General features: G+C 43.0%; 3 protein-coding genes across 3 annotated transcripts in view; 2 read left to right on the top strand and 1 right to left on the bottom strand.

Annotated features, from left to right (window-relative positions):
• Positions 1 to 8139: 8139 nt before the first annotated feature.
• On the bottom strand, positions 8140 to 9041 carry CLDN25 (claudin 25). Its single transcript, XM_047693248.1, has one exon. It carries the CDS (start codon positions 8951 to 8953, stop codon positions 8267 to 8269), a length of 687 nt encoding a protein of 228 aa, XP_047549204.1. The 5' UTR covers positions 8954 to 9041; the 3' UTR covers positions 8140 to 8266.
• Positions 9042 to 13798: 4757 nt separating this feature from the next.
• On the top strand, positions 13799 to 47359 carry ZW10 (zw10 kinetochore protein). Its single transcript, XM_047692675.1, has 16 exons — positions 13799 to 14002; positions 16323 to 16457; positions 20908 to 21009; positions 21209 to 21286; positions 21435 to 21594; positions 22893 to 23045; positions 23460 to 23651; positions 33318 to 33481; positions 34068 to 34250; positions 38158 to 38396; positions 40648 to 40719; positions 41299 to 41468; positions 42319 to 42449; positions 43157 to 43288; positions 44077 to 44279; positions 46758 to 47359. Exons 1-16 carry the CDS (start codon positions 13898 to 13900, stop codon positions 46876 to 46878), a joined length of 2340 nt encoding a protein of 779 aa, XP_047548631.1. The 5' UTR covers positions 13799 to 13897; the 3' UTR covers positions 46879 to 47359.
• A 19550-nt stretch (positions 47360 to 66909) lies between these two features.
• TMPRSS5 (transmembrane serine protease 5) overlaps positions 66910 to 71243 on the top strand; it is a 14356-nt gene continuing 10022 nt past the window's right edge. The window contains 1 exon segment of the mRNA XM_047693978.1: positions 66910 to 67009. Within this exon segment, the coding sequence (XP_047549934.1) occupies positions 67007 to 67009 (3 nt within the window). The 5' untranslated portion in view covers positions 66910 to 67006.

Here is a 71243-nt window from a genome sequence, read left to right as displayed (position 1 = left end):
TCCCATGACACCAGGAGGATGAGAAATTGTGATAATAAGCAATGAACAGGAATGTTAGCTTTGAGTAGAAGGAGGGGAGAGACCTTCTGTAGAATGTAGGGGACTTGGGATTGACATGCTAGGACAGAAGCGGTGCCCAGGAGCTGCCAGTACTGAGCTTTGAAAATTAAGTATGTGCTAGTCCTAGTGTTAACATATTCATGGAAGGATGGCCAGTGTTCTGTCTAGAGTCCTGATGGTGGACTAGAGGTAGTCTTGCATGCCAGAGTTGATCTTCCCAATTTAGCATTCAGATGTCAACAGTAAGGGCAGATATCCCAGTGATGACCTGAAAGTGGCCCGCTCATTCACTAAGTCATCTTGACTGTCCCTGCTTAAGGAATAGCCACAAGATGAACAGGTCCCCAGCTTGACTGACTTATAAATCACTGCTGAACCAATGTCTCTTGTAACAAGAAATGGACCCTCAACTTTATGGTCAACTTATCTTTGACAAAGCAGGAAAGACTATCCAATGGAAAAAGGACAGTCTCTTCAATAAATGGTGCTGGGAATATTGGACAGCCACATGCAGAAGAATGAAACTGGGGGCACCTGGGTGGCTCAGTCATTAAGCATCTGGCTTTGACTCAGGTCATGATCCCAGAGTCCTGGGATTGAGCCCCACACTGGAGTCCCTGCTCAGCGGGAAGCCTGCTTCTCCCTCTCCCACTCCCCCTGCTTGTGTTCCCTCTCTCATCTCTCTCTCTGTCAAATAAATAAATAAAAAAATTTTAAAAAAAGAAGAATGAAACTGGACCATTTCCTTATACCAGATACAAAAATAGACCCAGAATGGATGAAAGACCCAAATCTGAAACAGGAATCCATCAAAATCCTAGAGGAAAACATAGGCAACAACCTCTTCCATCTCAGCTACAGCAACTTTTTATGAGGCACGTCTACAAGGGAAGGGAAGCAAAAACAAAAATGAATTATTGGAACTTCCTCAAGCTAAAAAGCTTCGCACAGCAAAGGAAACAGTCAACAAAACTAAAAGGCAACCTAAGGACTGGGAGAAGATATGCAAATGACATATCAGATAAAGGGCTAGTATACAAGATCTATAAAGACCTTAGCAAACTCTATACCCAGCAAATAATCCAGTCAAGAAATGGGCAGAAGACATGAACAGACATTTCTCCAAAGAAGACATACAAATGGCCAAGAGACATTAAAAAAAAAAAAAAAAAAAAGAATGCTCCACATCACTTGGCATCAGGGAAATACAAATCAAAACCACAAGGAGATACCACCTCACTCCAGTCAGAATGGCTAAAATTAGCAGGTCAGGAAACGGGGAAGCGAGGATGCGAAGAAAAGGGAACCCTCCTACACTGTTGGTGGGAATGCAAGCTGGTGCAGCCACTCTGGAAAACAGGATGGAGGTTCCTCAAAAAGTTGAAAATAGAGCTATCCTACGACCCAGCAAAGGCACTACTGGGTATTTACTCCAAAGATACAAATGCAGTGATCCAAAGGGGCATGTGCACCCCAATGTTCATAGCAGCAATGTCCACAATAGCCAAACTATGGAAAAACCCAAGATGGCCATTGACAGATGAATGGATAAAGATGTGATGTGTATATATACAATGGACTATTACTCAGGCATTAGAAAGGATGAATACTTACCATTTACATCAACATGGATGGAACTGGAGGGTATTATTCTGAGTGAAATAAGTCAGAGAAAGAAGTATATGGTTTCACTCACGTGGAATATAAAAAGCAGTGCACACGATCATAGGGGATGGAGGGGGGAACTGAATGGGAAGTCATCAGAGAGGGAGAAAACTCATGAGAGACTCTTAACTATAGGAAACAAACTGAGGGTTGTTGGAGGGGAGTGGGTGGAGGGATGGGGTAGTTGGGTCGTGGGCATTAAGGAGGGCACGTGGTGTGATGAGCACTGGGTGGTACACACAACCGATGACTTATTGAAGTCTACTTCTGAAACTAATGTATTATATGTTGGATAATTGAATTTAAATAAAAAACAAAAAGATGTTCCATGGAAATATTGACATCATAATCTGACATGTCTGAGTTCAAATGCTGGCTGAACCTGTTTTCCCAGGCTATGAAACAGGAAAATACTTACCTTGTAGTAATGTTTTAAGAGTCAAGAATGGAGAAGTAGCAATGACTCAGTGTGAGTAGAACCCTAGATGCAGTGCTCACGGGGGAATCTGTCACAGGGTGAGAATTTTAAGAGTAGGTTTGGCCTGTGTAGGTCCCACAGATGGGTTCTAAATAACCGGGGCATAGCTAGATATATCTGAAGGGTTATGAGGCTCTGGCACATAGAATTGTTTGCATTGGCCAGTCTGGGAGAAAGAAACACTGAAGGGAACTTATGCTGGAGAGAAAAATCATGGCATCTTCTATCGAATTCTTCTCCTGTTTTAGATACATTTTTCTCTTTAATCATGTCATTGAAAGGCTTGAACTCAATAAGATCCAGCAAGACAATAGTTTCCTTTTTGTTTCCACTGCCACCTTCCAATACGACCCTACGGATCTCCTTCCCTGCCCCTGACAGCATCTCAGGAAGATGGTGTACCTTTCCTGGCATGTGGGAGTATTAAAACAATGATTTTCATGTATGGCAGAGCCCAGACCATTCTAGAGCAAAAATTTACTCATCCATTTTCAGGTGCTTCTCCTCTCACCTGACTTCGGGCCAAGGCCTGAAGGTCAGGGACTAGCAGTAAGGAAGGAGCCGTAGGGTGTCCTCCCACTCACCCTGCTCCCAACCCCCAACTCCTGGCTCCCCAGAGCCTGCGGGAGGAGGCTTTGTAAGAGAAGGCAAAGGATGTCTACTTTTTAAATAAAAACAAATGCTCTCTTGGTTCTCAAACGTCCTTTGTTATGTCAGAAATGTGATTATTAGCTCTTGCGTGGGATATTTTACGGGTTCTCGAGAGAACCCCATAGAAAAGCTCCACACTGTCCTTTGATGTGGCTTTTGGACTTCCTGGCTGACCTCTTGCAGACCTCCTAAGCTCCTAGTTAAGTCATTCACGCCTCCCAGCAGTGCTCTGGCACAGCGTCACCCAGACTACTTCCCCGGCACTCACTTGGGCTGTGCGAAGCTCAGCACCCCAGCCCCCCACAAGGGCCAAGTGCAGCTGCTGCCGCCATGCCACACTCCAGCCAGCCTCCTGCCTCAGACGGCTCGGTGGGCCTCAGGCTCCCTTCTTTGCGCCTCCAGAGCTCAGATCCGGTTTCCTCAAGAACTTTCTTGGGCACCATCTCGAGGGAAGCAGACGTGGGACTATAGAGTTTCTGGAGCTCAACCGGTGTGGGATGGGTGTGTTTCAGATACCATCTTCCTTCTTAGAAAGAGCCCCTGTCTCTGCGTCATTCTCTTGAGGTCCATTTCCACCCATTCCTCACATGGAAGGGTAGGGAACACCACCATACCCACCAATGCTACGGATTCCCTTCCCAGAATCCTCCCTAATGAATCTGTGTGCTCTTTTGTAGGCTGTGGGGTTGGTGTGGGGCTGGCCAGCTTGGCCCCTTCTTGGAAGCAGTGGTTGAGCCTCTCTCTTTAGACTAGGGGCCACATGGCATCCATGGGCCTTGGCTTTGAGGCTTGATTAAAAATTCTGGGCAACAGAGAGGTCCATTCTATATAAACATGGATAGAATAGCAAGAAGAATGGCTTAAAAATAAGTCATTATTTTTTAAAAATAATTTTTAAAATACATTCAGAGTGGAAAGTAACCTCTGGGGTCTTTCATTCTGTGCTTGCGACCGGTGACTACAAACATTTTCCTAATTCTGTTTTATTGTCTTAGTCATGGCTGCTAAGACACATCTCCTGTCCAGAAGCTCATGAAACTATTTCTGACTTCTCTCCCATCCCAAAATGTGTCTAACCCACATCAACTTCCCTTAGGACCTTTTCTCTAGATCTAGTCTCAGAAGCTCGCAAGGGTAAGAGATGAGTATTTTATTTTTTATTATTTTTTTAAGATTTTATTTATTTATTTGAGAGAAAGACAGTGAGAGAGAGCATGAAAGGGGAGAAGGTCAGAGGGAGCAGACTCCCCATGGAGCAGGGAGCCTGATGCAGGACTCGATCCCAGGACCCTGGGATCATGACCTGAGCTGAAGGCAGATGCTTAGCCAACTGAGCCACCCAGGCGCCCAACGCATGAATATCTTAATAGGGGCCTTCTGGAATGCCTTAGCTGTTCATGGTGAAGTTTTCAGACCCAAAGACAGGCTATTGGCAAAGACGGGACTGAGGCACAGCCAATTCCAATGACAACAAATTTGGTGAGTCCCTGAGTTACTTTCTTACAGTGCTTTGCATATAACAAAAGCTTTTGACTTAGAATTCTGATTGACTGGTATCCTTTGCTGTTTCTGATACACATGACAACACACAGCTCTCCATGGGTAACCACAATAAGGGAATGTTCCTAATGTTAGGATAATTTGCTGCGAGTCCTTAGGAAAAAAAGGCTGAGTTGAAACTAAGATTTAATTAGTTCTATTTTTATTTCTCATTATTTTCCCTACAAAGCACGTAGATGAAAACAGTGGCGGTTTTAAGTGAAACTCATCTTCTTCCTCAGACTCCTTCTCTAAATGTGGATTCACACTCCCTTCTGGGAGTTGACATGCTGTTGATTACTTGGGAGTCAATCAACAATCCCCATCCATCACATTTTTTAAAAAAGTACCTTTGTGTCCTTTATAAGAATTAGGAAGACAAAATATTTTCTTAACAAATCTTTGGCTTGTAGTTTGTGTTCTTTTTTTTTTTGGCAGGGGAAGCCGTAATCACATGCTGGTGATAAGTATCCCATTAGCACCTGCAAACATGCAAACATGGGATTAGGAGGAGCGCTGTGAGCCAGCAGCAGGAACAGGTGAGCCACCTGAACCCTGTTTAGGCGTCAACAAAAGCACAAAGGATACGATTTTTCTTTGTAGGTCTTGGATTTGTTTTTCTTCTGCTTCAGTGCTAGCTCTTCCTTCAGTCTGGCAGACCATCTCAGCAGCAGACTGTCCCAGCAACCCAACTTCACGAAGCGACAGGAACGGTGCAAAGAGAGACGGACGGCCCTGGCATCATGGCCCTAGTGGGTTCCCGTCCCAGGCAGCTCATGACTCACCATGTGCACTGGCCCAAAGTTTCTGCATCTCAAATTCCTCCTTAGCAAAACAAAGAAGCTCTCCCGACTTCAAGTAACAAAAACAAAAGAAAACAACAACAACAAAAACACCCAACCCTCAAGATGTGTTCAGTAAAACTCCCAGGATACATGGAGGTGTTTTGTAAACTCTGAAGCCCTGCACAACTGTGTCATCCGGAAACCATGTGGGGATGAGGTGCGACGGGAGGGGGAGCAGGAACAGCTGCGATCACCTGGGGGCTGAGTTCCACTTCCTGGCCGCATGCTTGGCTTCTTGTAGTCCCAATAGTAGAGACAGTTCCATAACGTGAGGGACAGGCTCTGCAAATCTGGCTCCTTCCTACCTCCCTCGCCTTAGCCTTATGCACTCTCCTCTCTTCACCCAGAACTGCTCTCCATCCTTCACCTTTCAGCCAGTTATCGCCCCTTTCGGATATCCGTCCGTGACCCCCTGACTACATTACAGTTGCTCCTGTTGCGTGATCTAGAAGCACGTACCGTTCCGAATTTGTCAAGCGTGTCATGATCACGATTTCCCTTTATCTAAGTGATTTCACATTCATATTTGTCTCCCCCATCTGCCTCTACGAGGGGCAGGGATAAATTTTGTCTTTTACCATTTTATTTCTGGTTCCTAGAACGGTGCCGGGAGTACAGTAGGTGCTCAGTGCTTGTTTGTTCAATGAATGAACAAGGGACCAGGTGGACGAATGATGAGATGGGTCCATCCTGGAGATCCGGTGGGACCCAGGCATAAGTGTTGGATATTTGAGGCTCAGTCCTGAGAAGGAGCAGTTGACCAAATGGGCTTTGGAACCACAGAAAGCCAGACTATGACTTTGGTGCAAACTGCCCTTTTATGCTCAGAAATTTATCTACTGAAAGTCATTTGGATTTATGGACATCGAGTGGACATATACACGAAAGGACATTAAAGGGAAAGGAGCTTTCTGGAGAAAGCATGACTCCTAGAGACACCCCCCCCACTCTGGGTAAGAAGGTAGATGTTGCCAGAAATGAAGTTGTGCCTGGACAGACTCGTTTCCTCAGGAAAACCAACCAAAAACCCCACGTTATTTCTCTAAGGAGGAAAGCAGCCTGGGCTATGTTGGCAAACTCGTTTACACTCATGTTGTTGTACCTCTTGCTCGAGCAGCGGCTCCCTAAAAACACCAGGGCTGCTTGATGGAGGAGCGAGAGGCGAAGGCCCGAAAGCTGGTCATACCTCAGAGCCTGGCCTGGGGGACGATGTCTCTACTCAGCTCTGCAAGCAATCAGGCCTGCCTCTGGGCCTGGGGAAGTGATCCGCTTGGGGACATTGGGAGCCAGCACCTCTATTCTCCCGCAGGAATCACGGACTCATTCTCCACTGATTAAGGGAGTGGGGGACAGATGGCAGTGAGAGGACCAGGGTGGGTAACGCGTGGTGATTTCAGCTGACACACAGGTTCCTGTGTAAGTGTGAGGCTCCCCCTTGAGGACTTGCACAAAAGCTTAAGGAAGATCTGGGGGAGGGGTAGTCAGGCCCACTACTGGCCAGGGCAGGTGCAAAGGAGCTGGAGTCACTGTTGTGAAGGGGACTTAATTTGTAGCCACAGCCTGGGTAGCTCTGCTGACCTTCAGGTTCCACTTGAAAGGAAGTGTAATGTGAATTTGCCTAGCGTAGAAGACATTTCTGAGAAGCTGCTACTTCTCTCCACATCCGTGCCCACACTGGGCCATTCCTGGGCACAGCCAGTCTGTGGTAATCAGTTTGTGCCAGTGTGCCTGGGAGTCTCCTGGCTTTAGCACTGCAAGTGCTGAGTTCTGGACAAACAAGGACAGCTATTCACCCTACGGCTCATTCACACTATTTCTCTGGGAAGACAGAGCCGACCACTCACAGCCTCATAATACAGCAGAAACAAGAACTTGTCTTCCCTCTGGGATGTTAAGAATCCACAGAACCACACAGATATTGTGACGCTCCCCTTACAGATTGTGCACCTGAGAAAGAGAACGAACACAAGGAAGCTTCCTATGTTAAGGTGCTATCCTGGGGCAGTAATTCATTTTCATTTGCCAAGGCATATTCTCCAGCATTTCTTTCTTTCTTTTTTTTTTTTCCTTTTTAAAAAGATTTTTATTTTTTAAAAAGATTTTATTTATTCACTTGACAGAGAGAGAGATCACAAGTAGAGAGGCAGGCGGGGGGTGGGGGGGGGAAGCAGGCTCCCCGCAGAGCAGAGAGCCCGATGCGGGGCTCAATCCCAGGACCCTAAGATCATGACCTGAGCCAAAGGCAGAGGCTTAACCCACTGAGCCAACCCAGGTGCCCCGATTTTTATTTATTCAAAAAAGAGAGAGAGAGCCTGGACACAATTGCGGGTGGAGGGAGGGGCAGAGGGAGAGGGAGAAGCAGACTCCCCATTGAGCAGGGAGCATGACACAGGCTCTATCCCAGGACCCCAAGATCATGACCTGAGCCAAAGGCAGATGCTTAACCGACTGAGCCACCCAGGCACCCCACAGCATTTCCATTCATATCTACAGTGGCTATTCATGTTAGATTTCCTATGATAGTTGTAATTTTGCAATATATTTAGTAATGAATTGAGTATATAATTAATGTTATGAGTTTAAAAGCATTTAAAATAAGTAAAATCTAAATCAGAAAAACATGTTCATTAGAAATTCTGTCTTGATTTTTTAAAAAAAGATTTTATTTATTTGACAGAGAGATAGAGAGCAAGCTCAAGCAGGCAGAGAGGCAGGCAGAGGCAGAGGGAGAAGGAGGCTCTCTGCTGAGCAGGGAGCCTGATGTGGGGCTCGATCCCAGGACTCTGGGATCATGACCTGAGCCGAAGGCAGACGCTTAACCGACTGAGCCATCCAGGCACCCCATGCCTTGATTTTTATTCCAAAATTATGGATCACCATATCACCAAGATAGTTAAATCCATAACCAATAGGACAGTGACTACCACCCCCATGTGAGACGACTAAATATAGAGTGACGGAGGATCAGGAAGAGAAAAGATTCTACCGACATTCCTTTATTCCACAGGTTCCTTGGCAGGAGCAGTTGCTAGATGAATAGGTTCCTGGCTCTTGGTGTTAGATAGAAGGAGTCACTGGACTGGTCTGCTGGGGCAGAGAATGGTGGGGCTGTAGGGCCAGCCATCTGGAGGGAGGGCACATCTTCTTTTCCCAGACAGGCTGAGGAGATGAGGAATAACCCACCGAGGGCCAGGAAAATCCCAGCAGCCCAGCCCAGGTAGAGGGCATCTCCAAACTCCCAGCGAGGCACAATCTCAGGGATGCTATTATCCCAGAAGTCTTGGATTGTGGCATAGGCCACCCAAGAGACTGGGAGGAGGGTAGTGGCTGAAGCTGATGCTTCCAGAGTTCCTCCCAGGAGACAAAGCCGCCTTTTAAATACCCATCTGATCCTGTGCAACTGGAAGCATTCAGACCCAAAGCCAGAGAGCAGAAGCCCCAGTAGCCCCAGCCCGTGGGAGGCTGCCATCAGGATGCGGGATACCTGGAACTCCTGGGGCAGAGACAAGAAGGACTCAAAGGCCTTGCACACGGCAACTTCCTCTTGATTCACGCAGACCTCCCAAAGTCCCATGACCCAGGTCTCCATTTCGTTCAGGTCCAGACTGAGAGTCTTCCACTGCGGTAGGATGGTGGTGACACAGGAGCAGACCCAGCCGAGGAGAGAGAGGAGCAGTCCTCCAAGCTGGGCTTTCCCGCGGAGACTCCAGGCCATGGCTGCTCCCACTACAGAGGCAGAAAGCAAAGGACAGATGGCTCGGTGACGGGTTAGCGGGGCGTACTCTGGGGACGGCCCAGTGGAAGATCTTTCATTGAGGGCTCTTGTTTCTGTTTTTAGGCAGCAGCCGAGGCAGGTGCTAGGAACTCGGCAAGGTTGGGTTTAGGGGGTGTGCCCAAGAGCGGATGTGGGCGTGGGTTCTGGGGGAGGGCCTCGTGAGAGGCAAGAAAAAAAAAACCACCCCCCCCAAAAAAAACCAAAACAAAATAAAACAAAAAAAACCCAAACCCCCCCCCCCAAAACCCCAACCAGACAGTAGACTATCAATATCTATTTGATGAGTAAATTCATAAACCTGAAAGTAAAATCACTTCCCAGTTGATGAGAATGGTGTTCTGGGAATATACATTGATGTAATCTTTCTGGAGGGCAACATGACTTCATATTTCATACTTTTATTTTTTTTAAGATTTATTTATTTGGGAGAGAGAGAAAGAGAGAGAGGGAGGAGGGGCAGACGGGGAGGGAAAGATATCCTCACACAGACCCCCTGCTGAGCATGGAGCCACATATGGGGCTCCGTCCGGGGACCCTGAGAGCATGACCTGAACTGAAACCAAGAGTCGGATGCTTAACCCACTGAGCCACCCAGGCATCCCTCATATTTCATACTTCTAAATATGCATGTACTTTGACCCAGCACCTTACCTCCAGGAACTGACCCTAATTTATGGTGAATATATACAAAGATTATGAAAATGCCCATTTGAAATATTGGTTAGTACTGGGCAGCCATTTTAAAGTGATGTAGAAAGAATTTCAGTGATGTGAAAAATATTTTTGATTCATCGTTAAGTGAGACAGGCAAGGGACCAATCAGTGTATAGAGCATGTAGGACATAATTTCACTTTTTAAAAAGAGTGTATGTCTTTATCTATGTATCACATGCCACAAAATGTTAACCGTGGTTGTTTTAGTGGAAGGATTATGGATAGTTTTTATTTCCTTATTTGTGATTATCTATATATTTTATACATTTTGTAAGTGTATCAGTTAATATTTTTGTAAGCAGGAAACAGATGGAAAATGCCCCATCCCAGGAAGCAATCCAGACCAGAATCTGCCAGGAGGGATGTGCCCCCCGCCCCCCCCCGCCCCCCGCTGCCACCAAGCTCCTGCTGCTGTAGGACTGTAGCTGTAAGAGGTGGTACTTACTCATGCCAGCTTCCGTTCCTATGTGTTGCTGCTGCCAAAAGGCAGGTTCTGACAGCAAAGGAAATAATTTGCATTTACTGAGTATGGCTAAATGCCAGACTTTTGACCAGATACTTCATCCTTATTGAATTTTCACCCCAGTGCTGTGAGATGCATGTTAGGTAACGTGCCAGGGTCCCCCAGCTGGTAAGCAACAGATCTAGCTCCTGGGCCAGGTGGTTTCAGACTGTGTCACTTCATGGCCCTGTCTCCAGGCCACTACGGTGACTCCCCCTTCACTGCGCCTGCACACCAGTGATGGAGCACATGGGCACGGTTCATCTTTATGAACAAATACCCAAGAAAATTGGGATTTCTTGTAATAAAGACATACATGTTGGCCATTGTATTCCCCTATTCATATTTTAAGCTACTGATAGTCCTACGGTGAGGAAGGGGAAGGAGGGGTGTGGGGGAAGGGGAAGCAGGGGTGTGGGGGAGGGGGAAGCATGGGGAAAGGATCTAAGAAGACACTACCTTGACTTTATCTGAATGATGTCTCAATACAGTCTGATCAGATTATCAGTGGTGTGGGAGTGGAGGGAGGTGACCAGAATCATCTCAAAGTCCCCTTTTTTCTTTTATGTTTTATTATAGAACACTTCAATAATACACAAGTAGAGCAAATGGAAAAAGAAATTTCATGTCCTACCACCTAGCTTCAGAAACTATCCACACATACTGATCTGATCTCATCCATGGCCACATCCACCATCCGCATCCCTCCCTTCACACTGTTTTGAAGCAAATGGGGGGCTCTCCCAGATTGTAGGCTCCTTCTGCTGCTTTTGTAAGAACCACATGTTCTAATCAACACAATGGCAAAACAGTATGCATCCCTGGAAATGCTGTCTGCTTGCATTTTATTCATCCAGGTTTGTATTTGATATTTTCCTTCTTGAATACAGGCATGCCACAGGTGTATGAGCTCTGATAGGTCAGGAAGAATTATCCTTATTCCCTTGCCTTTTCTTCAGAGCCCTTTCTTTTCTTTTTTCTTTCTTTTCCCTTCCTTCCTTCCTTCCTTCAAGATTTATTTATCTGGGCACCTGGGTGGCTCAGTTAACTGTCTGCCTTAGGCTGCATTCATGATCCCAGGGTCCTGGAATTGAGCCCTGCATCAGCGGACATCCTGCTTCTTCCTCTCCCTCTGCTCCTCCCCTGGCTTGTGCTCTCTCTCTTTCTTCAAGATAAATAAAATCTTTTAAAAAATTTATTTATTTATTTGAGAGAGGGTGTAGACATGGTGGGGGAAGGGGCAAGGGAGAGAGAGAGAGAGAGAGAGAATCTTAAGCAGACTCCTTGGTGAGCGCAGAGCCTGACTCGGGACTCCATCCCATTACCCTGAAATCATGACCTGAGCTGAAATCCAGAGTTGAAAGCTTAACTGACTGAGCCACCCAGTCCCCCCATTCAGGGCTGTTTCTTGACAATTTGTGAAAATTTGTGAGTTGGGAGACATATAAATCATGAGAAGTGTGAACCATGGGGGAGGTCAGGTTAGTGAGGGAAAAGAGAATGCATTCATCTTATTAATTTCTTTTCATTTATTCATATATTCATTCATGTTTGCATGCGCTGTGCGTATGTAGCAACTCCACTCCATTCTCTATGTTCTTTCTTCTCCTTCCTCAGTCTAACTCTGGCTCTTCCTGGCCTTTCCCCGCAAACTTGACGGACCGTCTGCAGCTTAACCAATGGCCTCTCTGCCCAGAGAGAGGCAAAGCTCTGCAGTTGCATCTGTGGGTCTGACCCATGGATCGGTTTCCTGGAGAAGATCCCAGAACCTCAACCTCAAAGTGGTACCTCCTTCCATTCTCAGTTCAGATTCCTTCTTACTGTGAAACTTTTCTGGGTCAATCAGACTGCCAGATGGCCTACTCCATTATTTCCTCTGCCCTTTGTATCTTCCTCAGAGGTGACTTAGCTTCTGGGCCTGTTACTTGCACAGGTCCCTTCTTAGGCCTGCACCTAACTTTGAATTTATTTTATATTCTTTTACTTAAAGAGTCTTCCCCTTCCCAGCAACTGAATAAGATTTAGGCCCCCCCAAAATCTGGACTGATCTCTCATTTACCTTCAAGATGGCAATGATCATATTTCCTGGGATTATTTATTCACATGTTTTGGATTTCCAGCCTAGCCCAATGTCTGTCATATGTAGTTAAATAGAATGTAAGTTTTCAGGAATGTCCCCTGCAGGTCCTTCTTTCTCACTGGGCATTTAGTAGTCGTAGCTTTTAGAATTCAAAGTGAGGCTGACAGGTCTACTGATCAGAAACGAATTTGGTTTTCTAGGGAGGGACGCCTTTCCAGCATGTTATGGCTGTCCTTTGTGCTTCCTGTCTCAACCCCTGTTTCATTTCCTTTGCTCATGTCACAGAAAGCTGCCCTTGGCTCATTGGGATAAGCAGATAGTCCTACAGACACCTAAAATTGATAAGGACTTTAGGGTCAGCATCTACCTGGGGTCAACTCTCACCAGATACTTTTTTAAAAATTAAAGATGACATTTTAATCAAAGCAGTACATGTTTATGACAGAAAAATAAGAAAAGAGGGCAAAAAAGAGAAAAAAAATACCATAAGTTTGCCACTCAGATAATTTGGTGTATACCCTTTACCTCTATATATGTATCTATATCTATTTATTTTGAAAAACAATCATCCTCTGCATGGTATATTATGAACATCTTTCAATATGTGACACATGTAAATAATGGAACAATTTTTTAAAAACTTTAGATAAAGTTGATTTGCAACCTCTGATAGAAAGTGTTAAATATCTTGCTCTAGTCTACACAGTACTAATGTTATTTATACTTAAGTCATATAAACAATATAAATATGTAATGGGGGCGCCTGGGTGGCTCTGTTGGTTCAGCGTTTGCCTTCACCTCAGGTCATGATCTCAGGGTCCTGGGATCCAGCCCCTGTCAGGCTCTCTACTCAGCAGGGAGTCTGCTTCTCCTCTCCCTCTGTGCTCACCAGTGCACTCTTTCTCCAATAAGTAAATGAAATCTTTAAAAATATATTTATAAATATGTAATGTATTACATAGAAGAAACACGTGTATTTGTTACACAGATGTAGTATGTATGTAATATATGCACATAGTTGTACGTAATGTAATATATGTACATAGATTGCATTGTAAACTATGCAACATAAAAGGAGGGCAATTTAGGCAGACTTTTTTATGAGGTAACGCCACTTCATTTGCACAACTCCAGAGGGCTCTATTCATATAGACTCTGCTGGCAGCTGCGGCCCTTAAGGGTGAATAATTAACGAAAAAAGATCAAGGTGGGTTCTTCCGGTATTCCGGCTCGATAAATTTCAGTTAAGCGTTTTGAAGTTGAGAAAGGTTCATTTAGGACTGGTTTTTAAGTAAAAACATTTCATTTCTTCTAGCGAAAAGCAGGCGGGAACAAACTATTTGAAAACAGCCAGGGAAAGAAACGCGTCTTCCCCAGTTTGCCAGGAAGGGACACCGTGGAAATTCCAACCTAGGACGGTCCCGGTGCCTGCTGGGAGTTGTAGTGCGGCCTCGCCTTCAGAGCCACAGTCTGGGCCCCGCGAGGCTCAGTTTCCCGGCAGGCCGCGCGCCAATCCCGCCGGCGGGACTGGGGCTGCCGCGCTGGCCGCAGGATAGTGACCTCGTCGGTGTTGGTTCCTGTCGTGGCGATGGCTTCTTTCGTGACGGAGGTTCTGGCACACTCCGGGAGGCTGGAGAAGGAGGATTTGGGCACTCGGATCAGCCGCCTGACCCGGCGGGTGGAGGAGATCAAGGTGAAGGCCGGGCAGCGGGAGGCTGACTGAAAAGGGACGACGGGTCCGTTTGTGGGGACGGGGAAAGGAGTGGGGGCTAAGGGCGGGGAGAGGGGTTATGAGCAGAGTCAGGTGTAGGGGCTGAGGGGGAAGAACGTGAAGTGGGAGGACCGGCAGGTGTGTGGGTTGGGGAGGGGAGCGGAGGAGAGCTCAGGCAGGGGTTGGGGAGCGAGGAGGCGCGGAGGCCTGGAGCCTAGGGGAGGAGGAGGCGGTGGCCCGGGAGTGCTGGGCACTGGGGTTAGGGTGGGGATCGGTCGGGTCGGGGGCTTTGCGGGAAGACTGAGGAAACCAGCAGGGGAGGTGGGACCGGAATCCCGGAGGTGTCCGGGGAGGTTGCAGGTGAGAAGAGAAATGCGGACAGGACCACCTCCCTGATTTGTGTTTATCTCCCCCGCCCACTCCTTTTTATGCCATTTGCTGATGAATAAAATAGCTTTGGGAGAATCATACCGTCCTTCCCTCTGAAATTTTTGTTGTTCCAGTCTGTCAACGTGTATGAAACTCTGGTCTTCATCCCCAAGTCCTTTGAGGCTGCTCTGAGTGTTGTAAAACATACTAAAAACGCTTCGGTGGACCCCGCTGCCTTGAGATTGATACAAACCCCAAAATACATCTCCATTCACAGTTTCACTCTGTATTGGTATCCTTCCCTTGCCAGTATTTGTTCACATCTTTGTGGCTTTCATTTAAAGTTGAGTGTTATTTCATTTAAAGTTAAGTTTGGATTTAAGTCTGGAAGTTGTGAAAGGTTCATTGAGGACTTAAGTCTGGCGTTAAGTCTGGATTTCAGGGAGCAAGTTTGGCAACCCTGTCATAAAGGCACAAGAAGTAGGTCTTCCTAACAACCCCTGATTTTACAAAAATGGTTTCCTGACTTGTAAGTAGTCATGTTACCCCCATCTCTCCTTTAACATGGGTTTAGGGTTTTTCAACACTTTTTATATGGTGGAAAGACTGTGGAGCGACCTTAGCATGGCACTCAAGGCTCTTACTGTTCTGGACCTAGCTTTCCTTTCACTGGGTTTCCTTCACCAACTTGGATCTTCAGCCAACTGACAATTACTTTCTATGCTCAAAGCAGACCCAGTATTTTTCCTGTTTCCCAGATTTTGCTTATGTAGCCATTTTTTCATCTTTACCTATAGTGTTTCTACCCATTTTTTTTTTTTTAAGATTTTATTTACTCATTTGAGAGAGAGAGAGCAAGCAGAGGGTGAGGCAGAAGGAGAGGGAGAAGTAGACTCCCTGTTGAGCTGGGAGCCCGAAGAGGGGCTCAATTCCAGGACCTAGAGATCATGACCTGAGCCAAAGGCAGATGCTTAACCATCTGAGCCACCCAGGTGCCCCATCTACCCATTTTTTATGTCCTATCTCAAATCTAGTTTCATGCGTGAAAAGTATGTCCATTTTTCCCTCAAGCAGAGGTGATCTCTTTCTCATTTGTGTTTCTGGAGGACAGTAACTCTTTTCCTGTATTACATTTTTATATTCTGGTTACTTAAGTGTATAGTATTTTTCCTGCTTAAAAATAACTTATATGTGGGCAGGCATAATTTTTTTCTGGTATTTTCCAAAGCATTCAGTGCAGAGTATTCAATAATTTCTTTATTGATGCAGCTCAAGTTAGAGTTTTAAGATTAGGCCTTAAAATTTTATAAGCAAGAAAATAGAAATTCATGAACTGAAGTATACAGATTGTGGATTTAATTTATCCATTTTCTTTTTCTAGTAGCTATATGATTAAAGTTGGTGGCTGTAGTCAGAGCTAATCTAGTTTAATATAAGAACTTCTGGCTTCTCCTTTTCTTTTCCAGCATTTGTATAACTTTTGAGGACTGGTGGAATTTGGTGGTCATTGTGTTCTTGCATCATAATAATGTTACAAGATCCTTAAGGGTGGGAGGAATGTGTTTTTCAAAGAAAACCATTGGCGTGGAGGAAAAGTAAAGGGGTGTGGGTAACTGGCAAGAAGGCTCCAACATGGAGGATTCCTTATGAAAGATGAGCTGTATATTTTTTTTTTTAAGATTTTATTTGTTTATTTGACAGAGAGAGATCACAAGTAGACAGAGAGGCAGGCAGAGAGAGAGAGAGAGAGAGGGAAGCAGGCTCCCTGCTGAGCAGAGAGCCCGATTCGGGACTCGATCCCAGGACCCTGAGATCATGACCTGAGCTGAAGGCAGAGGCTTAACCCACTGAGCCACCCAGGCGCCCCATAGCTGTATATTTTTAATAGCATTCTCTACTCATCCCACTGTAATTCTTCTGTCTTATTTTATAGGGTGAGGTGTGCACTATGATCAGCAAGAAGTATAGTGAATTCCTGCCTAGCATGCAGAGTGCCCAGGACCTGGTTACCCAAGTGGATAAGCTATCTGAGGACATTGACCTGCTGAAATCCAGGATAGAGAGTGAGGTAAAAATGGTTCATTATATTGGTTTGGTTTGTAGTTTCTAGTAGTTTGTAGTAGTTAGGTTTCTTGAGTCCTAAGACATTTCAACTCTGTGTGTAAGTTTTTCAGACCTCACTTTCCTTCCTTATTGGTCATTGGAAGTTGCATTAGATACCTTTAGAGTAACTTTCGATTTTAAAATAGAAATATTTTCTAGAACTATGAACAATTTTCATAGCAAAACTTTGCATTTGAGTAGCACTTTGTAAATTAAAAAAATAATCGTAGAATTTTACTGTCTTCAAAATAAAGCTGAATCATCTGGCCTTTTCTCGTCTCTTAGTTTAAAATGTTTGCATCTCTTCATGGCTAGCATTCTCTTACATCTGTGGCTGGCCTCCACACTTTCCAGACTCAGCATAATCTTGGTCATTTGGCCTACTCCTGGAAAATTGGCTTGATTTGCCAATTACAACCACTCTGTTGCTTGTCATTGAGCCTCTTTACGTGGACACGCCAAGAATCCTTGCCTGTCTTGTGTCATGTCACTGTGTTGGGTCAGTGCTTGCTCTGCTTCTTAGGCAAGGTCTGGTGCTATTTAGAAATGCTTACCGTGTTTGCTGGAGTGCTGTCATCACAAAAACAAGCCAATCTGGAAACAAAAATAGTGACTTTGTAATTTTTTTTTTTTTAAGATTTTATTTATTTATTTGACAGACAGAGATCACAGGTAGGCAGAGAGAGAGGAAGGGAAGCAGGTTCCCTGTTGAGCAGAGAGCCCGATGCGGGGCTGGATCCCAGAACCCCGGGATCACGACCTGAGCCGAAGGCAGAGGCTTTAACCCACTGAGCCACCCAGGCGCCCCCATCACTTTGTAATTTTAAAAACATTTTTCACGGGGCGCCTGGGTGGCTCAGTGGGTTAAGCCGCTGCCTTCGGCTCAGGTCATGATCTCGGGGTCCTGGGATCGAGTCCCGCATCGGGCTCTCTGCTCAGCAGGGAGCCTGCTTCCCTCTCTCTCTCTCTCTCTGCCTGCCTCTCTGTCAACTGTGATCTCTCTCGGTCAAATAAATAAATAAAAATGTTTAATAAAAAAAACACAAAAAAACAAAAAAAACCATTTTTCACATGTATTATTTCACCAGGAGTTTTTTCCCTGTATTTTACTTTTAGGAGACATAGTCATTTGAAGTAAGGAAAGCAGTGATATTAGAGGTTTAAACAAGTATAATCTTAGAGGCCTTCTCTGTCTATTGCTAAGTTATTGGGCAGGGCTCATTGTTATCTCAGATCAAGATGGTGAAATGTTTTCAAAGTCCTCAAGGAAAGACACCCAAGTCTTTTCTCTCTATGTGATTTTCTAAAGAAGGAAAGTGAGCAGATGTGTTTTTTAAAAGTTCTGTATAAAACTTCAGGCACAAATGGGGATTTCTAGGTACCTAGAAAATCTGTTTAACAGCCAGTTCATCAATCATTCTGATTCGAGGTTTTAATAAAAACAAATTTGTTCCTCTACAATTCTGGCACAGTTCAAATAGTATTTTCAAAGTATATTTGTAATTAGTTGATTGATCTGTGAGTCAATAGTCAGTCTTAGACTGTACTATTAGAAGTGCAGTGTGTGGAACAAGAGGGTCCTGTCTATACCTTTAGCTGACCAGATTATGGTTGGTGAAATTTATTCAGTTCTGGTGGTTGCATTTTGCAAGGTGCCTGGTCTAAATGAGAAGGTCCATACTTAAACATTTTGTCATTAGAAGAATGGTGAGAGAAACCGAGGGCGTTCAGCCCTAGTAAGATTGAAACTTAGGGCTGGAGAATGAAAATGAGATTTAATAGGTAGATATTATAAAGAGATTCACTCAGTCATTTGGTATGCTTACTGAACATCTGCAAGGCGCCAGATAATGTGCTGGTTACTGAACAGAAATGATGGTTTTTTTAATTTCAAAGTGTGAATCTCATGCCTAATGTAGATGACTAAAATAGTATGATACCCATTAAATAGGAATAATTCAAATGGAGGGAAAATATAGCTGAGCTTGGCTTCCTGTAGGAAATAGCATCAGACCAAAACCTCAAGTGATAGGTAGTTAGGCAAAGAGGAAGGAAGAGCATTTTAGGTGGACACTGGGGACAACGTTAAAAGAGACATAGATGGAATGGAGAGATGATGCTTTCAGAGAGGGGCGAGGATTCCATATGACTCATGTTTAGAGAGCTTGGTGGGAAGGGACAGGAGATGAGACTAGAAAGGTAAGCAAGGACCTTGTGGACATTATCTTGATGGCATCAGATTTGAATTTTCAGAATCCCATTCTGCTGGCAACTTGAAGAAAGGACTTGAGCATGAGACAGGGAAATGAGCTGGCAGTTAAAGCATTAGGAGGCAGTTAAACTAATCAGGGAAGAAAGAACAGGGCCTGCTGTAAAGTCAGTGGCCATGGATGGAGGATGGAGAATAGGATGAGGATGAATCCTAGTGACATTTAAGAGGTGGGATCTTTGGGACTTGATGTGGGGAGTGAAGGATCATGGAGAACAAAGTCACTGATGTGCCATTCACTGAAATAGAGAATCTCGAGAAGGAGTAGGTTTTTGTGGGGTGCCTGTGAGCTATGCAAATGGAGCTGCCCAGGTGGAGTGTATAAAGATGAAGGCTAGACTTCAAAAAGAAATGAAACGAGAGAGCGAGAGAGAGTGAGGGAGAGGCAGTCCTTGAAATGCAGTGGCTCAAATGGTTTTTAATGCAGTAGTCTGGGCTGCCAGGCCAATTCTACACAGTCAAGAACTGTGAGGGGATCTGAGATTTTAATCTACTTGCAAGTTAGCTAGTTAGTCTGCCACAGTTTCATGGACGCCACTAGAAGACATGAGACTCCTTGGGTGAGAGATGAAAGACAGTTTATTACTCACAGCAGTGGGCAGACTGAGTGTTTTGTACAGAGGTTAAGAACAAAGAGAGGGCACAGAGGAGGCACATCTGTTTGCTTGACTCAGACTTGGAAATGGTGCATATCACTTCTGCTTGTATTTCATTGGTGAGATCTTAGACACGTGGTCATGCTCCACTGAGAGAGTCTCATCGGATAGCCATGTGCTGTTACTGTTGGGAACGGGAAAACGGCTGTTAGTGGACAATTTACACATGACCCATCCATATACATGTTTGGAGCCTAGGAAGGTGATGCGGACTTGAGATAGGAGTCTTTAGAAATGGAAGCCGTGAGCCACTGATTGTCCAGAGAGGGTGTATAGCGCAGGGTTTCTCAGCTCAGTCAGTACTGGTGATATTTGGGGCTGGATAGTTCTTTGTTGTGGTGGGCTATCCTGTGCCTTGTGGGGTAGTTAACAGTATCTCTGGCGTGTACTCCCTAGATGCCAGTAGAACTCCCTCAGTTGTGACAACCTAAACGTCTCCAGACACTACCAGATATCCCTAGATGGGAGTGGGGGAAAAAATACAATTATTTTTTGAGAACCACTGGTTCAGAGTAGGAGGAGGGCCAGGGAGAGAGGACTGTCAGTCTGTATGAAGTGGTCAGAGGGAAAATGAAGCTCCCTGAAGAAAATGAATGGCCAGAGAACAAGGAGGAAAATCAGTGGAGAATAATTTCAGGGAACTAAGGGAAGGAAAGGAACTGTACTCATAAATAGTTAAACACTGACGATGTTTGCTTTGGATTTAGCAACAAGGAATTGATTGGTGTTTGGGGCACTATTTTGGAATAATTTTGATGAAATGGTGGGGATAGAGACCAGATCTCGGTGAGTTGTAGGATGAATGAGAAATGAGAAGGTAAAGACATTGAACATGGGTCACTCTTGCAAGAGGCTTGTTTGTGAGAGAGAGGAGAAAAACAAGGTAACCACTGAGAAATGGGGTAGCTGAGGTGGAGGGAGTTTTTCCTCAAAGATGGAGGAAATTTCAGCATGTTCAAACCTGAAGGAAGGAGCCTTGCTCTAGTGGGTATCGAGTGTGTCTTTCATGAATGAAAAATGAATTAGGAAGAGGTAGAGATACAGAAAAGAAGGGACTTTGCACCTGTAAAGGCAGGACAGAATGGGAGGTGGATTCTGATTCAGCATAAAATCTTTCTAATGGTGAGAGCTATCAGCTGTAGAATGAGTTGTCACTTGGCAGTGGGGATACCCCTCTAGTCATCCAGGTGGGTGAGCTCTCTGGTGAAAAATACGGTTCAAATTAAGGCTAGATGGTGCCATGAGCCTGTTGTGTTGATGGCAGTGGGAACTGCTGCGTAGGGCAATGGTTTGGACTAAGTGAACCGCTTAAGATCTCTTCCCAGTGCGTTCTGTGATTTTGTTGTTGTTGTTATTTCCAATCCTAACCAGCCTTTAAGTTTCGGTATGAATTTTATGTTCACCTAATAAAGCTTATTGCTCAGCTCTGAATGTTTTATTTCTTGGATATAGTATAACTTAAGAGTACTTACCTTTGATGTGTGGATTAGGTTCGCCGGGATCTTCATGTATCAACAGCTGAATTTACCGACTTGAAGCAACAGTTGGAAAGAGACTCAGTTGTCTTAAGTTTGCTTAAGCAGCTGCAGCAGGTCAGTAAACTCAACTCAAACTTGAGTGTTTTGCTGGTGAGAAAGTAATTTTTTTCCAGTTGGCCTCCGATTAATTATTAAATGTGTATACCTCCGATTCTAAGATTTTTTTTTGTATTTTAAAAACAAACAAGCAGACAGACTTGAAATAATGGGATATATAAAATGAAATACCTGATAGATGTGTTTATCGTTTTAGTTTTCTGCTGCTATTGAAGAATACAATTGCGCATTAACGGAGAAGAAGTATGTCACTGCGGCTCAGTGTCTGGAAGAGGTACTGAACGTTTCTCCATAGTACCAGCAATCAGTACTGTTCTTGGTTTTAGTAAATTTTGTGTTCCACGTATTCCTTTTATACCAATACCTTCTCCTTACCCTGAGTCCAGATGGAATGTCTAATGATGACTCCATTTCACTGCCAGGCACAGAAATGCTTGAAGTTACTGAAATCCAGAAAATGCCTTGATTTAAAAATGTTGAAATCTCTCAGCATGGAGCTCACAATACAGAAACAGAACATCCTTTATCACCTTGGAGAAGAGTGGCAGAAGCTGATTGTGTGGAAGTTCCCGCCATCAAAAGGTGCTGCTGACCTCAGGTGGACTGCTTTGCTTAATCTGCCTGAACCAGTGTGGCCTCTGAATGTATTCTAAGTATTTTATATTGGTGGATAAGGAGGTTTCATTTCTCAGTCTCCACTGCACCGAGTTCTCCTGCTAAGCAGAATGCATGTTAGGACTAGCTCCTCACTTTACCTCCCTTCCGTCTCTCTCTGTTCCCTTCTGGAGGAAGGAGCACAGCAGGGGGAGATGATTGGGTGGCTGGGAGTCATGTGATGAGGGTGCAGTGGAGGAGGCAGTAGCAGTTAAAGACCACACAGAGTTTCCACTGCATTGTAGGTACACCGGTTGCCAACAGCCCCAATCCCTGCCATTTACCTTGGCCAGGAAGCTTTGAAGAGCTGTTCATCCGTTTTCTCTCTTGGTGAGGAAAGAAGGCAGGGGACTCAGTGGGACAGGGGTTTTTCTCAGTTTTTCTCAGTCCTTGGGGGAAAAAAACGGTGGCAAAATCATGAGATACGGGGTGCTTTGCAAGATGAAAAAAATAGAATTACTTTGGCCTGGCTTTGCTTTACGCTGCTTGGCTCTGGGGCTCTCTGCTCACTGCTAGGTGTGAGCCTTTGATGTCTTGTTTACACATAGCAAAGCCCTGAGAATATATGGAGAGGACATGTCATTACACCTGGCATATTTTCTAGTATTGAAATTTAGTTTGTTTTAGTCTCCCCCAACCCCTTTCCCATTCCCACTAAGGCCTTCAGATTCATTAAATATGTGTGTATGTATATAGACACACACGCACATATGTATTCCAGGTATTTCGAAGGAAGTCCTCTAGAAAATTTTGGACTCTATTTGCAGGCAGAATAAAATTAAGAGAAGATAGCAGGCATGTTAATTCTTTGTTATAATACACCCTTCTTGTTAAACTTACTAGGCAGACTCTTCTCTGTACTCAAGGAAGCATTAAAAAGAGGTCTTCAGTGAAATGAGGACCTTACTTGTCATTCCTTACCTCCATTCAATACCTATTTAATAAGCATTTATTAGGCACGTCTTGCTTTTGCACTTAGTTTGATTCTATGAATATATCAATATGAATATTCATATTCTGTGAATATGACTATATAATATACAGTCATTTCCTGTTTTAAAGTGGTGCCAACGACACGTATGTCATAATTAAAATTTGGTTACATTAGAAGTGTATTGTAATAAAACCACATATTTAGGAATCGCAGTAGAGAATGAGCTCTGAGGAGTAGAAGAGGAAATATCTTGCATCGCTGAGACAGCTGATGTTTTCCTCCTTTTTCTTAGATACCAGCAACTTGGAATCTTGCCTGCAAACAGAACTTCATTTATGCATTGAACAGTCTCAGAAGGAAGAGAAGACACCTGTACCACCAATCAGTTCTGTCCTCTTGGCATTTTCTACTCTTGGGGAGCTACAAATGAAGCTTAAATCATTTGGTAAGGCATACTACTTTGTTTCATTTTCGTGACATCTCAGAATGTTTAGTGTTAAAGGAATGACAGGGAGATTTATAAAATATTCTCTAGATAATATTGATGATGGATCCTAGGGTTTGACCTTAAGATTCATCAGATGGAATTCTCATAAATACTACCCTTTTTATTAAGGGCTTGGATCCTTTCTTGACTTTCCTTTTTTCCTTTTTTTAAACTAGCTACTGTTATTTATTTAATTTGACTTTTTGAATGATTTAAATAAAAATCTGTACATTCATTAGTGGTGTGTGATGTCACAGGATATGTATTTTTATGGTTGGGTTCAAAGATCTTTTTTGGTGGTGAGGGGGCATGCTTGCTTTTTTTCAAAGTTTGTTCCAGTGATTTGTGATGAATGTTCATATAATTTTTCAGGTCAGATGCTGCTGAAGTATATCCTTAGGCCTCTGGCATCTTGCCCATCCCTTCATGCCGTTATAGAAAGCCAGCCCAACATCATTATTATTCGTTTTGAATCTGTGATGACTGACTTGGAACATCCGTCACCGTCTGAGGTTTTTGCGAAGATCAGACTAGTACTGGAAATGCTCCAGAAACAACTTCTAGGTCTGTATCTCCAAGGTTGTGCTTTTCTATTTTTATGTCTGGGAAAAGTGGATATTGTATTTAAAAGCAAACATTATTTTAAAGTAGATAAAAATGCCCCTAATAAGGATGTTTGGAGGATTGGAGGTGAGTAAATGATGCCAATCACCTGCCTATTTCCTGCTCTGCTTTACATTCATTTTCTTCCCTATATTGAAAATAGGGTCACCAGTGCTACCCCAGATTCTGTATTTGTAACATTTAGTTGAAATTTAGGATATACTTCTCTCACTGGACTTCCAGTAACATCACACTTTGGGACTCTTACTTTAATTATGGGAGAAGCAGAGATGAACTAAGTATTGTTTTTTGGTTTTTTTTTTAGTATTTTTTTTTTAATTTATTTTCAGCGTAACAGTATTCATTGTTTTTGCACCATAGCCAGTGCTCCATGCAATCCGTGCCCTCTCTAATACCCACCACCTGGTTCTCCCAACCTCCCACCCCCCGCCCCTTCACACCCCTCAGATTGTTTTTCAGAGTCCATAGTCTCTTATGGTTCACCTCCCCTTCCAATTTCCCCCAACTGCCTTCTCCTCTCCATCTCCCCTTGTCCTCCATGAGTATTGTTTTTTGTTTGTTTTTTAGAGAGCGAGACAAAGAGAGATGTGGGGGTAGGGACAGAAAGAGAGAAAGAGGGAATCTTAAGCAGGCTCCAAACCCAGTACAGGCTCAATTTTAAAACCCTGAGATCATGACTGAGCCAAAATCAAGAGTCAGACGCTTAACCAGCTGAGCCCCCCCAGGCAGCCTGAACCAAGTTCTATGTATTTCAGTAGGAAAATCTCCATTAATCTGATAGAAACAAACCAGATTTAACATAAATAAATTACATTCCATTTTAGCCTATGGTTTAGATCTTTATATATTCACGATTGAAATAGCCAATTTCTGTATTTCTTTGAATAATTTTTTTGGTTGTCATACTACTAAAGTTTTTCTGGTGTTTTAATATTGTTTTTTAGTTACCCGATTTACCTTCTTTTTAAAAAATATTTATTTGTTTATTTTGACTACCTTCTTTATGCTTTTCTCAGTTGTCTTACTGAATAGTCAAACATTCTTGATGTAGAAAAAAGTTAAAAAATGCTGGTGTTGGGGCACCTGGGTGGCTCAGTGGGTTAAGCCGCTGCCTTCGGCTCAGGTCATGATCTGGGAGTCCTGGGATCGAGCCCTGCATCGGGCTCTCTGCTCTCTCGGGGAGCCTGCTTCCTCCTCTCTCTCTGCCTGCCTCTCTGCCTGCTTGTGATCTCTCTGTCAAATAAAAAAAAAAAAAAAAATGCTGGTGTTGTTTGTATGCTTTCCTGGCAGTCATTTAGTTTATTGACATAAAATAATTTCTGTGTAAAGGAAGGAATTGGTTCTAGTTTTAACAGTAGCAGAGAAGAAAAAAAGGAGTCTTTAGACTTGTGTAAACTGCAAAAATCCAAGGTAGTTTTCTTGTTCCTTCACTTAGGGAAATAATACATAGGTACAAATAAACAAAGTATCCAAGGATTGGAAGGAATCAGAGATCTCAGATGCTCGAGTCTCTCTGGGTCACATAGCCAGCCTGAGCACTGTTAGTGAGGGGGAGGTCCCTTCCTCTTGACGCATTCTGCCCTGCCTCTGGGCAGCTCTGATTTGTATGGAGTTCTGTTTGTTTTTTTAAAAATCATGTCTCCTCTATGGACTCTGAAAAATGATCTGAGAATTTTGAAGGGGTGGAGGGTGGGAGGTTGGGGGCACCAGGTAGTGGGTATTGTAGAGGGCACGGATTGCATGGAGCACTGGGTGTGGTGCAAAAATAATGAATACTGTTATGCTGAAAAAATAAAAAATTAAAAAAAAAATCATGTCTCCTAATTACTATTAGCAAAACCTACATATTGCAAATTGAATCTTCAAGGTAGTTGTTTAAAAAATTTGTTCAAAATACAGTGCTCTGTAATGCCTGCTTTGTTGATGCTATTTCTACTGTGTTTAGTATATAGAACTTGTTAAATTCCCATTACATCTGATGGACTTTTAAACTCTTTTCAGTAGCTGTTACTTCCTTTCTATCTATCTTACCACCAGTATAAACATCCTCAGGTTTTCTCTTTTTTTTTTTGAATAATGTTTTAAGTTCTTAGTTTCATTGCTCTTCTATGAATATATTCCATTTCTTCTGTAGTCTTATTAAAGTATGATGTTCAGAAGAGGACAAGCTTTTATAGGTATAGTGTGAACTAATTCAGCGTAGTTTGGGAGCATTCATGGCCTCATTCTCAGTTCTGTGCTTCTGTGAGTATAGCCAAAGGCTTTTTATTTATTACACAGTTAACTCACTGAGCTCAATCCAAACGAAAATCCTGTGTCATACTTAATGCAATGCAAGCTGCTGCTCTCCCATCTTAGATTTGACTTTTTGGAACTAACATTAATCTTTGTTAAATTTTACCTGATAAAATTTTGCAATTTGTTTCCTGTCCTTTCCCTTTCATGTCACGGGCATAATGGATACACAAGCTTGCATGTAGTTTAATCTGAGTCAGCAATGACATTGTTGCCTGAGTCACAGTCAGAGGGTGCTCTGGGGAGTTCTGGCATGGACCTCTTTACAATTTTACTTTGCTCCATTAAATTAATCAGTACTAGAACTGTTGTTCTTTTGTAAGTTTTCTGATATCTAGGATATTCAGAGCAGAAGACAGCTCACTTAGTGTTGCCAGGTGCTTTTCTAATCTCTTTTTATGCATTTTAGGCTCTAGTTTCTCTTTTACTATTTATTCCTTCCCCTCTGGTTTAGATATCACTGTCTTTGACAAAGAAGAGGGTATCAGAGTGAGTTCAGGAATTTTTTGTTCTCTTTGATACCTGTCAGTCAGCATTCATTCCCTTCCTTCGTCTTCTTGATCTAAATATAACCTGAAAATTCCATTTTGAGTCCTTAGTTCTTTTTGGAATCCTCTATTTTCTTTGGATTTTAGTTATTCTGAAACTTCCTAAGGGCTTTTGCCCTTTCTCTTATGTTTGCCTTTGGTTATATGCTCTTCTTTTCACCTTTTTAAATCTGTATTTTTCCTTCAAACTTTTCTTTATTAGAAAGCATTATTATACCAATGACAAAGGAGCTTTTATTTCTTTAAATTTTATTTATTTAGTTTCATTTTTATGTTTAACCTACAATGTTAAATTAATTTCAGGTGTACACAAAGAAGCTTTTATTTTTTTATTTAATTTTTTTTTTTAAGATTTTATTTATTTATTTGACACGGAGAGAGACACAGCGAGAGAGGGAACACGAGCAGGGGGAGTGGGAGAGGGAGAAGCAGGCCTCTGCCGAGCAGGGAGCCTGATGCAGGGCTCGATCCTAGGACCCTGGGATCATGACCTGAGCTGAAGGCAGAAGCTTAACAACTGAGCCACCCAGGTGCCCCTTAATTTTTTTTTTTTAAGATTTTATTTATTTATTTGCCAGAGAGAGAGAGAGAGCATGATCAGGGGGAGGGGCCAGAAAGAGAGGGAGAATCAGGCTTCTGGCTCAGTGAGGAGCTGAGATGCGGGGCTTGATCCAGGATCCTGGAATCATGACTGGAACTGAAGGCAGACGCTTTAACCTACTGAGCCACCTAAGCACCTCTCACAAAGGAGTTTTTAAAAGAGGAAAAAGAAAATTCATTTGGAAAGAATTTGGCAAAATATATAAAAAGCCTTAATATGTTTAAATCCTTTGAACCAAGATTTCAACTTATGGGAGTCTGCCCTACAGAAATAATCTTAAATATATAAAGCTATATATAAGGTTGCTCATCATAATGTTACCTATAATGCTGAAATACTGGAAAGTAATGAAATTTTGAAGAATAGGTAAATGATTAAGTAAATTATATAGCTATGTAATAGATCACTTAATTATGTTATACTTATTGTATTGAATTTTCTTGAATGATTGGTTTTAAAACTAACTGATTCTAAAAAGCAAACAACAGGCATTCTATTAAAGGATTAAATACTTGGGGCGCCTGCATATCTCAGTCGTTAAACTTCTGCGTTCAGCTTAGGTCATGATCCCAGGGTCCTGGGCTGAGCCCTACATTGGGCTCCCTGCGGGAAGCCTGCTCCTCCCTCTCTCACTCCCCCTCCTTGTGTTCCCTTTCTCACTGTCTCTCTCTGTCAAATAAATAAAACCTTAAAAAAAAAAAAAGAAGGATTTATTTCCATTAAAACCAGTTATAAATCGGGAATGCATACTACCATTATTTAGTATTATTTTTTAGGGGTTGTGCTAATGCAAAGAAGAAAAAATGAAAATAAGTATGAATATTTAAAGAAGCAATTATCTTTATGTATAAATGATATAATTGCACACATAAGAACCAAAAGACTCTGGTAAAACTTTTATAGTTAATACGATTATAAATCATATTAAATTCATAATTTAATTAATTTTTTAAGGTTTCTTTTTTTTAAGATCTTATTTCTATATTTGACAGAGAGATACACAGCCAGAGAGGGAACACAAACAGGGAGAGTGAGAGAGGGAGAAGCAGGCCTCCCGCCAGCAGGAAGCCCAATTTGGGGCTCGATCCCAGAACCCTGGCATCATGCCCCGAGTGGAAAGCAGACGCTCAACGACTGAGCCACCCAGGCGCCCCTATAATTTAATCTAAATTATACTTCTTCTTTATCTTTAATTTTAATTTATTGTATAAAATTTAATAATTATTTAGATACAGTATGAGGATATAAAAATCAGTAACATTTTGGTGCACTAATAATAATCAATTATATTAAAAATAAAGATATTTATAATGCTAACAAAATCTATACAATTCATAAAGATAAGTTATAATAAGAGAAAAGAGGAGGACATATGTGAAGAAAACCATAAAACTTTGAAGGACATAAATTAAGACCTGAATAAAAGGTGGCTTTTGTGGATTAGAAGTCTCATAAAATTGTCAGTTCATTCCAAAACAGTCTATAAATCTAATACTTTTCTAGCCAAATATATTTTCAAACTCAATAAATTACTCTAAAGCTTATCAAAAATAGATTTGGAGAATTGCCAATAAAGATTTAAGAAACACTCGTGGGATAATTTTAAAATTAAAACCATGTTCTTGGTTCAAGGAAATCAGTGGAATGCAAGAGTCCAGAAGTAGAGCCAGGATAAATGAGAACTTGATGTTTCATCAAAGTCATATTTCAATTTAGTGGGACAGATAGTTCATTTAGTAATAGTGCTAGCAAAATTGGCTGGCTATGCGATAAAGCAAAGTTAGATTCCTGCTTCATACTTATGCCGAAGTAAATTCAAGATGAATTAAAGCCCTCTATGTGGAACAACAACAACAACAATAAAAATGTTAGAAGAAAATTCAGGAGCTGTAAATGAGCTGAGGAAGCTCAGAAGGCGTAAAGGGAAGGACCGAGAAATTTGACTGTGTATACATGTTAAATTCCGTGTGCCAAACAATCCTGTAAATGAAGTCAAAAGACAATAGTGAACTGGGAGAAAATTCTTGTAAAATGTTTGACAGATAAGGCGTTAGTATAAGGACATTTTTCCAAAGAAAAAGAACATGAATAGACAAATAGGCAAAAAATTTGAATAGGCAACTCATGGAAGAAAAGGTGCAATTTGTTAATAAACCTAAAAATGTGTTGCTTACCCTCCCTAGTAGAGGAATGGAAATCACACCCTCAAGGGGAGCTGTGATCTTTAGGGCTGACATTAAGAGATTCTGTGGGAGACACTTCTGGCAAGAAAGTGGAACGATAGTCTCCTTCATTGCTTTCTGTCAGTGCTTTGTAGAAAATAATATGAAGCTCTACTATAGAGTATGTATAGTAAAATCTAAAATATGCATTCCTTTGAGCTAGGTATTCCACTTTTTAATTCTTTACAGAAGTGATATCAGTAGGCTTTATGTTTGTGTGTGTGAGTAATGTATCCTTGCACACTGGACTGGGCCTCATTTGAGAAATGGTTATATAACTTATGTTTGAGCCATACTATGGTACATTTTATAGCTATGGGAAAGAAATGAAGTAGAGCTAGCTATGTTGACTTAAGAGATGGCTATGATCTGTTGTTAAGTGATTTTTAAAAAAGTATAAAATCTATGGCATGAACCCATTTTTATAAAAAAGAAAGCAGTCCCTTATATGAATATTGTATTGGTTTGCTGGGGCCCACCATAACAAAATGCCATAGGTTGTGTGACTTAACAGAAACCGATTTTCTCACAGTTTTGGAGGCTGGGCGTGCAAGCTGAGGGTATTAGCAGATTTGGTTTCTTCTGAGCCCGCTCTCCTTGCCTTGCAGACAGCCTTCTCGGTGGGCTCTCCGAGTGCATCCTTGGTGTCTCTTCCTCTTCTTATAAGGACACTTAGTCACACTGGATTAGAGCCCCTCCCTAATGACCTCATGTAACCTTAATTGCTTCTTTAAAGGCCAGGCCCTGCCTCCAAATGCAGTCACCTTGGGGGTTTAAGGCTTCAACATAGCTTTTCCCATGAATGATTTTCTAGAAAGTTCAATTACAGATTTTTTTTTTTAAGATTTTATTTATTTATTTGACAGACAGAGATCACAAACAGGCAGAGAGGCAGGCAGAGAGAGAGGAGGAAGCAGGCTCCTTGCTGAGCAGAGAGCCCGATGCGGGGCTTGATCCCAGGACCCTGAGATCATGACCTGAGCCGAAGGCAGCAGCTTAACCCACTGAGCCACCCAGGCGCCCCTCAATTACAGATTTTTACCAAGGAGCAGAAACTCTGAGCATACAAATAATCATAGAAGAAATTTGAAAGGTTGTTAAAGACTTGGCCACTAAGAAGGCCACCATTAGGCACAAAAGTTTATAGCTAAATTCTGTGTCTGTTTCAGTTTATAGATAATCCTGTGTTAAACTCTTTTGGTCATTAGAAACAAAGATGAGTATGTTCTGCTTAAGTTTTTAAAAACCAGTATAGGGGTGCCTGGGTGGCTCAGTCACTTACGTGTCTGCCTTCCACTCAGGTCGTGATCCCAGGGTCCTGAGGTTGAGTCCCGCACTGGGCTCGCTGCTCTGCTCACTGGGGGACCCTGCTTCTCCCTCTCTCCCTGCCCCCCCCAATCATGCTCTCTCTTATGCTTTCTCTCTCTCAAATAAATCAAATCTCAAAAAAACCCAAACCAAAAAAACCCAAACAGAATAAACTTAATGCCAAAATGTAATAATGATAGTTTACACACAGGGAAGACATTGTTGACTGATTTTACCTTTGGCTTATAAATGGAAACATTTACAAAATATGTAAATTAAATTCAACAGTACCTTTAAAAAGGAGGCATTGTTTATTCTAGGAGTACAGAGGTGTTTAGCATAAGAAAGCTATCAACCAGTTTATTATGTCAGCATATTAAAAGGGGTTACATCGTTAGATATGGAAAATATGACAAAACTCAGTACCCTTTCTTAATAAAAAACTAAAATAAGAATACTTTTTCGTAGTATGGTGAAATTGTTTGATATTAGCTGAAAATATCTCTTAATATTGTTTACTTTATTATCTTAAAAAGAAGGACAGTTTTTTTTGTTTTGCTCTGTGTTAGTAAGTTGAAGCTGCCATTTATTGTGAAATTTGTGACATATTTTCTTCCAGTCTCTCTTTTTTTCCTTTACTGTTCCCATGATTCTACTCGCTTTTGCATCTTCACTTAATTCTTCATCGGTAGTACACCTTGTCCGTAGTTATTTTTCTTAAAGTTAGAAAAATAATTCTACCATGATTAACAAGGTAAATATTTCTATTTAATTGCCTTTTACAGTTTATATAGGTACCATTGTCGCTTGTGCTGTATGCATAAATATTTAAATAAATGCATTACAGTGTTACATTGGTGCATAGAAAAAAAATAATTCGAATGGAATGAATCTGTTTACACGGACAGGATTGGTGATGTGTTCATGTGCTGTTCTGGAAATGATGTGTGTGCCAGCCTTGAGTGGTACAGACAACGTAATTGCTTACGTGGTACAGTGGTTCAAGTGACATTGCAGTCTTATTGAAATAACGAAGCTGTCCTTAACAGAAAACTATACTACTTCCTTTTTTTCTTTTACTTTAAGAGTTTTATTGAAAAAACGTACAGTGGTCCCAGGTACCCTTCCGCCATTTTCCTCAGTGTTAACATCTTGTGTACCTATAGCACAATATCAAACCCACCAAACTGACGATGGTCCAATTCACAGAACTTACTCCGATTTCACCGGTTTTACCTGCACTCCTGTGTGTTGTGTGTGTGTGTGTGTGTGTGTAGTTCTGTGTAGTTTCACCACACATAGATTCCTGTAGCCACCACCTTAATCAGGATACGGACTGTTCTAGCACCACAGCTGCTTTGTGCTACCTCTATAATCACACACTTTTGCTTCCATTTTTTAAAAAAAGGATTTTGTTTATTTATTTTTAATTTGTTTGTTTAGAGAGAGAGAGTATGCAAGCGGGGTAAGGGGCAGAGGGAGAGGGAGAGAGATGCAGGGCTCCATCTCACAACCCGAGATCGTGACCTGAGCAGAAATCTAGAGTCAGATGCTTAACCAACTGAGCCACCCAGGCTCCATTTTTAAACTGAAATTGAAATCGATTAAAAATTTAAAAAATTCCGTTCCTCAGTGCTCAGCAGCAAAATGTGGACGGTGGCTGTGCAGGTGTAGACTTTAGACGTTGTAAGGTTCTCAAGGCTCTGAGATAATACGCTTCACTTTCTTTCAAGGTTCTCATACCCTAAGGTCTTCCTTGGCGAATGGGAACTAGGTTAAAAATAGCTTGTCTCTTGGGGCCCCTAAATGGCCCAGTTGGTGATGTGTCTGCCTTCAGTCTGGGTCATGATCCCAGGTTCCTGGGATTGAGTCCCAGGTTGGTGGAGGGGTGGGGGGGGGGTCTCTGCTCAGAGGGGAGTCTGCTTGTCCCTCTCCTCCCCCCTTATCTCTTCTCTCACTATCTCTGTGGCTATCTCTGTCTCTCTCAAATAAAATCTTTAAAAAAAAATAGCTTGTCTTTTTTATGGTTCCTTTTCCCTCTACATTGGTCACTGATTCTTTATGATTATTCAATTAATGTTATATTTTTAAAAACTCCATTAAAATGTGCTGGGGGAAAAAAATACCCACCTTACTATATATTACAGAGAGGCATTGAAGTATTCCGTTTGCCAGGTTAGGTATTACACTGTAATATAAGATGTTTATTGATATTTTACTTAGGATAAACATGCAGATCCTAGGCAGAGATGACAGAGGATGTTTATTATTAAAGAACTGGGATTTTATTCTAAATGAGTTTCAACTTGGCATACAGAACTTCTGAGTGCTTGTCATATAATCAGATCAGTAGATTAGCAGTAGATGATTACTGCATAATGTAGATGACTTAATACTTCATTGTTGTAGAGTACAGGCAGTAATACAGTGCAGACTCTTCAGCTGAGCACTGAAAATAAAGTAATAATTGTATGTCATGCTTTGTCCCACGCAAGTACTTGAGATAACTGTAGAATTGTCTGTGCTGTGTTCTTCCCCATCCTAAAATGAAAGAATTCTAGAAAACTAGGGAACTTGCGCATAATCTGAACTGTGAATGGCTTCTTGTTTAAAAGTTTTTCTTTTGATTCAGATTTACCTCTTGATACTGACCTAGAAAATGAAAAAACACCTAAGATCGTATTGGCTGAGATGCTTGGTGACATGATCTGGGAGGACTTGTCTGAGTGCCTCATTAAAAACTGTTTGGTTTATTCTATCCCAACTAACAGCAGCAAGTTACAGCAGTATGAGGAGGTGAGTGCAGACATGCCACAGAAGGATATACTAGACTGTAGGTGCCTATCAGTGTCTTGTTTTTCCTGGGAGACCTTTTGCTGTTTAGTGACATCTTTAAGGAAATTATTAATAGGGAGTGGAAGCAAATTCGCTGTTAACTTCATTTCTCTCCTTGCTTTCTACCTTTTGATTGGGAAGTATGTTTACTTTCTAAGTATATTTTTGTGAGTGAGCTACCTTTTGAAAAACCATTGTTTTTTTATACTCATCAACCATAGTAGTTACCATGTGACATTTTACTTTTTTGCTTTTTTTTTAGCATTTCCTTGAACACTAAAATAAGTGTATTTATTTTAGAGATCGTCCCACTTTTACTCAGTAGATCAGAAGTTTATATTGAAGGTACTATTCCTAATCAACTTAGGGCTGGAAGAATGTCTAATATATGTATACCTTCAAGCTGCTGGTTTGCTGTAAAACTTAAATGACCAGCTGGACCTTGTTATATTTTGTACATTGGATTTGAAATTTTAATGCTGGAATAGACTGTGTGTATGTAATTCTTTTTTATTTTTATTTTTTCCCATTTCTCTTTCTTTCTCAGATCATACAGTCTACTGAAGAATTTGAAAATGCCCTCAAGGAGATGAGGTTTTTAAAAGGAGATACTACCGATTTGCTGAAATACGCCCGTAACATCAATTCTCATTTTGCTAACAAGAAATGTCAGGATGTGATTGTGGCAGCCAGAAACCTAATGACCTCTGAAATTCACAACACTGTGAAGGTGCTGGGAGTTATCTTGTGTTCTGTTGTATTTAGGAAAGGGCATGCATTTTTGAGACACATTTAGTAGAGTGAAAGAGCATGACAGTTGCTGAGGCACTGGGAGGTTATTCATCTTCCAGTAGTTAGTTCTCTCATCTTTCAAGTGGTCCTGATATCTGCGTCTTTCCTAGGATACTGTGGGGCCCAGATGAGATAGTGTACATGAAAGCGTTGTGGACATTGAAAAGCCCATGTAAATATAAGAGATTCCTGTTGTTGACATTAGACCATATATCAACCTATGTAGATTTTTCCTCGATTTCATTACTTGCGTCTTTGGTACACAATTTTGGGACAGGTGTAATTTTTTAAAATTAAAGAATTAATGAATTAATTATTTTTAAAAAGATTTTATTTATTTATTTGAGAGAGAGAGGGAGCATGAGAGAGAGTATGAGAGGAGAGAGATCAGCTGGAGGAGCAGACTCCCCGCTGAGTAGAGAGCCCTGTGTGGGACCTGATCCCAGGACGCCAGGACCATCACCTGAGACAAAGGCAGCCGCCCAATGAACTGAGCCACCCAGGCACCCTTGCATTTTTTTTTTTTAAAGACTTTATTTATTCATGAGAGAGGCAAAGGGAGAAGCAGGCTCCCGAAGAAGCAGGGAGCCTTATGTGGGACTAGATCCCAGGACCCCGGGATCATGACCTGAACCGTCCAGGTGCCCTGATTGGGTTTTGTTATGTCCAGAGATTATACCGTGTTGTCAAAGTGTTGAATTCATGTCCTAGGCTAACAGAGGCACTAGTTTTGAAGTTAAAGTAATAAAACAAAAAAGATAATCATTGTAGGGTTTCAGCAATTATCTGCAAAGTCAGTGGGCTCTTTAATTTGCATGAAAGGTAATTTACTCCTTTGACCTTAGATAAGTCTGTGTATTTTCTTTTCTGGGTTGTTTGTTTTGTTTTGTTTTGCGTATATAAAACATCTGGTAAATGTAAGGTATTACTTAGATTAAAGTAAAACAGACGAAGGTAGTCCCTGAATAGAAAATTCGTCAGCCATTTTTTCTCCTGTCACAGTGATAGGGACTAGGCTTTTCTTCCTTCTCTCCCTTCTTTTGCGATCCTCCCTTTTTCTTGGGGGTCCCCTGTTATGGTGTCCACCCAGCAAAACAGTTCATTAGCCCTTTGAGATGCACAGATTTTAAAACATTTTGAGGTATTTTGGATTATTAAAGAGCTATAATCCACTCAGTGCCAGCAACTGTGCTGTGGGGTTTTATTTATTTTTACATAAATATTACTTGATTATGTAATTCTCCTGCACAAAATCCGTTTAGAAAAAGACCCAGTAGCCTGTAAGGCCTTGTAGGATTTGTCCCGCCATTGCCTCTCTGACCCGCTCTGCTATTACATTCTTCTTCAGCTACAGGCTGCAGACGTGCTGGCCTCATTGCTGTTCTCCGAATTTGCTCGGCCCACCTGGTTGCAGAACCTTTGAGTCTCTTGTCCCCTCTGCTTGGTACATTTTCACTACAGATACCTGGATGACTTATTCCCTTTCTTGGCAACTCTTTTTAAAATTGTGACCTCCCCCAATCCTGCACCGTTTTCTCCTTGCTTTATTTTTCTTCATATTTCTTATTATCAACCTATGAATTATTTATCGTTTCTTTCTCTCTAGAGAATAAGCTCCATGTGGGGCTTCTCCCCCCGCCCCGCCACCCTTTTGACTACTGTTCTATCTCCAGCACCAAGAAAATACCTGTACATAGTACTGTAAACTTAGTACTGAGTAAATATATGGTAAATGAATTAATGTATTTCTCACATTCCTGTCCCATATATCCTGTCTTGATATAAATAGGATCGTTACTGAATTGCTCTGTGACGCTGGGCTAAATCTTTAACCTTGCTGGACCTCATTTTCCTTTCTGTAATGTGACAGAATGGAACTGGGTAATCTCTGAGCTCCCTACTCAGCTAGCTCTGACATTCTTTAAGACTACATTTTCCTCAAGAACTCAAATCCCAATAGTAGCTTTCGCTTAGGTCAGGGTTTCTCAGTAGTGGCACTGTGGACATTTGGGACCAGGTAGTTCTTTGTTGGTGGCCCTTTTGTAGGATGCTTAGTCGTATCCCTGATCTTTACCTACTAGATGCCAGTAGCACCTCTCCCAGTTGTGACAACCAAAAATGTTTCCAGACATTGTCACATGTCCCCCAGAGGGCAAAAGTGTCCCTAATTGAGAACCACTGCTCTAGATTGAATCCTGGTTCTTTCTCTTCGCATTTAAGCCCCGGGTTAGATCTTCTAAACTGCTCAACTTTGAAAAGCTCCGTTTCCTTTGTCTAAAAGCCATTTTCAATTTAATTGCCTTTAATGGTTTTCATCTAAATTCTCTCTAAACAATTTCCTATATATACCCACTCCTTTCCCAAAAGATCTAAAACTACTTTTTGTTGTTTTGACATTTTAACTTCCCAGATACAAAGACCAGGTCTTATATTCTTCCATCGTGGTTCCTTCAACTTCCCCAAGAAGTCACTTCACTGGGTCATGTGTATTTTGGGCCCACTATTTTTCAGACAGACAGTGTTTTTTTAATCATCTCTATAATTATATTTTTTTCTTCTCTCTATCTTTGCCATAAATTTGACTGCCAGCTCCCAGACATTTATATTCTCATTTAAACTCCTTAATAGCCCTTTGAAATGGGTATTATTATACCATTTTGTAGATCAGGAAGGCAAATTTGGTGATGTAAACATTTTTATTAGACCTGGAGCTTTTTCTGTTAGCGGCTTGTGGAGAAGGTCAGCATGTGCAGAGCAGACCTGCTGCTCCACCTGTTTGGTCACTTTGGTTTTTGGCCCCTCTGGAATCTTGGGAAAACAAGGTTTGAAGACCATTACTGTAGCACAGTTTCTTCATTTTACGATGAGAAAATTGAGGTCCAGAGAGGTTAAATGACTTTGTTAAAAGTCAAGATAAATATCACTGATGTTTCCAGGCTAGCAGCCTAGTGTTCTTTCAGTAGGTTTTGATAAGTGTAGGAATTTTCCTTTCTTTTCTTTTCTTTTCTTTTCTTTTCTTTTCTTTTCTTTTCTTTTCTTTTCTTTTCTTTCCTTTCCTTTCCTTTTCTATTCTTTTCTTTTCTTTACCTTTCTTTTCTTTCCTTTCTTTTTTTTTAAAGATTTTATGTATGTATGTATTTATTTATTTGCCAAAGGGAGAGAGAGAGAGTGACACACGCACAAGCAGGGCAAGTGTGAGGCAGAAAGAGAGGGAGAAGCAGGCTTTCTGCTGAGCAGGGAGCCCGATGTGGGGCCTGATCCCAGGACCCTGAGATCATGACCTGAGCCGAAGGCAGACACTTAACTGACTGAGCCACCCAGGTGCCCTGGAATTTTCATTCTGTATAAATGTTAGGGAAGCTTTTTTGGTTTTAGTTTGAAGTTCTGTTTTATTTAGCAGAGGTAACCTGAATGAGTTATTTCTTAGACTAAGCCAATACGTCTTACTGATGGGGAATAATTTAATGACAACAGAACACAAAACTAGACTGGTCTGCAGTAATTAGGTGTCTAGTCTGAGAAAGATGATTTTTGAAGGTCCTTTCATTTGCCTGAAATCTTGGGCCAGTTTTCATAGCTTTGCTCTTTCCACCAATATGAAGAGTACACAGAAGAAATGGAAGAATGGTACAGTAAAGGGGATTCTTAGTTTCTTAGGACATGCTCTCACCCAAGATCAAGCAGTCATCAAAATAATTTTCATATTTATTCAAATCTTTTGATTACACTGTAGAGCCAAAACTTGATCATCGTGCAAGTCCACCAGTATCTTAATTCCTCTCTGTCTGCTTGCATTTGAATTATTCTGAGGACAATACATTTTCTGTTTTATGTTTGAATCTTAGATTACTCCTGATTCTAAGATAAGTGTGCCGGACTTGCCCCGTCCTGAGAAGGATGAGAAGCCAGAAGTACAGAAAATGTCCACAACTCAGTACAACGAGGTGGTGAATTTAGAGCCTGAAAATACATTGGACCAACATTCCTTCTCTTTGCCCACGTGCCGCATCAGTGAATCTGTGAAGCAGTTAATGGAACTTGCCTATCAGACTTTACTAGAGGCAACAACCAGCAGTGATCAGTGGTAAGAGTTCTGAAAACGGCAGTGACGTGGTGATATGCACATGTAAATTAGACATTTATTGAGAAAATTAGCGGAATTCTTTGGGTTTTCTTATCCCATTAGTTAGTATTTTTTTTCCCCTAGAAAAAGAGTGTAGCAGATAGATCTATATCAATAATTCACTTTTATTTGCAATAACATATATTTCTCAGAGCATATATTAGAAATGGAAGCATGTGTACGGATGAACGAATGGAGTTTCTTTGACATTAAAGACGTTAATCACTTTATTACAAAAAGCTCTTTTAATTTTTGTTTAATTTCTACCTTTTATAGGGGTTGAATGATGTTATATGAAGCAGCACATGTAAAGAACTTAGAATACTTCCGGGACAATGATCAGTACTCCAGTATTCATTTTATTACTGCTGGCCGTGGTAATAGTGGTCGTTATACCATCTGCTGCAGCCTGCCCTGGCCTTTTAGTTTAGCATTCATTTTACATTTTGAAATCTAGTCCCTAATTATAATTATTTTACATTTTTGTTTTTGATGCAATAATGGTTGGTTGGAAGGTCAAAGGTAGAAGGAAAAGCATAGAATGTTCTGAAGATCTGATTTTATCTTTTCAAGATGATGATTTCTCTTAAATCTACCCTGTATTCAGGGTGCCTCCGGCTCTAGTCCACATTTTGTTCTCAACCTCTCTGCTTCATGAGCTCCTCTCCTACTCCTAGGCAAAATTGAGGAGAAGATGCCAGGCTAGAGCCCAGGCTGTAGAGTCGACTGACAAAAGCCCGTTTAGTTTGAGTCTGTGGGTTCTTTACTCCTTGTCCTCACAGGAGAGAACTATCCCAGTTAGGGCCTGACTCAACTACATTGCCTCTCAGGTTGGCTTCCAGAGTTTTCGTTTTTATCTCCCTGTGCAAACCCTTTTCTTCTGCTCTAGAAAGAACATGTTTACCAGGATACTTCCATGATTTCAGGGAATTGTTGTGTTCACAAGCCCATCTAGTTTTAAATATAAGGGGGAAGAACAAGCATGTAAAAAAGTATATATTCCTTAAAGAAAAAAAAAAATATATATATATAATATATATATTCCTTTGGCAAAATAAATTTAGGGGTAACTCTTATTTCACCTGAAACATACTAGACCAGAAGTTAGAGAGGCAAGACAGTATTTCCTCAGTTTTTTGATAACAGAACACTGAACGGTAGTTTTTGTACTGCACATCTATATGCATTCTTTCCTCCAAAAGAAATAGTTTTAAATAGGACACGCAGAAACACAACTACATTATGACTCACTTCCCCATTACCAAACCTTGAATAGCAACAAGTGCACCAAAGTAAAATGAAATAGTAATCAAGTAGTAACAGCGTTTCGAGATATAGTAACCATGGCTTGTTTTTCTAAATATTTGTGGAATTCCTGTTACTTATTCAAGGTACACAGTTTAAGATAGTCTTATGTGGAATAAGCTGTGTAAACCTTATATTTGCTCTAAGTGCATTTTAATAATAATCTTGAGGTGTTCTAAGGCCAGATTTATTTATTTATTTTTTTTTTTTAAAGATTTTATTTATTTGACAGAGAGAGATCACAAGTAGACGGAGAGGCAGGCAGAGAGAGAGAGGGAAGCAGGCTTCCTGCTGAGCAGAGAGCCCGATGTGGGACTCAATCCCAGGACCCTGAGATCATGACCTGAGCCGAAGGCAGCGGCTTAACCCACTGAGCCACCCAGGCGCCCCCCAAGGCCAGATTTAAAGGGCAAGAAGTTTTGAGGTTAGAGTCTATCCTAGAAGTGTTGATTCATCTCCTTGCATCAGGGTAAGGAAGAGAAAAGGTGAAAGCTGAAAGTCAGACTGATTCTAAAAGAACCAAGTGAATGCCTTTATTGATACCTTGCCCTTTGCAGAGTGTGTCAGTGAGAGGGTGACATTTGCTTGAGGCTTAGCTCCATTTGTTATTGAAGGGATACTCTGGGTACTGGCAGAACGCAGATTGATAATGGGAAAGAGGCTTTGGGTTAATGCTGCTATTCTGAAAATTATTAATAGATCTAGGTTTTTAGAACTGCAATCTAGTTAGTAAATACTGGTTGAGAATATATTTCCATCTAGATTAAGTGTGTTTTCAGCAGTGACCGGGGCAGGTGTTCTCTCTAACTGTAGTTTTGGTTGATGACTAATGTGCACTTAGTTTGACCTTTTTTTCTCATTGCCAATATCCTAATGCATTCCTCTTGAAACTTTTTTTTTTCTCCAGTGCTGTTCAACTTTTCTACTCAGTGAGGAATATCTTCCATTTGTTCCATGATGTCGTGCCAACATATCATAAGTAAGTGCCACTGTGTCTGATTTCTCTATGGTCCTGTGTATCTGAAGCGTAAGTGGGGTTAAAACCAGTAATTGTATGTTCCCACCAAAAATATTTTGGTTACTAAAATTCAGAATGAAATGCAATAAACCATTTAAAAAATCATGGTGGAAGAATATGGGTTATTTATCCAAGTCTAAACATCTATATATTTAAAATTTTCCCAGGTGGCTCTGATCTGTAGCCTATTTGAAAACTAGTGATTTAGAAGAGTTTTAGTGCTTCATTGTCTAAGTGAAAAAGGAATTTGGCAGAAGGGCAAGCAAGTCTACTTGCACTGACTGGTCCGTGTTGGGTTTGAAGGGAATGACTGGGTACAGCTCTGCTCGGTTTACGTACAGAGAGTCAGCACAGGTCAACATCTGGGTTCCCTTGCTCCTTCTTTCCTGTTAATTACAGGGATAGGATTATAGGATCAGGCTGCACTCGGGCAGAATAGTTTCCTTCTGACTGACTGGGGTGGGAGTGATGAGACTGGACCTTGTCTCAGCCTCAGTAACTTGTGATTTCTTTCTCTTTCTCCCCCTCCTCCTGGCCTAGGGAGAACCTTCAAAAACTTCCCCAGTTGGCCGCTATTCACCACAACAACTGTATGTACATTGCTCACCACCTGCTGACGCTTGGACATCAGTTCAGATCGCGTTTTGCCCCCATTCTTTGTGATGGCACCACGACCTTTGTGGATCTCGTACCTGGCTTCAGGAGACTTGGTAACGGATACCTTCATTTTAGGAAAACATAGTGATCATGCAGCTTCTCAGCCTAGTGTCTCTGTAACTTATGAATGAGGAAGCTAGAAATTAGATGGTGGTCCTGCGCTATATGGGAAACGGGAGAGCATTTAGTTTGCAACTGTTCCCGGTTATTTAATGTTATAAAGTGAATGCAGTCTTTGTGGAAGTATTACTTTTTATGACATGATTTCATGGTACATTAGAGATCCAGGCTACATGGCTGGTGTGCCGTGAATTCACCAAATCTAAGTCATTTCAGTAGAATGACACATAATGAGATTTGGATTGTGATAATTCTGTTAGCATTGTCGGTAAGAGCTTACTAATGTCACTGCTTGTTCTTTTGCAAAAACTCAAGATAGCTCTCTGCCCTTCTACCTAGGTTTACTTGGCATTATTAAAAAATCCAAAGAAATGAAATGTGGAATAAATCAATATGTTTACTATAATGATATTCTAAGAAAAGCAGGGACCGTATATGATTCACTTAGCTTTTTACTCCCTGATTTCTCCCTTAGGTGGTGTAGATCTATGAGAAAAATAAGTAGCTGCTTCTTTGGAATAACTAATGTTTCTTATCTGACCCTGGACAGACTACTGGGAAAGACTTATTATCCTGAGAGTGGGTTTGGAGGGACTGGCTAATGTATTAGAAGTGATTATTTCTAGTAACCTTACAGCAGCTTTATGATGTCATCAGGCAAGCAGTTGTTTTCGAATAAGCAGAATTATGGATGATTCATGCTTGTCTCTCTTCCTCCACCCTGGAGTTCTAGTATGCAACGGAACAACTTTTAGAATTCTTTCTTCTATTTCCGCACCATAGGGACAGAGTGTTTTTTGGGCCAAATGAGGGCACAGAAAGGAGAACTTCTGGAAAGACTGTCAAGTGCTAGAAACTTTTCCAACATGGACGATGAAGAGAATTACTCTGCAGCAAGTAAAGCAGTCCGGCAGGTGGGCAGCTGCTGTTAGCTGTGGGATTTGTACTTTTCCTCTAGATAATTTCCCTTCATGTTGTACACAGTAAAGAATGTAGAGTAGGTAGCTCAGTTGATTCTCTATAACGCCCGTGGGAAGATAGGGGCACCTTTTATAGTCATGCTTACGATCTTTCCCTTTCCTTATCCCACCAAGCCAATAGGAAGCTATCTTTCTTTCTGTCCATCCAATAACATGACTAGTTACTAATAAGTGTCCTAGCAAGGTTTTGATCCACAAACTTGAGTTTTGGAAATCTGAAATAATAGCTTTTACCTCAGTGCCCCTCTGGGGCACAAATCACCTACGTGATTTGTCATTGTCTTTTTTTTTTTTTTTTGAGCACATGGTTTTTGTTTGTTTATTGTTTATTGAAGTGAAAGCTAATACGCAGTATTATATTGGCTTCAGGCATACAATGTAGTAAGTCCACAATCCTGTACATTTCTCAGTGCAGTGTGGTTTATCTTCTTGCAGTGGTTTTCCCATCCTTGGGATAAGTCTCCTTTTCACCTGGCAGGGGTATCACTAGGGTGACATTTTCAAGAAGCTTGTTCTTTTGATGACTTTACCTCCCCTTCCTATAATGCCTCTTTTCCTATATCCATGTGCCGAGTGTGAATGTGCAGAATGGAGTTGGCACCCGTCTCTCTTTCGGGTCAGCAGCTGTGCTCTCCTGACAGGTACTACACCAGCTGAAGAGACTTGGAATTGTGTGGCAGGATGTCCTGCCAGTGAATATATACTGCAAGGCCATGGGGACTTTACTCAACACAGCAGTTTCTGAGATCATCGGCAGAATCACTGCTCTAGAGGTAAGGGCCGTTAGATGCTCGCCAGACTTGAGAGGGCGGTCCTTGTCTCAGATTGTCACTTTACTAAGAAAATGATGTTGAAATCTCATTTCTAGTCAACACAGATGGTAGAGGAAATTGCTCATGTTTTAACGTCTAACTCATTATACTGTTATTTTTTTCAGTTCCATCTTAATTCTGTTTCGCTAGAGACTTGCTAATTTCTATCTTTTATACTTATATAAGGAAGTAGGATTATACTGCTTCTCCCTTTAGCATCGTGTGAATTATGAATGAGAAGGCCGTGTAGTCCTTAGATGTATTGTAAAGTGTGAAGTCATATATTTATTTAATTTGCAAGTGAACTAAATGATTTGGTAAAGTGAGATGCAGCCTGGTGCCGATACCACTTTTTCAGCATGCTCTTGCCATTGGGATTACATATGTGAACCTAGATGCAGGTTGCCTGAACTCTGCCGGCTGATGTCTCTACAGCATAGATTGGCCAAATCCTCGTTTATAAAAATATCCCCGCTTTTCAGCAAGCCGTCCAACATTTCTGCTAGAGAAATGGGCTTCTTCATGTAGGCATACTAAATTATTGACATTTTGTTGAAACACACTCTGTGTCATTCTAGCGTGAGGAGTACTGTCAGGGAGCTGATGATCTCTCATGTCTGCTAAGGTGTGCTTAGGTGCTCGGAAAACGAGTTGCTGTAGCTGACCCTTGGACAGCATGCACCAAAGATCTTCCTGACGGCTAAGCTGGCCCAATTCTGTTCTTTTGTGTTCCCTCTCTGCAAAACCAGGACATCTCTACTGAAGATGCTGATAGATTGTATTCCTTATGCAAAACAGTGATGGATGAAGGACCCCAAGTATTTGCACCTCTGTCTGAAGAAAGCAAGAACAAGAAATACCAAGAAGAGGTTCCAGTCTTTGTGCCAAAGTGGATGCCATTCAAGGAGTTGATGATGATATTACAAGCCAGCCTGCAAGAAATTGGGGATCGGTGGGTATAACCCTTTTATAGAGGGTTATCTCTCTCTCTCTTTCTGTCTCTTTGTCTCTCCAAAGATAGTTACAAAGTATCGGTGCCATTGATAGCAGAGCTCTTCTCCGTTTCTTGATTTTGCTCAGGCAGGTTTCATATTGAGTCACAGCAGTTGGGGCCTTTGCATGATCTGTAATAGTGTAGATCTCATTACCACTTTCTCCTATTTGATAACATAAAGACTTCTTGTTTCGTATTATTTTGGTCTTGAACATGTTCTGGCAGGCTGTGCCAATAATCTTGCATTTTTAAGAAGGACAGCCTTCTGACACCTGGGTGGAAATTGTTGCCCATTTTAACCAACAGTGGATACATTTTATTTAAAAAAATTTTTTTTTACGATTTTATTTATTTGACTGTGAGAGACACAGTTAAGAGAGGGAACGCAAGTAGGGGGAGTGGGAGAGGGTGAAGGAGGACCCTGGGATCATGACCTGAGCTGAAGGCAGATGCTTAACGATGGAGCCACCCAGGTGCCCCAAGTGGATACATTTTTAAGATTGACTTTGATTTGTTAAAAGAGAAGTGACTTTTGTTTGAATGGAATATTCAGCATCAAACCACTGTTTGATTGATCAGCAGTTCTTCTGCAGGGAGTATAGTGGCTTTAGAGATTAAGCGTCATACACATAGAGAAGATTCATCTTTTCTTAAATAAAGTGGATGGTGTTTTTCCCCGACACCAGAGACCGTCCGTTAACATTGCTGTGAGCAGTAAATACATGCTTTAATGTATCATACTTGGTGTGTGGAGGTCACTGATGCTGCACAGAAGAGAATAGATATGGGTTAGTTATACATTTGTGGGTGCTTTTATTATTGTCTGGGTAAATTATTGATGAGTACGTGTACTTTGCATAGGGAACTCCCTGAGTCGGCCTTCAGGTCCATCTCCATCCTCAGAGCTACCTGTCTACCTATTTTAGCCTGGTTTACTAGTTCATTACGGATGCTCCAGTGTATCAGACCAGTCATCCCGATGTGCCTGAGCTATTCTCAGCGTATACTGTCTGTCCTAAAACAGTGAAAATGAGATTTCTATACTACCTACACTATCTATACTACCTTAGTATAAGATTTGATTTATTTATTTGTTATTTACAAGTCCTTAGTAGGTAATGTCTTTAGGTAAGACTCCAGAGGGCGGCAGATAAGAAATTTTCTTTCTGCTCTTAACCCTCCTGCAGCCTAATAATCATTAATTCTTTGTTGTGAGAACAGTTAGAGCACTGGTGTATCTTAGCTTCGTATTTTCTCCCTAGGAAGAATTTTTCTCCTAGAGATTTCACTTAAACCTAAGAATGGTAACTAATTGGGTAATTTTTTTCTGAGGAAACTACCTGCAGTTATATAGTTTAAATCTTTTAATATTATAAAATATACATATGTATACATATAAAATATTTTAATATTACAAAATATACATATATATATATAAATATAAACATATTTACAGTCTAAAAGAAACAAGTAAAATGTTTGTGTTCTTATTACCTAATTTAAGAAAAATATTACCAGTACCGTGAAGACTCCTGTGGGCCCCTCTCCAGACATTTCTCACCATAGGCAGCCACTATCTTGAATTTTACTTACTTCCTTTCCTTTCTTTAGAGTTTTGCCACATTTGCACATATCCCTGAACAATGGAGTTTAGTCTTGATTGTGTTTGAACTTTTTATAAACGGAGTCTTCCATAACTTGCTGCTTGTGTTCAGTATTCTGTTTTTGAAATTCACTCGCGAGAGTATGCAGAGCTGTAGTTTGTTTCACTGCTGTATCAGATTCTGTTGTACAGATATTTTGTTGTTTATCCTGTTGCTTCATAGTTTCCCTGGTATTTGGTATTATCAGGCTGTAAAATTTTTGTTAGTGTGAAATGGTAGTTCATTGTCATTGTAATTTATATTTCCCTAAATTCTAATGATATTGGGCATCTTTTTATTGATCATTTATTTTTCTTCTATTGTAAAATGCCTATTCATGGTTTTTGCCCTTTATTCTACGGGATTGTTTGTGATTTCCTTGTTGATTCAGGGAAGTTCGCTGTGTATTTTTTATACCAGTTCTTTGTTGGTTAAAGTTTGTTGCCTGTGGCTCATTTTTAAAAATAGTTACCCATCCCAAGACTCCATTTAACCATAAGAGGATGTGGCCATATTTCTCAAGTTCAAACAGGACTTAGTGAGTATAGAATAAGGGGAAACAGTGTTATCTTCCTAACCTCATCTCTTCATCTAACTGTGTTGATTCCAAAATAACTCAGAGAAGCAGAAGTTAAAGCGATTGGGTGGTAGAGCCATCAAGAGGGGGAAGGATGCCAGGATCTGTTTTACTTCCATTTAAGACAAATGAGCATTTGGGAATAAATAAGCAGTTTTAAAATCTTGCTTATATAGAGACATAAGAGGAAATTGAATTTTATCTTTTATTTTGCAGGTGGGCAGATGGAAAAGGGCCCTTGGCAGCTGCATTCTCTTCCAGTGAAGTAAGAGCTTTAATTCGTGCCTTGTTCCAGAACACAGAAAGAAGAGCAGCTGCCCTTGCTAGGATTAAATAGCTGCGTCTTCCTAAGAAAGCCATGTCTTGACCGTATGGATTCCTCGCTTGGCGTAATTACTACTTTGAAGACTTCTTGGAATCGTCCATGAGTTTCGGTGAACCAGGATATCATGGAAGTCTGACTTCACCCAAGAACGCCTCCCCTTCTGGCTCATATGAGGCTTTGTTAAAGAACTGGACGTTAAGATAAGCTGTCCAGTGACGCACCTCAATTGGTTGACTTTCTAGCCATCCTCCCTTGATAAGAAACTGTCGGTAGCATTATTTCATGTCACTTTCGGGCCTTCTGGGAACCGTATCCATTGTAGATGTAGATCCTGGCCTCCGATGGAGGAATCCTGGGGATTCCAAGAGTCAGGGTGAAGAATTTGTGAGCAGATGGGAGGTATATTTTGGGGGCTAGGGGAGCCATATCTGTCCTTGCCAGAATTAAGAAGACTTCCTTTAATATTTCTTTCCAATAAATAATGCTTTTCAGAGTTAAGGGTGACTGTCTTTAATAACATAGGAGCTTTGACAAAAGAGACCAATGAGTTTTCTGGTCTTTTATGCCATTCTCTCTGTTGACATTCATGATTCTCACAGAGGACTCACTTGCATCTTCTTTCTTCAACTATCTGGTAATTTATAGGAGTCTTAGGACTTCCTTTCAGTTTACATTTTTGGCATTTTTTTCTATTTCAACTAAATTCTGGTTTTTTTTGTTGGAAATCTTTTTTCACCTTTTCTTAAACTCCACTGTTTCTGTACCTTATCAAATGGCAAAGGTTTTAAATTGGTCACGTTCCTTTGTCACATAATATATGCCCTGAGATACTAACTCTGGGCTCTGTAGCCTAATCCTTGATTTGCTGACATGGGCAATTCTTCAGCTCTGCAGAATCTGTTTTTGACTCTTTTTCAGCCATCGGAGGTTTGCATGATGTCTAGGTTATCCTGGCCCTCTGTAGGATTCTTCATACTGAAATACAGTTTCCTCTCACGAAAAGAATAAAGGGTGTGATTTTTTAGATGCTGTCCAGGTAGACACGGCCTGGAAGAAGTTTTCAGAGCAGTGGGCGTGCTTCCTTAGGCTTCACCCTTTCATTCCTGGCACACAAAAACAATTCTTTTTCCTCCTGTCTTCAAGTGTCCTGCCTTTCCCCTCAGTTCTGGTTCAGCCCCCCCACTCCTTCCGGTTGCTTAGTTTTTCTTTTACCTACTATAGGGGTCAGAGAATAACAAAAAAAAGAAGGCTGTTTTTGTTTTTAATAACAGAGCTCAGCTGTGGTTAATGATGAACTACTTATCTACACTGAGCACGTCCTGCAGTGAGAACTCACAGAAAAAAGTACTGCCTGAACCAACTTTCGTTTTTTTTGAGAACAAAGGAGTTGTCTCTCTTGAGAGAGGAAGGAGCCGTTTTCACGGGTGAAGAAAATATCTGTTGTTGAAAATTCGCACAATTTCAGGTAGCATTCTTCCCTCAGCAATTGAGAGAATGGGGAACTAAGGACAGAGCTGAAATAAAGGCATGCCAGGGCTCTTACACCGAAGAGCGGATTTCTTTTGTTCACAGAAGCTATTCCTGCTGCTTGACAGGTATAGCAGTTTGGGCGTGGGGATCGCTTGTAACTGGAAGGCAACTTCGCGTTCTTTCCCTCCCTCGGTAGCACAGAAAATCGCAGGCAGTTCTTGTGAGGCCGTGTCCACCGTGTCTCTCGGGACTGTTTCCCCTAACGAACAGTTTGGACACACACACAGCAGGCACACGGCTCTTCTTCCCGGGCCAGGGCAGTGGGGAGCTGGTGATCAAGTGGACGTTCACTTTGGGCAGAGACAAGCCATCCGGTGGGGCACTTGGCAGTTGGGTTTGTCTGGAAGCTCTTACAGGGACCTTGAAAGTACCTGTTCTGATTGGGAACGTGGGTGGGAATGGGAGTAGAACCTGCTTTTAGGGAGATTATGGGAGGAAGGGAACTTCCGGAGGACTCACTGAGTGGCTCTGTGGGCCAGCTAGAAAAAACCCCTTTCCAAATAACAACCAGGACTCTACGAATGACGCTAACAGTGAAATTCAAGAAGGTTCCCCAAGCTTTTAGGAGAAAGAGTTTTGTTAAAAAGGTAAGATGGCAAACAGCTTGAATCTATTTGTAGTGACTTCTGTCCCTATGCGGATCCTGGATTGTTGACTTCCCTCCTGATTTTCTACGGTCAGTTTTGCGCAAGGATTTCTCTCTAAAATGGAGATCCTCCAGGTGGCACTCTTACTTCAGGCCTGGGAGCATCACAAGGCCTGTAGGTCTGGTCTGTGGAAATTTGCCCTGGGTGTATATAGTTGGCCTGGGTCAGCCCAGGAAGATCCTTCAGACTCCCGAACAGCAGCCTTACTGACTGTAACCTGTGAGATGTGGCCGACCCATCACTTGGGAGTAGATCAAACGGGTTTTCTTTCATCAGTAACATTGTGAAAGTAGTGGATAGTCTGCTTCCCACACTTGCATAATACTTATACTATCGCTTACGGCAATGACTCCTGGCCTTTTGTGGGGTTTCTTTTTATTGTTAATTTGATGTCTCAAGATTTTGTCTATCATCTGTAAGTTCTGTGTGGTATGTGTGTGTATACACACACATGCACACACACAGAGGGTAGTTTTCTTAGAAGAAAACTGGCCCAAAAGAGTTTGCCCAAGTTCCACAATTAGTTTGTAGCATGGATACATGAAGCTCTATATAGAAGGAACTTCTTCAGGAAGGGATGTAACTGTAAATGCAGGAAAGGATGAAGCTATTGGAAAGTGTCTCATATACAAAAAGTCTTGGCACAAAGTAATCTTTTAAAATTGGGTTTTGATGCCCACATTCTTCCTAATCATAGACTTGATTTTGAACATTTGTTTTGTGGTGACTTCCACCTAAAAATATACATTGTCCTAAAGCCTAACATTTCCTAAAAGTAACAAAGCCTCACTTTGAGGTTTTCAATTTTCATATGTTTTAGACAGAATTCCTCCCTTTGTCACGAGGGGTTTGGCTTAAGATTTTTTTTGGGGGGGGTTTAAGAATTTTGGGATGTCACCTGACATAACTGGGGACAGACTTAGATGTCTCAAAACCAAATTATGAAATCTCTGCCTAGAGGTTGGGAGGAGGGCAATAATTCTGATGCGCTCTGTTTTAAGTTCTGCACTTCTCCTCAGAAATCAGCTGCCCTAGATTTCCTGTTTAGTGTGAAAGACTGTGGTGGGAGAAAACTGGTACCAAGACCACAGACACCTACCTCTGTCTTGCCTCAGCCTTCCGGGCAGTTCTAAAGTTTCCTGCGTTCATCCCCCACTTAAGTTTATTGGGTGCCCAGGCTTGTCCTAGTCACTGAACAACCTCCCCACCCCCCTACCCTGGAACAAAAATTCCTGTCCCTCTGGTGATTTAAATTCTAGTGACAAAGGTAATAAAGTAAGTAGATTAGATAGTATATGTGAAGATTTTAAGCTTCGCTATGGGAAAAATAAATGTAGAGTGATAAATGTGAACCCCACAAGAGTTCCAGAGAAAGGAGAAAAGGGGAGGGAGTTGTCATTCTAAAGAGGATAGTCAGAGTACATCTTCTTGAGAAGGCAGCGAGCTATGTGGTGGCTACCTGGGTGCGGATAATTCTGAGTAGACAGACCAGCCCTTGCAAAGCCCTAGGGTGGTGGGCGTGTGCCTGGTGGACTCAAGAAATAGCAGAGAGTGAGAGAGGGGAGTAGGAGGAAGGGAAATTAGAGAAGTAACAGGAGAAGGTACGACTGTGTACTCCATCGTAAGGTTTTTGTTTTGTTTCTTTTTACCTCTGAGTAAGTAGGAAAGCTTCAGTAGCTTCGAAAGAAAGGGTGGGGGGAAGCATATATAAAAGCATAGAAAATACTATGGTGAAACCCTAGGTACCCATCACCCGTCTTTAACAATTATGATCATACAGGCAGTGTAACAACTGGGATCATCTGTATCCCCTCTATCCTCCTTGCTCCCGCAAACACTGGATGCTGAAGCAAATGCCAGACAGCATATCATTTCAAACCCAGGGCTCATTCCTGTGTAAAGTCTGAATTTTGTTTCCTTTGAAGCTTTGTCTGTTTGCATCCTTCTTTTTCAGATCTCATCATTCCCCCTCTCTGTGCCGGCAGGAGTGTCCTCTAGCTGCCTGCCTCCCTCCCTGTTTGCCCAACCTTACTTCTCCACGTAGGTTCATCCCGTCCCACTCTACTCCCATTCCCTGAACACTGGGTGTGAGCTAACAAACACCAAACCCACCACACTTGACAGCCGACTTATGCCATCACTTCCCTTCGAGTCCTCTCTGCCCCAGCCACTTGCCCCAGACATCCCATAGTTTGTGGGTGTTCTAAAGGTACCCAGAAAAGACCTCTCTCTTGCTGATTGTCTTCATCAGAGGATGTCCTCTGCCCTCTTAAAAGCAGGTTTTCCTGGTTTCTTTCACAGAGAATCCAGTGGACATAGTGACCCAGCTCCAGCTGGTGGGTCCAAGGACTGGCTATTGGCTGGAGTCCGGCACTGGCTTGGTATATGACCAGGCAGCCCCCTTTCCCTGGGACTGTCTGGGGGTGGGGGGTGATACAGGGGGTATAACAGCCACTACCTGGCTTCTTCTGTCTCCCGTTCCCCTTTCTCCATTTCTCTGACTTTAGTAATGCTGCTTTAAAAGAATAGTAATTGGGGGCACCTGGGTGGCTCAGTGGTTAAAGCCTCTGCCTTCAGCTCAGGTCATGATCTCAGGGTCCTGGGATCGAGCCCCGCATCGGGCTCTCTGCTCACAGCAGGGAGCCTGCCTCCTCCTCCTCTCTCTCTCTGCCTGCCTCTCTGCCTACTCATGATCTGTCTGTCAAATAAATAAAAAAAAAATCTTTAAAAAAAAAAAGAATAGTAATTGTTTTCATCTGCATGAAGGGCTCCATTTATGCTTGATTATTGTGCAGTATGGTAAAATTTTTGCATAACATTAAATATATCAGATTAACCCTGTTATCGATTTCATTGCATTTCAATACCAAGCTCTATTCCTTAGTGCAAAATCTACGTAGTTTGCCACATCTGTATCTACATTATTATTACTTAAAACTAAAAAAAAAAAAAAAAAAACCAAAAACCAAAAAAAACCACGGACTTTTTGTTCACCAACTATCTGTTTAGTAATGTGTCCTAGGATCTTTTGTAAAATTAACTTCAATTGCATGGGTCTGAAGGACCAGTAGATCTTTGCTCCCCTTTCTCAAAGTCGGGGCACCTGCTCACATTCACCAATAGCACGGATCTGTGATTACGTGTGCAGTTTCTTTTATTAAGTCCCGTGGGATAGAATTCATCTGCGGGAGAATTGTGAGCTCATTTTAAGCCCAGTTTTTCTCTTTCTGTCTTGTCACCCACCTTGGGCTCCCTTTTCCTCCTGACTATGTTTTTATTCTATCCTTTCCAGGCCGAAGAGAATTCTCCTTGCTATGGGTGTGGAAGCACAGTGGTGTTGGAGGTGTTCAGCTTGCTTTCTGTTGGCTTTTAACGTCACCCTGTTGGCTCCCAGCAGAGCCTTTCTGCTCCTTTCCTTTCACTGACACTCCCTCCCTGCCCCACCTGAAATAATGTTTTTCATAAACTGGGATTTAATCTTCCTGACATGATTTTTCTCTGTGCAGGCCATTCTGCTATTTTTTGCAATACGAAGGGTCTGTTTGTGTTTTGCTGGTTTTGTTGTTGTTTTGTGGAACTCATTGCTGGTTTCCATTTGCAGCCACACTGCTGTTTTTATATGATAGCAGCACATTTTTTCATATAATCATATTTTATTATATTGTCAGATTTTCAGTTTTCAACTTCACCTCCCCCCACTTTCATTCATAGAATGATGTCTTTCTTTTAAAGTCTGTGGCCATGAAATATGCTTCCGTGGTCTTTGAACTATGCTTTTCTAAAGTCAGGCCCTATGTCTAGGCCACATCATTTCTTCCTCGCCTGTTGTGAAATTCGCAATTGTTCTCTAATGGATGTTTTGGACAAAAGTTCCCCTGTTTGCTTCTTTGACTTTCTGAAAGCAATTATTAGCAAGACTACTAGTTAACACATTGGACATTCTGGTTTTTAACAGAGTGGGACTTCGAGTAGGCGTCTGGAGAGCTGACAGCCCCTACAGCCCTGTATCAACTTCTTGCTCATTTTAGAAAAATACCAGCCTCCTTGTCCACTTAGCTGGGTGGTGCTGTAGTACACACGTGTGGCAATATTACTTTTTTTTTTTTTAAAGACTTTATTTATGTAACAGAGCAGAAGCAGGCAGAGTGGCAGACAGGAAGAAGCATACTCCCCACTGAGCAGAGAGCCTGACGTGGGGCTTGATCCCAGGGCCCTGGGATCATGCCTGAGCCGAGGGCAGACACTTAATTGACTGAACCACCTGGGTGCTTCATACTTCTGATTCTTTTTCTGTTTCCCCCCTTTAAAAAAAAAAAAAGATTTTATTTATTTGACAGAGAGGGATCACAATCAGGCAGAGAGACAGGCAGAGAGAGAGCGGGGAAAGCAGCCTCCCCGCTGAGCAGAGAGCCCGATGTGGGGCTCGATCCCAGGACCCTGAGATCATGACCCGAGCAGAAGGCAGAGGCTTAACCCACTGAGCCACCCAGGCGCCCTTTTCTGTTTCCCTTTATCTCCCATGCCCGATTGCTTCACATACGTTTTTTCAACCCATAATCATTTCACTCGGGGTCCCTGAGAACGCCACAGAATCTTAACTTTCTGGCCTTTGTTTGTCTCTTAGTAATTTCTGACAGCAAAGCAGTAAGTAGGAAAGGGTGGTTCGGCTCAAGGAGAAGCAGACCTATATGACAGTTTTCTTTTCATAAAGGCAAACTCACAGTCTCATTAAGGAAGCAGTATTATTCTTCCACGAAGCGAAGATAGTAAACACCTTTTTAAATTTGCACTGAAATATATTTTGCCTTGGAGTTTGCTTCAGAGTAGAGGAAAAGAGCTCCCGAGAAAGCCTCTAGACTTAGTTTTTCTGTTTTGTTTTTGTTTTTTTATTTCATCTTATCTTGGGAAGATTAGTGGGAACTGTGGGTCAGTCCGTGGGGATAAAAGGGAAAGGAAGAAAAACTGAAGGGACTTGGTTCTGGTCCTTTGGCTGATCTTCTTGGGGGCCAGCTGGTCCGGCTGGACTCGGGAGGAAGGAAGGGCTGAAGGGGCACGGTTGGAGGGTGGCAGTGGGCTCGCACTGACCTGGCTTGACCCAAGTCCACATTTCTTTAGCTCTGTGACCTCACATAAGCTGTTGATTCTGTCTGACTCAGAATCTTCATTTGTAAAGTGGGGATAATAATGTGACTGAGCTCATGGGCTCACTAAGAAGATTGACTGAGATAATCCACGGTCAAACACACAGCACAGGCCTGACACAGCACAGTGATCATAGATCCGTTGATACCAGTTTGGCCGCCTCTAGCTCAATGCACCCAATTTAGAGTTTAGTGTTGTAGGCAGTTCCCTGACCCGAATGGAAGTCGTCTGAGGACAGGGATGGTGTCCAATACTTTCTTGATCTAGAGCTGGGTAGAGTAAGCTTAATGAATAATCACGGGGTGGTTGGATGTCAGCCCCACATGATGTGTGACATGGCGGCCCACACAAAGAGAGAAAGGGGCACCTTTGCCCTGTGAGTTGGGGTGCTCTTGTAAGTAACCTGTGCGGCCTCTAACATGGGAAAGGGTTGATTTTGGGTCCCCAGGGGGCTTTTTCCGTAGGCTGTGTGTAGATATTTGTATTTACGTATAGGTTTAAAAGCCTGTTCGTAGAATCTATACCACCTAGAGACATATATTACCTTCAGTTCTTGTTATGAGGAGTCCTCAGCACTAACTGAAACCCTGACAGTGTCTCTGAACCGTTGCCAAGTTCTGCAAGGCTTCCGGACTGGCGAAGATCAAACCATCCTAGTGCACTTGGAGTTAACATACGTGATTTACGTTCTAGTTCTTTGAAAGTTGGTCTTCAACTTTGGGCAACTTTTAAATAGAATAGGCAGTTAGCCCAAGCAGTCAATTTGCCAACTATTCTGGACAAATAGGGCTTTATTATGTGAGCTTATTATTATTATTACTACTGCTACTGGAAGTGGTTTTCCATTTAGTTTTATTACAATGATGATTATCTTTGGGTGGAGGTGGGAGGAGTTAAGTAACAATGTTTTTTTTTTTATTGTTTGTTTTGTTTTTTAAAGCAGGCAACAACAACAACAACATTTTTTTCAAAGTCTGTATTTCTGTCTCCAGAAATGAGCATGAGAGGGAGGTGATGAGGGATAGAGGCATTGGGGGCTGCTGAGTAAACTCCCCTTCTGTTCCATGTCTGGCAGGAGAAAGAAATGCAAGAGAGGGACACAGGAGCAGAGAGCTGAAGTCTTTAGTCAGAGGGACAGAGAGTGCAAGTGCACAATAAATTCAGCTGGGACAGAAGGAACAGAGATGGCGAATGTTCGTCAATAGTCAGTTCGCAGAATCGTGTGGGGGCGTGGTTATCAGGGTCATGTGCAGTTGCAGTTATTTTACAAAAGTGACTCACGATCATTCTGATCAGTATTTGCTGGGTGGTCGGGATTTACCTGGGCCATTGTGCCTAATTGCTGATGGGTCGTGTGCAGCCTGGGTCTGTATAAACCAAAGACTGTATTTTCACATTTAATCCTAAAACCGCTCCTTTGAGGACGTTATGATTATCTCTATTTTATGGATGATGAATCAAGGCACAGAGAGGTTGAGAGGCTTGCCTAAGGACACACAGTGGGTAACACAGAGTCAGTATATGTGCTGCCGAAGCGAGCACGGGTAACACAGAGTCAGGCACCCAGCCCTGGTTTGTTTGAGTCCTGTGCTGATGCTCTTTTTAGTGTCTTCATGAAAAGTCCTTCTCACCCAGGGGTCTTCCTGTCTCTCAGATGTCTCCAGATGTGTTAGTTGGCCAGAGCTGCTATAATAGACAACAAAAAAGAGGGTGGCTCAAACAGCAGAAATGTATTGTCTCTGTTGTGGAGGCCGGAAATCCAAAAATCAAGATGTTGGCTAGACTGGTTCCTACCTAGGGCTGTGAGGGCAGAATCTGTCCCAGTCCTCCCTCCTTGGCTTGCAGATGGCCATCTTCTGTCTGTGTCTCTTTGTATCATCTTCCCTTTATGTGTCTCTGTCCAAATTTCCCCCATTTTTAAGGACACCAGTCATATTGGATTAGGGTCCATCTTAATGACCTTTTTTAACTTGATCACCTCAGTAAAAACCCTATCTCAATAAGATCAGATTCTTGGTTAAGACTTCAAAATATGTATTTGTGTAAGGGGGAGCCACAGTTCACCCCCTCGCATGACACACATCTACAGGTCACACGCTCTGGCAGCTGTGCTCCTCACACTTTGTTTACGGTAGCAGGATTTTTCCTCTTGCCCGTCACTGTGTGCCTGTTTTATTTAATCTGTTAACTAACAGCCATGAACATAGTCACCTTTTAAGTGGGCCTGCTCACTGGGCTGAGTTTGAGGTCAATAAGGCATTCAGTGGGCTCTAATTTAATTAGTCAAGTTACTGTGACAGCTGCTTTGTAACCCTGGTTCACAGACCGGCAGAGGACAGAGATGAGGCTGGCAGAGCTCACTGTTGATTCCAGGCATCCCCGGGGCAGCCCCGGGCCCTAGCAACTTTGCCCCTGTTCTGGCAGGAAAAGAGAGAGAAGCTGAAGGGGCATTTGGGGTTCTCTACCCTGGATGTATCTTTTAAAATTAAATGCGAACCAGAACAGAAAGTCAAGACCCTGCAGTTTCATTCCCCTCTTTCCTCATCTTGCCACTTAGCAAGTCAGTTCTCCCATAATTTAAAGGCTTTCCAAAAGTCTCCTTTACCGCAGAACCTTCCTGGGCTGCTGCTGGCATTGTCAGCTGCTTCCATCCTTCTCCCCCAATCCAAGCTGACATGGTTCCCCAAACTTCTCCTAAGCCCCGCCCCCCACCCTGCAACTCATCAGCCCCAGTCTTAGGCTTGAGGAGCCCTTGAACTTGTCAGTCTCTCACTGGCCTCCCCCGGTCTGTGGGGGGCAGGGCAGCCCTGGAGATGGGAAGAGAGGTCTGGACGCAAAATCAGAAGACACAATTTTCTTCTTGGCCCAAGCAGTGTGAACTTGGGCAAACCATTTAGCTCCTCTGCTAAGTGTGGTCCCTTACCAAACGGACACAGGAGTCCCTGTCTGGACCACCTTCCAGGATGGTCGTGAAGAGGGAATCAACTTCAAAGGAGCTGCCCCTACACAAGCCAAGGAGGAATCGAAGACGACTCTCACTTTCCTTCTGCGGAGCGGCAGACTGGCCAGGTCATGACGCGGGCTCTGTGTTCTGCATGTGCTGTGTCGGAGCTGGGCCGACCACCGAGGAAGCGAGAACTCCGCGTGGTGCCCCACCCTGCATGGCGTGCGGTCAGGTGGGAATGGGCTTCGGTTGATGGATGAAGGCCGGTCTCGGAGAAGAAAGGAAAGACAAGTGGGTGACAAAGTGGGTGTCCGAGCAGGTTGCACACGGAGAGAGGGACTTATTTTCTCTGAGTCATGAAGGTTTTACAGTCTGACCAGTCGTTAAACATTGATTTAAAGTGTCAGCTATTGCTAAGCTAGAGCAAATGTTCGCGAAGGTACTTTTAATCAACCCCATGACTGATATTTTTCGCTACTCCTTTTTGTCTCAATTAAAAGCAGATGAAAAATGCCCTTTGTGTCCAGTAGTGACACCACCGACTCACCATGTGGGGAATTCTCACAGTCCAGATCTGGCTGAGTAATCCACAAGCGTAAGTCTTCAGATAGAAATGTGAATGGCTCCCAAAGTAAATGGCCTTTAAACAAAGTTTTTTAAAAAAACAAATGAGCAATTTGAGGGGGTATATTTTATTTATAGTATGTAAATTACAAACTTCATATTTTATGTCTGAGCTTGAGAAATCATCCAGAAACAATGGATGGATCTTGGTAGGCTTAGAAATCATTTCCTAGAATACAACTTGGGTAATTTTTTGTCTGAACATTTGAACAAAGGGAGGCCTTGTTTCCCAGCCTCTTGGGAATGCGTGCTCCTGCGTGGAGAGGAGAGAACAGCTTTTGCTGTCCTTCTCACTTTTTATGGCTGCCATGGTGGCTGATGCGGGGGGAGTGCAGGGGAGGACAGAGGGAGCTTTTTATTTTTTATTTTTTTTAATTTGAGGACTATGATGTGCTGTTTACTGGGCAAAATGCTAGGAATAACTCTATCTATGCAGGCATACTTTCTTTATTGCACTTAGCTTTATTGTGATTTGGAGATAGTGTTTTGTTTTGTTTCATTTTTACAAATTAAAGGTTCAAGCAAGTCTATGACACCATTTTTCCAACAGCATTTGCTCACTTAGAGTTTCGGTGTCTTATTTTGGTAATTCTTGCAATATTTCAAAGTTTTTCATTATTATTGTATTTGTTAGGGTGATCTGTGATCCGTGATTACAGCTTTCTGAAAGCTCAGTTGATAGCAGTTTTTTTTAAATATTTTTAAATTAAGGTATGTGCATTGCTTTTTAGACATAATGCTATCACTGCACACTTAATGGACTACAGTATAGTGTGAACATAACTTTTATTTGCACTAGGTAACCAAAAAATTCATTTGACTCACTTCATTGTGATATTTGCTTTATTGCTGTGGCCTGGACCTGAACCAGCAGTATCTCTAAGGTCTGCCTGTATGGAAAGAAGCCAGTAATTTTGGGTTTGGGGGATTAGCGAGAAGTTTGGTGATGGGTTGGCATTTGAGCTCTATCTTGAAGCACCTGCAGTTTTCTCTTTACGAAAACTGCATGACAGCATGTCTGGCTGGCTCAGTCGGTTCGGCTTCTGCCTTTGGCTCAGGTCGTGACCCCAGGGTCCTGGGATCGAGCCCCATGTTGGGCTCCCTGCTCAGGGGGCAGTCTGCTACTCCCTCTCCTTCTGTCCCTCCCCTCTACTCATGTTCTCGCTCACTCTGCTCTCTCTCTCTCAAATAAACAAATAAAAAATCTTAAAAAAAAATGAGTGAAGGACGTTCTAGGCTGAGAGCACAGTTTAAGCAAAGAGTCGGAGGGGGGGAAGTGGAGGTCTACTTGAGGAATATTCTAGGACTTTGACTGTAGTTGGAATACAGGATACAGGAGGAGAAAGGATGCAATGCAACATGAGACCGAAAAGATTAGTTTGAGATTAGATCATGATGTGCATTGAATAATTAGACTAAAAGATTTGAATTTGACCCTGAGGGGAATGGGGAGTCAGTGAAGGTTTATATGAGGAGCAGAGTGGCCTGGTTTGACCTTTGTTTGGGGAGGAACTCTGTAGCCACATGGAGTGTGGGTTGTGTGGGGTTGAGAAGGAAGGCAGGGAGATTGTTTAGAAAGCAGGAGATGACAGGAGTCTGAACTAAGGTAGGGTTGGGGAGTGGGGAGTGGTGGGGAGGACTTTCCTGAGTGGGCAGGATGGTGGAGGGAGGTAATAAAACAGACTGGCACATGTTGATCAATTGCTTCAACAAACCTTTACTGAGCACTTACCACAGCCAGATAGGCACTGTGCAGCTGAAAGGACAAAGATGAAGAGACAGTGTCTCTGGCCCAAGGTTTTACCCTAATTAGCCCTCAATCATGTCCCACATATGTGTGATTCATGAGCTACTAGTGTGGAGGCTATGGGGGAATTAGAGGGACATTTAACTTGGGTCTTAAAGGATGGTGGCAAGCTGATTATGTCCATGGGCTGCTTTTAAAAAATGGTTGTTTTGGGGGTACCTGGGTGGCCCAGTAGGTTAAGCGTCTGCCTTTGGCTCATGTCATGATCTCCGGGTCTTGGGATCAACCCTGCATTGGGCTTCCTGCTCAGTGGGGAGTCTGCTTCTCCCTCTACCCCTGTACCCCCTGCCCCCCACTCATGCTCTCTCTTTCTCTCAAATAAATAAATAAAATCTTTAAAAATGGTTGTTATGGTTCTGGGGATAAGGACCAACCTTTACCTTAGCTCTAAAGGCTCACCTAATCTGGTCCACCCCTGCTCCAGCTTCCGCTCACAGTGTCTCCTTTCTGCTGTCTGGCTTCCACTTCTTTTGGTCCCTTGGTGTCAGCAGACTCTCTCCTGAGACAGGGAATTTGCCCGTTGTCTTTGCCTGGAGCACTCTCACCTCTCCCAGATCCCATCTGAATCATCCCTTCCTTGGAGACGTCTTTCCTGAGTCTTCAGACTCAGTCATGTCTCTGTCACATGCTTTCATTAGCACCTCGTACCTCTCTCTCACAGCGCTTTTCTCAGAGCTGTAAGTGTGCTCTGAGTAAGTGTGTGTATAAGTGTGTCATAAGTGTGTATGTGGTCCTCTGATTCGTGTGTGTCTCCTCCCACTAACTGGTAAGCTCTTTAGGGCAGGAATTGTGTCTGGTTTTGCTCAGCATTGTTACCTTCAGTATTTGCACAGTGCCTGGCCCATAGTACGTTCTCCATGAATGCATATTGGCTGATTGATGGGCTAAAATAATTAATTAGCTAAATGAGGAAGGGCATTTCAGGAATGGAGAGCAGCATGAACGAAGGTGCAGTGGTTTGTTCTGGGGGATATTCTAGAAACAACCAGTGACTGGCTTACGGGAGGGAGGTTAAAGGGGAGGAAAAACAATGAGGCTAGAAAAGTATGTTGGGTAAACCTGGGGAAAAAAAACCTGTGCCATACTAACTTGGGTGCAAGTTAGGTATACCCTGTTATACCCTGTTCTTCCCCCATCGGAGACTGCGTTCTAACTGCTGGGTTGCTAGAACAAGACTATGAGCTCCTCCAGGGCAGAGGCAGTGCCCGACTTACTCACTAATGTAATTCCAGAATCTAGGAAGGTGCCTAGCATGTGGTAGGAACCTACAAAACACTTGTTGATTTTTTTTTTAAGTTTCTGACTTTTATTTTTATTTTTTTTTAAGATTTTTTATTTATTTATTTGACAGAGAGAGATCACAAGTAGGCAGAGAGGCAGGCAGAGAGAGAGGAAGGGAAGCAGGCTTCCTGCTGAGCAGCGAGCCCGATGCGGGACTCGATCCCAGGACTCTGGGATCATGACCTGAGCCGAAGGCAGCGGCTTAACCCACTGAGCCACCCAGGCGCCCTTGTTGAAGGAATAAATGAGCAAATGAATCAATACTTTTATCGTGGGAGCTACGGTGAGCTATGGAAGGTTTTTAAATATTTTTAGTTTTGCTCTAGGAAATGTTACTTTGGCAGCAGAATACAAAAGAGGGTCCGTTTTCATTTATTTTATCCTTCTGTATTGCTAGTGGAGCATCTGGATTTGCTTGCGAGGAGGGAAGGTGCACATATCGATCAGGATGGAAGAGACGAGAGGCAGGAGATCATTTGGGTGGCTGTTATGGGGGAAAATGCCGGTGGATGTTTAGGAAGCCGGAAGAAGGGGTAGATTTGAGAGGTGTCCGATTTGAATGACTGGGCAGAAGGTCAGGAGTTGGGAGCAGGTGAAGATGACCCCAAGATATTCAAGATTTCTATTTGCCGAGCAAGAGTCAAACTTCTTGCCAGTGGGGTCTTGCTGGGGAGAGGGAGGAGGAGGGAAAGGAAAAGACGGAATGGGGGTCACCTCCGGGACCCTTCTGAGGAAGCTGCCCTCCACACTTGCTTAGGCATCCCCTATTTTAGATTTCAGTCAGAATAAGACGGAAGGGAGTACTCAGGAAGCAGTATGCTAATGAATAAGCAACTCATTACCATACGAGACCACATAGCTATTCTTTTCCTCCTAAATACTCTTTTATCCATTTCTTTGTATTCCAAGCAAGCAAAACAATAACAGACAGTCAGGATTTCTTCACTGCCTATTAAGACGCAGTAATGGTCTGGAATAAGTCCCAGTTTTCACTCTTTAAAGCTTATCTTTTATTAGACTTAGGAATCATTCATTTCTTCACTGAGAAAACCACTCTCCAGAGGGCTGGATGGAAGGAGGTACGTAGCTGGGCCTCATTAGGCTGTGAGATGGCATTAGAGGGTCTGGTGGCTTGAGTTGACCCCAGTGTGGTGGTCCAAACCCAATTGGGAGGGGCTGGGACTTGTTTGAGGGGACCTGGGGATATTGTATATACAGATGCCCTATGTCATAGATAGGGTCTGAGAGCAAGAGATGCGTTCTTGGTAGAGAGGAAGCTGAAGAGGGGAAGGGACAGCACCGAGGGGTGTGCAGAGCTGGTAAGAATTTCCATCGTGCATCTCGTTCCACGTCTGCTCTCACGACATCCACCAAGAGCACCAAACTCCCTTTCTCTGGGAGAGAAAGAGTGAATGACTACGGGGGCCATGCAAGCCTGTCCGAAATCCGTAGGGCCGACAGTCAGGAAGGGAGGATCATGGGCACGCTTAAATCCACAAAGGAGGGCCGGAGCTGTAGTCTACCGGCAGACAGAGAGGGAGCATCACGAGGAGGCTGGAGCTCCACAGGCACTGGCCAGAGCAGTGGTCCATAGACGGGATTTCTTCTCAGAGCCTGCATGTTCTGTGAATAGGTGACTTGCGGGTATGTATGTGTGGTAGGAATGGGAGAAAACCCCAGACCGGATGTCGGGGGAGCTGGGTTTGGACGGCCTCCAACTTCCTGTGGCAGAAATGATAGATTCTTTCAACAAACTTTGTTAAGTCTGAGAATTCTACGTAACTTGAACTCAGGCATTTCCATTTGGATAGAGGAGAAATACAACAACAGAGAGATCTCCCCGAAGGACCGCTGAGAAAGGCCCTTCTTGTTTTGGGGAAGAGTGACTGAAGGAGGAGAGAAAGCAAAATTTCAACGTTCAGGAGGCGAGGCCTATCCGTAGACATGGTCCTGGGAGTCAGGGAGTTGTCAGGGGGCAGAAAGTAAGGGAGCAGGGTCAGGACTAAAATGAGTCTACCAAAAAAAAAAATTAGAAATATTTTAAAAATGAGCCTACATACAAATCACCATGGTAAAAATAGAGCTCCCAGGGCCTTCATGCAGAGGGCTCGTGCTCCCTCAGTGCCCCAAGGGACAAAATTTAAGGAGGCATCACTCTTAGGGTATTCAGGGACTGACACTCTGCTTGCTAGTTTGCACCTCCTTACTTAAAGTTTGCACTTAAAGTAGGCCCCTCTGCCTTATGCTGGAGTTGGGTATTTTCTCCTGACCAGAGAAATGGCCAGCGGACTCAGAATAGCTCACCTAGAATGGAAGGAGTAGAGAGAGACAGGGGAGCCTTCTTAGGTAGCAAAGCAGAGAAGAATGGCCAGAGAGAGGCCAGTCCCGGTTTACTCTAAGACACACTCCTTTTTTTTTTTTTTCTTCCCAGCTGTTTGGAGGTTTATGATCGACAAAATTGTGATTGTAAAATTCAAGCGTACATCTTAATGATTTGAAGTCTATGTGTGTTGCGAAAGGGTTCTTACTTCTCCTCTAGTTCATTAACACATCTATCCCCCCACATATTTATTTACGTCCTTTTTGGTGAGAACATTTAAGTTATATACTCTTAGCAAATTTTAATTATACACTGCAGTGTTATAAACTATAGTCATGAAGTTATAACTTCAAAGAGTTCTAAGATGAATACGGTGCTCAGACCTTACAGCGGTTATCAGGCATGCAAGCTCCATTCTCTCCCAGAACTAGGCACTGGGGGAGCCTGTCCTTCAGGCAGAAGTCTGAAAAGTTGGATCTGAAAAGTGGAGTCCAAACGCTGCCCTCGTCAGGGAGAATTTGAGAATTGTGAGTTCCCTCCTGATGATATGTTGTTGGGCCATGGGTGGAGTTTATGGCAAGAGTATGTCTCATATTTTCCTGCCAGTTTTGATGTGGATATTTCCTTGTTGGCCGTATTGGAGGAGTCTCTCAGCTAGTTTCTGGATTTCTTTCAGAGAGAGTCACTCTGTGTGCAACTGTAGATTTGGTGTGTCTGTGGAAAGAACGGAATTCAGGAGCCTTGTATGTCATCGTCTTGAACCAGAAACCTTCACTGATTCCTCCCTGCCGCCCCCGCCCCATATATGGGCCATACTTTCTTAATTTTTGTGTGCCTCAGAGTTTCTTATTGAAAACTGGGTTTTAAGTAATGTAATACATTGACTCTGGAAATCAGATTCTCCCCATTCCCTAGTGTTTATTGTTGTTCTTGTTTGTTTAGTGACTTGTCTTCTTTTTTTTAAGATTTTATTTATTTATTTGACAGACAGAGATCACAAGCTGGCAGAGAGGCAGGCAGAGAGAGAGGAGGAAGCAGGCTCCCCGCTGAGCAGAGAGCCCGATGTGGGGCTCGATCCCAGGATCCTGGGATCATGACCCGAGCCGAAGGCGGAGGCTTAACCCACTGAGCCGCCCAGGCGCCCCGGTTTAGTGACTTTTCTGAATGAATTCTGTAACGTCTATATTCTTTGTCATGTGTGGCCACTGAAGTCTCTGCTCAATTAGCTTAGTGGTCAGCGAAAGATTAGACATAGATTTGCCTTCAAGGCCTAGAACCACTAAGTCTCTCAGCCTTGGCAGGGGGGCTCCATGGGCATGTTGGGGCATGCCGTCAACACTCAGCCAGGAAGTTGGCAACTCTGCCTTAGCCTTCAGGTCCTGCCTCTTCAGAGCCTCAAGGTTAGCCAGAGCTGAGAGCTTAGGACCTTCCTGAAGTGTTTTCTAAGTACGTACACAGCCCTGTGTATGTTTGCTTTCCTGTGCATGTGCCTGCTTTCTAGATTCTCTGGAATACTTCAGAGCCTTTCAAAGCCTCTAAGGATGCCTCATTCCCCAGCTTTTTTTTTTTTTTTTTTAAGATTTTATTTATTTATTTGACAGAGAGAAATCACAAGTAAGCAGAGAGGCAGGCAGAGAGAGAGGAGGAAGCAGGCTCCCTACTGAGCAGAAAGCCCGATGTGGGGCTCGAACCCAGGACCTGGGATCATGACCTGAGCCGAAGGCAGCGGCTTAACCCACTGAGCCACCCAGGCGCCCCCCCCCCCCAGCTTTTTATTTTAAGGTTTTTGATTAGCTGATTTTTGCCTCAAGTGTTATTCTTATGCCTTAGGCAGCCACAAAGTCCAGCAACTGTCCTTGATTGTTTTCAACAAAACTCCTCGGAGAAAAAGCTGTTCGTACTGGGCAAGCTCAGCGTCCAGTCAAAGTAAGACAGTCTCACAAAAGGGATTTTCCAGACATTTCAAATGACGGCAGCTCTCTGGAGAGGAGGCTCTGAAGGAACTCCAGCCCCGTTCTACCTGTGGCTGTTAGGCTGCTGGTTTTCCTAGCGATTGCGGGATGCTGGTTTCTAAGAGAGAGCTCGATGGAATTACAACAAATTAAAATGCCACAAAGATCACTGTTCTTACTGAGATTGTGTCATTTTCCTTGAATAAACACTTTCTATATTGCTGTGAGCCTTTGGTTAATTTCCAGACTTTTAAAAATTTGATTCTGACAAATTTTTTGTCTGCTTTCTCCTTGCTCTAATGGAGAAGAGCATTTTTGGAGGTCTTTACTCTGGCATTTTCACTGACATCACCTGTAGTATATTTGGAATGCCCTTCTATATGATTGCGTTCTCATTTCTTAAACACAGCTTAGATGTCTCCTCTCCTCTGATGCTTTTTCTGTGTCCTCTGGGCAAAGGAGTCAGCTCTTCCTTTATCTCCTATGCCCCTGTGTTTATGCCCTTGTTAATTCACTTTTCACTTACTTGTGTCTGTTCCCGTGTCTTCTCGCAGCCTGCAGTTTCCTAGCTGGTGACTTATTCATCGTCCGTGCCCAGACCGGTTCTGGAACACACAGCAAGTATGCCTGCTTATAGGCTGGGGGTATTTGTTTTAGGAGATCTTTGAGCCTAGCCCGGGGAGTCTCAGCCCGAGCCACCAGGTCTCTCCTCCTGTTTCAGTGATGCATAGCTGACCTTCGTGTCTCCATCATGTTGGAAGTGTGGGGAGCTCTGCGTGCCTACCACAAGCTCAGAGCTGACTGAGCGTCTGAGGGAAGCAGAGGGCAGAGGCAGAGCCCATGTCATGAGCTTCAGCAGTGATAATAATGCCGGCAGTCGACAGTTACTGAGTCGTTTCCACGCTGCATGCCGGGCTAGGAGGTTTATACTCAATATCTCATTCGGTTCCAGCATCAGTCCTAGGAGGTGGGTCCTGTTATCCTCATTTTACACGTGAGGCCGTGTAAGGGAAGGGGCAGAACTGGGGTTAGATGAAGGCCTGGCTTCCAAGGCCCATATTCTTAACTGTTCCATCTGAGGGATCCGTGAGGAGCATTCGGAGGAGGGGAGACCACACAAGCCTTTTTCTTCCCTGGCACCTGTTCTGCCTCCCTGAAGAGATGCTGCTCCCAGGTGGGTTCAGCCCACCCTGGGCTCAGCTGGGCCGCCGTGTGCTTTGAAGCAAGGGAGCGCTGAGGGCTCCTGCAGTGACTTGGCCCCCAGGAAAGCTGTGGGGAGAGGCCCCTATTTCCCCAGCATTGGGGTGACAAGTGCATCCCTGAGGAGAGAAATGGCAAAGATTCCTCGTTATCTCCCCCATTCCAGCACGGTGACAGCCCCAGGCTGCTGGGAAGGCCAGCCCACACAGAGAGGAGGTATAATGTAGAGGGCTCAGAAGCATTTCCACAGATGTGGATATCGGTCCTTCTGATACAGGCCTGTCAGCAGGAAGGGGGATTGTGCTAGCATGCATGGGGCACACTGTTGGGCACAAGGGACCTGGTTGCTAAGCAACAGTCTCTGGCCTCCCCTCCTCCCTGTAACCTTTTTCTCTGTTTCTAAGCTTCTAGTTAGCAGATGGGAGGGGCTGAGACTGCCCAGCCCAGCCCAGCCCTTGGCCCCCTTTCCTGCAACAAGGGGTCTATTCATGGTTCTGAGCAGATTTATTGTCTCTCTGGAGCATGTCTGTGTGTGTGTGTGTAGGGGGAGGATAAAGGGAGGGGCGTATGTGAACTAGGGAGACCTCACCCTCCGACCAAGCGGGCTGGGCTGTTTGATCGATGCTGATCCAAGAACAGGAGCAGAACCCTGCCTAGAGACCCCAAGTGTTTACATCGGTGCCACTGACCCGAATGGTAAGGCCGTACGTACGTCTGCCATCCCTGACCTGGCCTCTCTCTCTTTCTTTCTTCCTCTCTCCCCGCCCCCACACTTGGGCTTCTAGGTAGGTGGAAAGAGCCCCGTCTGGCAGCTCTGCACAAGGGCTAGATCCTAGAGAGGGACGCTTGTGGCTAACCTCCCACGTTTGTCCCCAGGGACTGACTGTTAGTCTCTCCTGTCCCCCATAGGTCTATCCAGGTGGTTTGCATATAGACAGAGCTTAGCAAGTCATTATTACACTGAACTTGTACTCAAAGGGAGGACCAGGAGGTCCTGCTCCATGACAGCCCGTCGTTCCAGGCTACTGATGAGCTCAAACACATGGGTCTGGAGGTAGAGCAACTCCTGGGTGAGGTCAGTTAGTCCGGGAGCTGAACTGAAAACCAAGCTCCCTTGATACTGAGACAGGAGGAAAGCCTGGCCATGCCCTGGAATTCTCTCCAGACCAAGCATTGCCTCTTTGCTCAGAAGGACATCCATTCAAGAGAAACCATGTTCCCAGAGGAGAAGCCCAAACCCCAAATGCCGTTGTCACTTCTGTGCTTTCTTATGGGTGCTCGACTGAATCTAACAAGCCTGCGGTTCTCCAGTCTCATTGCTCTTGCCCTTGAGCATCATCTCTGGACCCAAGAAGGAGTGTCTGTGGTGAGGGGCAAGCCAAGACCCCATGTTTCTTGTGGAGCAGCAAGCCCTATTGGTGGGAGGACCAGCCCTACCTGTCCTGGGCCATAACCGGTAGAGGGGAAGGGAGGGGAGGAGAGAGGAGGTGGGGTGATGTCTCTTCATACGGAATTTTGGGCTGCTACCCTACTTGCGAGCTGAGCTGGCAAGGGTGTTCACGGGTCTGGTAGAACGATTTCCAGGGTGATTTAGAAGTGACTGATCTGGGTGAGTCTTCAAAGGCCTTTTTTCCTCCTAGCCAGAGGGTCAGGAACATGAGGACGTTCTATGGAACACAAAGGCAGGACTGAGGAATGTGACAGGAACATTCCTTCGGACCATTGGGAATCCCATCTAAACCAACATTTTCTTGGAGTCAGTGTTTCAGGTTTTTTTTTTTTTAAGATTTTATTTATTTGATAGAGAGAGAGATCACAAGCAGACAGAGGGGCAGGCAGAGAGAGGAGGAAGCAGGCTCTCCGCGGAGCAGAGAGCCCCATGTGGGGCTCGATCCCAGGACCCTGAGATCATGACCTGAGCCAAAGGCAGAGGTTTTAACCCACTGAGCCACCCAAGCACCCAGGGTTTCTGGTTTTTATGATCATTGGGTACCACTCTGGATCTTGGCAGGGCAAGTTGTGGTCTTCAGAGGAGACAAGTCTTATTAACTTTTTTTTTTTCTTTTTTTTTTTGAGAGAGTGCATGTGCCCGTGCGGGTGAGGAGGTGCAGGGAGGGGCTGAGGGAGAGGGAGAGAGAAAGAATCTTTTTTTTTTTTTTGAAGATTTTATTTATTTATTTGACAGAGAGAGAGTGTGAGAGCACAGGCAGGGGGAGCGGGAGAGGGAGAAGCCGACTTCCTGCCGTGCAGGGAGCCTGATATAGGACTCGATCCCAGGACTCTGGGATCATGACCTGAGCTGAAGGCAGAGGCTTAACCCACTGAGCCACCCAGGCGCCCCCTATTTCTTATTAATAATATTATTATACTTAGCATTTGCACTGTGTTTTATAACTTATAAAACCCTTTTGGTCATATAATCCCCACCTGCCTCCCTTCCTCCTCAATGTACATTAACTGAATTCCCACTTTGTGGCAGGCCCTGAGCTAGGCTCTGGGAGCCTAGACCAGTGAGGAAGGGCAGAGAGAAAGAGAAGTAAATGAGCACAATATAGGGACACAACAGGTGCCTCATAGAGAAGAAGGCTTCTTGGAGAAGTGACGTCTGAGCTGGGTCTTACGAGTCAGCGACGCGGGGAGAAGGACAGCAGAGGCAAAGTCTCTGTGGCGCAAGAGCGTGTGAGGGCCCAGAAGACTGGCATGTGCGTTACTAGGACCGAGTTCCACTGCGGAGGGCGTCATGCCGGCAGGTGGGGATGGAGAGGTGAGGAAGGGCGAGAGCTCAGAGGATTTTGTAGGCGGTGCCATCGGACTTTGGATTCTTCTTAAAGAGTAGAAAGATTCGTTGGGTACTTAATGAAGGGGTCAGCTCGCTCATGTTGGAATTGGAGGAGGATTGCTGCGGCGTGGACATTGAGTGGAAATCAGATGCTAGAGACTGAAGTTTGGAGAGGGGCTGAGCTCAGCTCACGTAAGAGGCTGCAGACCGAGCTTTGCTTTGGTGGTCTGGGGTTTCTTCCAAGATCTTCTTTCCCGTCACTCTTCTTCATGGCACGTGAGTGTCTCGCAGCCTTGCGGCTCACTCTGCTCTGTGCTTTCTGACCCCCGTGCCTTTGTCTCTTCCCCCAGTGCCCATGTATGTCCGTGCAAGCCCGGCTCATCTAGGAGGGACCGTCTCAGGCTGCCTTTTCTAGGAAGCCTGTTTTGATCCCCCAGTGAGAAGCTCTCCTGCTTTCTCCTGTCACTTAGCATGTTCTGCCTTTTTTTAACGTGTCAGGACTCGACTGCAAATTTTCTGGGGGCAGTTGGGGAGTGTTCCATGTTGATTTATTTTACTTTATTATTTTAGTAATAATTTTACTTTATTATTATTATTATTTTTTAAAGGTTTTATTTATTTATTTGACAGAGAGAGAGAGATCACAAGTAGACAGAGAGGCAGGCAGAGAGAGAGGAAGGGAAGCAGGCTCCCTGCTGAGCAGAGAGCCCGATGTGGGACTCGATTCCAGGACCCTGAGGTCATGACCTGAGCCAAAGGCAGAGGCTTAACCCACTGAGCCACCCAGGTGCCCCTTATTATTATTTTTAAATTAATTTTATTTTTTATTTGTTTAGTTCTTGAGGTTTTTTTTTTTAATTAAATTAAACTTATTTGGGGGTAATTGCAGATGCACATGCACTTATAAGAAATAATCTCACCTGTACCCTTTTCCTCCGAGTGCTAACATCTTGTAAAACTCCAGTACAATATCACGACAATATTGACATTGATAAAGTCAAGATACAGAACATTCCTATCCCCCCAAGGATCCCTCCTGTTGCCTTTTGTAGCCACACCCACTTCCCTTCCAATCCCATCCCTCCTTGACTCCTGGCAACCAGGAATCTGTCTTCATTTCTTTAATGCTATTGCTATAAGAATGTTATATAAATGGAATCATACAGTATGTAACCTTCTAAGACTGGCTTTTTTTTCACTTGACATAATTCTCTGGAAATTTACCCACATTGTCCCACGTGTCAATAGTTCATTCCTTTTTCTTTATTCCTTGGTATGGATGTATTACGATGGGTGATGTCATTCATCCATTGAAGGACACCTGACTTGTTCCTACTTTTTAGCTATTACAGATAAAGCTTATGAACATTATATACATATAGGTTTTTGTATGATCATAAGTTTTCATTTTAGACTTATGCACCCTGATGTTCATAGCAGCAATGTCCACAATAGCCAAACTGGAAGGAGCCCAGATGCCCTTCAACAGACGAATGGATAAAGAAGATGTGGTCCCTATGTACAATGAAATATTACTCAGCCATCAGAAAGGCTGAATACCCACCATTTGCATCAACATGGACGGGACTGGAGGAGATTATGCTGAGTGAAATAACTCAAACAGAGAAAGACAATTATATGATTTCACTTATTTGTGGAACATAAGGAATAGCATGGAGGACATTAGTAGAAGGAAGGGAAAAAATGAAGGGAGGGAAATCAGAGGGGGATACAAACCATGAGAGACTATGGACTCTGGGAAACAAACTGAGGGTTTCAGAGGGGAGACTGGTGGAGGGATGGGTGAGCCTGGTGATGGGTATTAAGGAGGGCACAGGATGCACGGAGCAGTGGGTGTTACACAGTGAATCATGGAACACTACGACAAAAACTAATGATGTACTTTATGGTGACTGACATAACATAACAATAATTTTAAAAAAACTGAACATGCAGATAGTAATTTTATTCCTGGAATTTTTCCATGTTGATTTATTTTGAGCTCCCTACCTTGTCCTCCATTGTGGCCTAGCACTTGGGCTAAGTCTTATTTACTGGGCAAATGAATGGACGGTGAATTGGGCAGGGGGGCTTCTTCCTCTGAGACAGGAGGTAATGAAGAAAGCTGGGATCTAGAGGCCTGAGGAGGGA

The sequence above is a fragment of the Lutra lutra genome, chromosome 10 (assembly GCF_902655055.1).
Source record: "Lutra lutra chromosome 10, mLutLut1.2, whole genome shotgun sequence".
NCBI lineage: Eukaryota > Metazoa > Chordata > Mammalia > Carnivora > Mustelidae > Lutra > Lutra lutra.
This window is presented reverse-complemented; position numbering and strand designations above follow the sequence as displayed.

Excerpts from the sequence above, each read along its gene's own strand:
- ZW10 (XM_047692675.1), top strand. The coding sequence starts at position 13,898 with ATGGCTTCTTTCGTGACGGAGGTTCTGGCACACTCCGGGAGGCTGGAG. Across the intron at positions 23,046-23,459 it reads AATGAAGCTTAAATCATTTG|GTCAGATGCTGCTGAAGTAT; the intron begins GTAAGGCATACT and ends ATAATTTTTCAG. Across the intron at positions 33,482-34,067 it reads AGTTACAGCAGTATGAGGAG|ATCATACAGTCTACTGAAGA; the intron begins GTGAGTGCAGAC and ends TTTCTTTCTCAG.
- CLDN25 (XM_047693248.1), bottom strand. The coding sequence starts at position 8,953 with ATGGCCTGGAGTCTCCGCGGGAAAGCCCAGCTTGGAGGACTGCTCCTC.